Source organism: Amblyraja radiata, chromosome 30 (genome assembly GCF_010909765.2).
Source record: "Amblyraja radiata isolate CabotCenter1 chromosome 30, sAmbRad1.1.pri, whole genome shotgun sequence".
Taxonomy (NCBI): Eukaryota; Metazoa; Chordata; class Chondrichthyes; order Rajiformes; family Rajidae; genus Amblyraja; species Amblyraja radiata.
The window spans coordinates 32,708,707-32,780,795 of NC_045985.1; the positions used below are offsets into that span (position 1 = coordinate 32,708,707).

The 72,089-nt window shown below is 49.7% G+C and overlaps 1 protein-coding gene and 1 long non-coding RNA gene across 2 annotated transcripts; one reads left to right on the forward strand and one right to left on the reverse strand.

The window, feature by feature from the left end:
* The first annotated feature begins 19,430 nt into the window (after window positions 1-19,430).
* On the forward strand, window positions 19,431-41,219 carry LOC116990233. The gene is made up of 3 exons (XR_004416484.1): window positions 19,431-19,539; window positions 35,564-35,568; window positions 41,209-41,219. It is a non-coding gene; the product is annotated as an uncharacterized LOC116990233 (long non-coding RNA).
* Window positions 41,220-51,278: 10,059 nt separating this feature from the next.
* On the reverse strand, window positions 51,279-52,061 carry LOC116990058 (zinc finger protein 483-like). Its single transcript, XM_033047585.1, has 3 exons — window positions 51,875-52,061; window positions 51,552-51,786; window positions 51,279-51,303 (listed from the first exon to the last, which is right to left on the reverse strand). Exons 1-3 carry the CDS (start codon window positions 52,050-52,052, stop codon window positions 51,279-51,281), a joined length of 438 nt encoding a protein of 145 aa, XP_032903476.1. The 5' UTR covers window positions 52,053-52,061.
* Window positions 52,062-72,089: the final 20,028 nt, after the last annotated feature.

Consider the following 72,089-nt stretch of genomic DNA (forward strand, 5'->3'; position numbering starts at 1 on the left):
AGCACAACAACTTCCAGCAAAGAGAAGTGGTTCAACCAAGTGAGGAGCCAATGATAGTTCTGCCTACTCCAACCGAAGGTGTAGATTCTGAAAGAACTTCAGAGAGCGACGAACCTCTAGCCCATAGTGATAACACAACATCACAACCAGAGCCTGATATCTCAGGTCACATGCAAAGTCCAACACAGACAGAGAGACGCATGTCTAATAGAACTAAAAGAACACCTAAAATATATGAGGATTTTGTGCTTTATAAGTGAAAACACATAAAGCAATGTGTCATTTATTTGGTTTGCTGCACCATGTTTATGGAAGATGGGTGGAATATTATGAAAAAATCATAAATGCCAAGTTTACTTTATGCATGTTTATTACAGTTATGATGATCTAATTGTAAAATGACTTTCATAATACGACTTGGAGAACAGTGTATTATTCAATTATAATTGTGTAAAAGATCATATACCGTGAAGGTGAAATACCTGCCTCCAAGTTAAAGTGGGAGGAGTGTTGTGTATGAGAATATGATTCGCATGTTTGAATGACTTGCGCGATTGTACACAGAGTGACTCAAGATGGCGATCACAATACAACAAGCATGTAAAGTACCTATGTGTTCCGAATCTTATTTAAGCCTGATTCCAGCGCAAATACATAACATCCCCTCTTCTCCTCCCCTCTTCTTTTCCCCTCTCTAATCCCCTCCACTCCCCCCTCCCCCCTCAAATCCAGATAATTGCAATATTGACTAGGGGAGAGATTGTCTCCTCTCCTCTCTCCTCCTCTCCCCTCTCCTCTCCACACTCCTCCTCTCCTCTACTCTCTTCTCTCAAACCTTCCTCCCCTCCCCCTCCCTTCCTCACCTCTCCTCCCTTCCCCTCCAATCCTCTCTTGTCCTTCCCTATCCTCCCCTCTCCCCGCATATACTCTACTCATCTCCTCCTCCCCTCTCCTCTCCTCTCCTCTCCCCTACCTCCCCTCTCCTTCCCTATCCTCTCCTCGCACATCCTCCCCTCTCCTATCCCCTCTCCCCTCTTCTCCTCCAGTCCTCACTCCTCTCCTCCACCCCCCATCCTCACTACCCTTCAATCCCCTCCTGTTCCCTCCTCTGTTGTCCATTTCCCTATTCCCCTTTCCCCACCAGTTGTCCTCTCCTCAACTCCCCTCCCCTCTCCACCCATCTCAGCTCCTCTACTTTCCTCTCCTCTCCTCTACTATCATCTCCTTCCCTCCCCTCCCCTCCTATCGTCTCCTCTTACCCCCTCCAAACTCTTCCTTCCTCTCCTCTCATCACCCATTTCATCCCCTCCTACCCACTTCTCTCCTCCTCTTTCCTCCCCTCCCCCTCCCTCTCTCCCCTCCCCACCAATGCAGCACCAAAGATAATTGTAATATGGTGCAGGTGAGAGATTGTCTCCCCTCCTCTCTCCTCCCATCTCCTCTGACCTCTCCTCCTCTCCCCTGTAATCCCCTCATCTCCAACCCCCTCTCTGTCTCTCCTGCAGGGGCGGAAAACCCGGAGGGGGGGGCAGGGGACACACGTACCCCCCATGTTTTGAGAGTTGGTGACATCCCCCCCAAGTTTTTGTGATCCCGATTTTAAAATCTCCCTTCCCCACCCATTTCCACTCCTTTCCTCTGCTCCCCTTCCCTTCCTCCTCTCCCCTCCTCCCCTCCTCCCCCTCTTCTCCCCTCCGCTGCTCTCCTCTCCTCTGCTCTGTCTCCTCTCCTCTCCTACCCTCCTCACTCCTCTTCCCTCCTCCCATCTTCTCTCTACACCTCTCCTCCCCTCCGCCCTCCTCCCCTCTACGTTGTCCTCTCCTCTCCTCCCCTCTCTTCTCATCCCCTCCTTTCTCCTCTTCTCCCCTCGACTCCCCTCCCCTTTCCTCTCCACACATCCTCTCCTCCTCCCCTCCCTTCCTCTCATCCCCTCCTCTCCTCTCCTCTCCACTCCTCTCCTTTCCTCTCTCCCCCTTCCCTCCTCTCGCCCTTCTCCTCTATCCTCCCTTCTCTTCCCGCACCTCCCCTCCGCTTTTCTCGCTCCTGCTCTCCTTTACTTTACTCTCTTCTCCTCTCCTCTCCTCTGCCCTCCCCTCATCCACTCCCCTCTCCACTATCCCCCCCTCCTACCCACATCCTCTCCCCCTCCCCTCCCTTCCCTCTTCTACTCTCCTCTCATCCCCTCCCATCTCCCCTCTCCACCCTCCCCTCCCATCTCCCCTCTTCTCTCTCCTCTCCTCCATTCACCCCTCCTCTCCTCTCCTCCCCTCCCTCCCCCCTCTCCTGCCCTAGTCCCCTCTCCTCTACCCTCTCCTCTCCTCCCCTGCCCCTCCCTTCCTCCCTTCTATCGTCTCTCCCCTCTTCTCTCCTCTCCACTCCTCCACCCCTTTTGCTTCCCTCTCTAACACTCCCTCTCTAGAAAAATGTCCTCAAAAACAAATTTTATTTTTCTATATCCCTCTTTCATAATGTATATAGTGAACCCAAATGTATAGAATTACAACACACACAAAATAAGATAATTGTAATATGGTGCAAGTGTGAGATTGTCTCCTCTCCTCTCCTCTCCAACCCCCCCCCCCTCTCTCTCTCTCCCCCCTGCCCTAAAATCCAGCACCAAAGATAAACGTAAAATGGTGCAGGTGAGAGATTGTATACACTCCTCATCTTGTCTCCTCCCCTTCCACACCTCACCTCCCCTCTCCTCCCCACCTCTCCTCTCCGCTCTGATCTCCTCCCCTCTCCTCTCCTTCCCTCCTGTCTCCTCCATTCCCTCTCCCACTCTCTCCCCTACCCTTGAAACAGGGTGGACCATGTGAAGTTTGCAATCACCCACCCCGATATTAAACTTAAATTAATGGTTCCTTCATATGATTTTTGTAATTAAAATAACTTAGCTGAACATAATGCCAAGACCAACTCTTATCTGTCTGCACATAATCCATATCCCTCTATTCCCTGTATATTCATTTGCCTATCTAAACATGTCTCTTAAATGCCACTATTATATTTGCATCCTCCACTAATTCTGGCAGTGTGTTCCAGTTACTCTCCGAACTCTGTTTTTAAAACCTGCACTGCACATCTCCTTTAAGCTTTGCCCCTCTGGCCCTTATATCTATGTTCTCTACTATTTGATATTTCCATCCTGGGAAGTGTTGATGGTCTCCCCAACACCCATCAGGCTATTGAACACAACGACTCCAACTAAACTCCAAACTATGAACACCTTGGGTTGTTCTCAGGACTTGTTTTTTTATTGTTTATTTTATTTGAAAAACAAATTATATTTTTCGATATCCCTCTTTCATAAGAAGTATATAATGAACCCAAATGTATAGAATTACTCGCCGGTCTCCTATGCTGTGAATGCACCAGGTTAATTCCCAGGATGGCAGGACTGTCATATGCTGAGAGAATGGAGCAGCTGGGCTTGTACACTGTGCAGTTTAGAAGGATTAGAGTGTAGATGGATTATGCATGCAACCTATAATGTAGTTACCTCATCACCACTAACCACGCCCCATCATATTAGTATAACTGTAGTATCCTCCCTTTGTTCCTCCCACTAGGTCCCAGTACGCCTGAAGGCTGGATGCAGTCAGTGCTGGGACGTGTGTGCCATGTGCTATAATAAACTACCAGTAAAGGTTACAGTGTGTCAGTTATCACTCCTTTACATGGCGTCAGAAGTTTAAAACTCGCGTTTCCCGTTTACCGGTTTTCATTTATTTTGTCCCCGTTAGTGCCCAGTGTTGGGTTTCCCTTGACATGGCATCCTCATGCCGAAAGCCATCTCCCCTTGTCTTCGACACTGATATTGCGGAGCGATGGTCGACTTTTGTGATGGACTACACTCACTACGTCAATATTGCGCACCGGAACGACCCAGCCGCGGTCAAAGCATCACTCTTGCTCAACCTGGCCGGTCCCGACGCAATGAAGAGAGCTCAAGCCTTTGTCTACGAACCAGCAGTCCTGGATGACAACGAGCAGCCGGTCGAGCCAGCTGAATCGGCCGACGACCCGGTATGTCTTTTGCGCAAATTCGCGGAGATATGTGACCTGCCCTCCAACCGTATACTGGAGCGGGCCAGGTTCTTCTCACGCAAGCAACAGCCGGATGAACCTGTTGAGTGCTTCATCGCCGACCTGCGGCACCTTGCCCAGCGGTACCGATTTGAAACCATGCGCGACCAGCTCACCAGAGACATTCTCGTCACTGGCATGATTGATCAGAAGCTACGTGCCGACCTGCTACAACGGCCTGACCTAACCCTGACTCAGGCAATGCATGCGTGCCGCATTGCCGAAGTGGTCACCCCTCCTCATGGACAGAGGGGGTCCGACACCCGAGCCATAAACCTAACTGGTGTTGCTGGACAACGTCGTATGAGGGACAACCTTCGCGCTCCACCGCGGCCCGTTCGTACATCCCGGGACCCGAGATCTAAAAAGTGTCCAAACTGCAATTACGTGCACTCCACAGAATCACAGTGCGCAGCCCTTGGGAAGACCTGCAATTTCTGCGGGAGAAGAAACCATTTTGCAGCTGCCTGCCGGTCCCGTGGGAAAGTGCCCTCAGCTCCCAGACAACTCCTAAACAACCTTCTGCAAGTTGATAGCGAGATGGATTCTCAGTCCTCTGTTGACGCTGCCCCCGACTCTGAGCTCAGCTTTTCCACGGGAGATGTAAGTATTTACAGTCTCCTCCACAGCCGATCTCGCCTCCCTGATCCTTCTGTGAATATAACTGTAAACAACAAGTTCTTCTCTGCTAAGCTGGACACGGGAGCGAAAGTGAACGTAATGTCAACAAAGCTGTTCCACCAGATAAGGAAGACTGAGCTGCTGATTGCAGATCGCTCTGTTTTGCGTGCCTATGGGGGAGAGGAAGTAACACCTGTGGGGAGGGCGACCTTCCACTGCGTGCTGCAGAAATCTTCCCAGGACCTGTCTTTCTTTATTCTGGACAGTGACTGCGTGACGTTGCTGAGCAACCAGGCATGCCAGGATCTTGGTCTGGTGTCGTTTGACCGTACGGTCCACGAGGTGCAAGCTGTGATGGATCCACTATCCGAGTACCCAGACTTGTTTGACGACAAGTTGGGGAAGCTGCCGTTGGTGTACAAGATCGTGACTGACCCAAGACCCACGACAAGATCGTGACGTGATCTGTGGTGCCTGTGATCCGTCCACCCCATAGAGTGTCGTTCGCCATGAAGGGCAAGGTGGAGAATATGCTGAAAGACATGGTCAACATGGGAGTGCTGGAGGCTGTCAACGATCCAACCGAATGGGTCTCCACCATGGTCGCCACGTTGAAGAAAGGAAAAAATGAGATACGGGTATGCATCAACCCCAAGGACTTGAATATGGCGATTAAACGGCCCCACTACCCCATGAGGACTGTCGAAGATGTTGCCGCCCAGGTGGGACAAGCCACAGTGTTCTCCGTCCTCGATGCCAGAAGTTCGTTCTGGCAGATACCCCTGGACAAACGCTCCACGGACCTGACCACGTTCAGCACGCCCTTCGGCAGGTTTAAGTTTTTGCGGATGCCGTTCGGCATCAACTCCGCCAGCGAGGTATTTCAGCGTTCTATGGAACAATTGTTTGCAGGTCTGCCCTGCGCGATCATTGTGGACGACACACTGGTCTATGGGAGGGATGTGGCCGAACATGACCGCAACCTCCGACGGATTTTGGACCGTGCTCGGCAGATAAATTTGAAGCTTAATCGGTCAAAGTGCAAGTTCCGGGTGCATGAGGTCACATACGTTGGCCACATTTTCACGGCCCAAGGTTTAAAGCCAGACCCGCAAAAGACCAGCGCCATCTCAGAGCTGCCCGCCCCGACAGACGTTGTCAGTCTGCAGCGTTTCCTGGGTATGGTAAACTACCTGGGGAAGTTTATCCCCGATCTCAGTGAATTGAGCGCACCCCTGAAACAGCTCACTAAAAAGGACATTGCCTGGGCATGGTTTCCACACCACCAGCAGGCGTTCGACCTGCTAAAGACGAGGCTGGTCAGCACACCTACCCTGAAGTTCTTTGATCTGCTGCGCCCGATCGTGGTCACTTGCGACGCCTCTCGATTTGGACTGGGTGCTGCCTGCCTGCAACCCCACGCTGATGACTCGCTGCTGCCCATCTCCTATGCCTCTAGGACCATGACGGACACAGAGCAGCGTTATGCACAGATAGAGAAGGAGCTGCTGGCGGTGGTTTTCGCGTGTTCGAAGTTTAAGGACTTCCTATTTGGCACCAGGTTCACCGTTGAGACGGATCACCAGCCACTGGTAACGATACTGAACAAACCTATACACTGCGCCCCTGCCAGGCTACAGCGGATGATGCTGCAGCTACAGCGCTTTGACTTTAAAATCGTATATAAGAGGGGCACCGAGATGCATGTGGCTGATGCACTGTCCCGGGCCCCCCGGACCTCCTGCGACCGGCACCCCTTCGAGCAGTCGGACTTACAGGTACTAAACGTTAACTTCGTCCCTTCCCAGCAACTGCAGTGCTTGGTTGCACATACCGCAAACGACCACGACCTGCAGCAGCTTGCTGCTGTCATCAAGCGCGGGTGGCCCACCAAACGGAATTCGTTGCCTGCCAGCGTCCACCCCTATTTTTTAGTCCGCGATGAGTTGGTCCTCCGGGACGGCATTATTATCAAAGGACACAAAGTTGTAGTCCCTGCGTCGCTGCATGGCTTGTATTTCGACGCAGCCCACATGGGGCATCCCGGGGCAGATGCCACTATCTCGCATGCCCAGGAACAGTACTACTGGCCGGCCATGGCTAAGTACATCCAGGCCAGGGTGGATTCCTGTCCGGACTGTAACTCTCTTGCCCCGCATCAGCAAAGACAGCCGCTTTTGCAGCAGCCTGCCCCTGACATGCCCTGGTCCTCTCTGGCTGCCGATATTTTCGACTGGCGCGGGAGGCAATACCTTGTGCTAGTAGACTCTTACTCGAATTGGTTCGAGGTGGATCTCCTCCCTGCCATCACCTCCGAGATGGTGATCAGCAAGCTTCGCCGTCACTTTGCCACGTTTGGTTCCCCTGTCCGGCTGCAGACAGACAACGGACGACAGTTCACCAGCGCCGAGTTTCGAGCGTTTGCTGCAAAGTGGAACTTTAATCATTTCACCAGCAGCCCAGAGTACCATCAGAGCAACGGTCTAGCTGAACGGGCGGTCCGCAGCGCAAAGCACCTGCTTGAACAGACCCGCCTCTCGAACGGGGATTTCTATCAGGGTCTCCTGAATCTTCGGAACATTTCCAGAGACAGTACCATGGGGTCCCCTGCCCAACGACTCATGTGCCGTGTTGTCCGCCCTCCGATGCCTATTGCCCAGCAGTCCCTGATGCCCAAAGTCCGGCAGCCTGCTGATGTCAAACAACGTATTGCCCAGAAGCACGAGATCCAGCGCCGCTCGCACGACAAATCCTGCCGCCCTCTTTCGCCACTGATGCCTGGACAGGTCGTCCGTTTGCAGACGCCCACCGGCTATTCCCGACTTGCCACCGTTGTCGGGTTTGACAGCGCGCCACGGTCCTACCTCGTGGATTTCGAAGGGACTGTATACCAACGCAGCCGCCAGCACCTGTTGGCGGTTAACGAGCCCAAACCACCTCCTGCGATTCCGTATACCCCTCCATCGCGTGTCGAGCCTTCCTCCACTATCGTACCCTCTGCTCCCTGCATGCCACGGTCGATCCTTTTGCCTCGGGTACCCCCTCCTGCTCCTCCCGGGTTTGCTCCCCAGGCTCTGTTGTCCCCTGCAAGGTCTTCTCTCTCTCCCACTTCCTCTCGTTCTACCCCTACTGTTTCACCTGGCTCACCTGTGCCTCTCCGTTCCCCCTCCAAGCTGGGTTCTCCACCCACCTTCTCTCCACCTCCTGTTTCTGTTCCTGTCCCTCCTCCTATTCTTTCAGGTGGGGAGGGTGAAGGTGCTGTGCGCACTCGCTCGGGTCGGATTGTAAAACCTCCGGCTCGCTACGGAGAGTATGCTTAGCTATGCAGGTTCTGTATAATAAACCTGCCACTGTAGTAACTTGTTTAAATCGTAAGGGGAAGGATGTAGATGGGTTATGCATGCAACCTATAATGTAGTTACCTCATCACCACTAACCACGCCCCATCATATTAGTATAACTGTAGTATCCTCCCTTTGTTCCTCCCACTAGGTCCCAGTACGCCTGAAGGCTGGATGCAGTCAGTGCTGGGACGTGTGTGCCATGTGCTATAATAAACTACCAGTAAAGGTTACAGTGTGTCAGTTATCACTCCTTTACATAGAGGATATCTTATTGAAACATATCAGATTATTAAGGACACACTAGAGGCAGGAAACATATTCCCGATGTTGGGGGAGTCCAGAACCAGGGGCCACAGTTTAAGAATAAGGAGTGAGCCATTTAGAACAGACACGAGGAAACACTTTTTCTCACAGAGAGTTGTGAGTGTGGAATTCTCCACCTCAGAGGGCGGTGGAGACGGGTTATCTGGATACTTTCTAGAGAGAGCAAGATAGGGCTCTTAAAGATAGTGGAGTCGGGATATGGGGAAAAGGCAGGAACGGAGTACTGATTGGGGATGATCACCCATGATCACATTGAATGGCGGTGCTGGCTCAAAGGGCCAAATGGCCTACTCCTGCACCTATTGTCTATGGTCTCCCTCCTCCCCTCTCCTCTCCCCTCCACTCCACCCCTCCCCTCCTCCCCCACCTCTTCTATCATCTCCTCCCTTCTCCTCTTCACTGTCCTCACCTCCCTTCTCCTCTCTTACCCTCGCCTCCCCTCCTCTCCACTCTCCTCACCTCCCTTCTCCTCTCCCCTCTCCTCACCTCCTCTCCTCCCCTTCCTCTCCCCTCCTCCCCACTCCACACCTCTCCTCTCCCATCTGCCTCCCTCACCTTCCCTTCCCCTCTCTCCTCTCGCCCCAACCCCCACTTCCCTCGCTCATCGTCTCCTATACTTTCCTCTCCTGTCTCCCCTTCCTTCTACTCTCCTCTCATTCTACTCTCCTCTCCACCTCTCTCCTCTCCTTCCCTCCCCTCTCCACCCCTCACCTCTCCTCCTCTCCCCTCCTTCCCTCCCCTCTCCACCCGTCTCCTCTCCTCCCCTTCCTCTCCCCTCCTCCCCACTCCACACCTCTCCTCTCCCATCTGCCTCCCTCACCTTCCCTTCCCCTCTCTCCTCTCGCCCCAACCCCCACTTCCCACGCTCATCGTCTCCTATACTTTCCTCTCCTGTCTCCCCTTCCTTCTACTCTCCTCTCATTCTACTCTCCTCTCCACCTCTCTCCTCTCCTTCCCTCCCCTCTCCACCCCTCACCTCTCCTCCTCTCCCCTCCTTCCCTCCCCTCTCCACCCCTCTCCTCTCCTCCCCTCCCCTCTCCACTCCTTCCCTCCCCTCTCCACCCCTCTCCTCTCATCCCCTCCCCTCTCCACTCCTTCCCACCCCTCTCCACCCCTCTCCTCTCCTACCCTCCCCTCTCCACTCCTTCCCTCCCCTCTCCACCTCTCTCCTCTCCTCCCCTCCCCTCTCCACTCCTTCCCTCCCCTCCCCATCCTTACTTCTCCTCTCCTTTAATTTATTCGCCTCTCCCGTCCCTTCTCTTCTCACCTCCCTTCTTCTCTACTCTCCCCCCTCTCAACTACACACCACCTTTCCCCTCTCCTCCTCCTCCACTCCCTTCTCCTCCCCTCTCCTCACACCTCCTCTCCACCACTCTCCTCTTCTCCTCCCCTCAGCTGCTCTCCTCGCCGGTCCTCTACCCTCCTTTACTCTACTTCCTTCCATCTCCTACCCTCCCCTCCTCTCTCCACCCCACCTTTCTCCTCTCCTCTACTTCCCTTTCCTTCCATGCTCCGCTCATCTCCCCCTCATCTCTCAACACCCTTCTCTCCCCTCTGCTCCCCTCCCCTCATCTACTCCCCTCACCTCCTCTCCTACCCTCTCACCTCCTGTCCTCCCATCTCCTGTCCTCTCCTCTCTCCTCTCCCCTCCTCCCCTCTCCTATTCACCCCTCCTCTCCTTTATTCTCCTCGCCAATACACTCCTCCCATCTCCACTGCTCTCATCTCCCCCTCCCTCTCCCTCTCTCTCCCCACCACTCAAAGCCTGCACCAAAGATAACTGAAATATGTTGTAGGTGAGAGATTGTCTCCTCTCCCTTTTCCTCTCCTCTTCTCCCCTCTATGCTTCCACTCCATCTCCTCTCCCCCTCACCTCTCCCCCGACGTCCCTCTCTTCTCTCCTCTCTTCAACTCCCCTCTCATCACGCCCTCCCCTCCCCTCCCCTCCTCTCCAGGGCCGTCTTAACAGCATTCTAGTTCCACGGGCAAAGCAGTGCACTGGGGCCCCAACACTTCCAGTATCTTTATGCCAAATCAAATATGCCGTCATGCACTTGCCATGTTCTTCTCTGTTTTCATGTTCTACAATAACATTCTACAATACATAGATTAGCTTGTGGCCCCAATGCTAGTGGACCCGGGCAACTGCCCAGCGTACCCATGCGTTAAGATGGCCCTGTTCCTCTCCTCTCCTCTCTCTCATCTATTCCCCTCTTCACAATTCCCCTCTCCTCCCCTCCCTCTCCCTCTCTTCTCCCCTCTCCTCTCCTCTATTCTCCTCTCCACATCTCACATCCACTCTCCTCCCTCTCCCTCTCTTCTCCCCTCCCCTCAAATCCAGCACCAAAGATAATTGCAATATAGTGGAGGTGAGAGATTGTTCTCCACTACCCGCTCCTATACTCTCCACTCATCTCCTCTCACGCCCTCCCCTCCCCTCGCCTCCCCTCATTCACTCATCTACTCCCCACATATCCTCTCTTTTCTTCCCCTCTCCTCTCCTCCAGTCCTCTTTGCGCCCTCTCCCTCTCCCATCCTCTCTCCTCCACCTCTCCCCTCCCCTCTCCACTCCTCTCCTCTCATCACCTCTCCAGCTCTTTCCTCTTCACGCTTCTCCGCCCCTCCTCTCTCCTCCCCTCTCTCCTCCACCTTCAAAATCAGCACCATAGATAATTGCAAAACGGATAGGTGAGAGATTGTCTCCTCTTCACTCCCCTCTCCTCTCCTCTTCACCCTTCCCCTCTTCTCTCCTCTCCTGCCTCCTCTCTGCTCCTCTCAATCTCCCGCTCCCCTTCATTTACACAGAGAGTGGTGAATCACTGGAATTCTCTGCCACTGAAGGCAGTTGAGGCCAGTTCATTGGCTATATTTAAGAGGGAGTTAGATGTTGCCCTTGTGGCTAAAGGGATCAGGGGGTATGGAGAGAAGGCAGGTACAGGATACTGAGATGGAAGATTAGCCATGATCATATTGAATAGAAGTGCAGGCTCGAAGGGCCGAAGGGCCTACTCCTGCACCTATTTTCTATGTTTCTATGTTTCATCTCCCCTCCTCTCCACTCTCCCTCTCTCCACTACTCCCCTCCTCTCTCCTTCCCTCTCTCTCCCCTCACAACTAGCACCAAAGATAATTGCAAAATGGACTAGGTGAGAGATTGTTACCTCTCCTCTATCCCCCTCTCTTGGTTCTTGGTTCTTGATTACTTGGTCGTCCAAAATATTCCAACTGGAATTTAAACTGGAGGTGGTGAAGGGAGGGATTAAGCCAGAAAGGGTTATTGGGAAGAAAGTGCTACTTTAAATGTAGTTGCATCTGGTTGGGTAACTATAGTTTGGTGGTGATTATTCCATGCTTTAATTGTGCGTGGGAAGAACGAATTGCTGTACACATTTGTCTTTGTAGCTGGGATCACAAATTGGATCGAATGCCTTGAATCTATTCTCATCTCCTCCCCTCACATTTCCTCAACATACCCTCCTCTCTCCCCTCATTTCCTCTCTCCTCATTTCCTCTCCTCTCCTCTCCTCTCCTCCCTGCTTCTCTTGTAAATCCTGGCCAAAATAGAGCCAAAATAGAGCAGCGGATTCATGCATTCAAAAGGCCTTTTAGCCATTTGTGTATAAGAAGCCACAGGCTGCTAGCTGGTGCCAGGAAGTCTAGGTCCCAGATCAGTAGCTCACATGAGGAAGGTCCAAGAATCTTTGTAATTGTTAGTATGTAGGAGAATCTTGCAGAGGAACTCCAATGTATTGTAAATGCATGAATTTGATTGGACTGCTGCAAAGGGATTGTAAATAATGTAAATAATGTTGCAAGACAGTTACTCTGCTGTTTGTTGCTTGACCAGAATGTTAAAACCTGGCAGAATTGTTTTGTGTTCCAGGGTAAATGTCCTCACTGCCCCACTTCTCTTTCCCCCCTTCCCCTCAAATCCAGCACCAAAGATAACTAATATAGTGGAGGCGAGAGACTGTTCTCTCCTCTCCTCTCCCCCCTCCCTTCCCCTCCCCTCGTCTCTCTCCTCATCCCCTCATCTATTCACCACATCTCCTCTCTTTTCTTCCCCTCTCCCCTTCTCCTTCCCTCGTCTGCTTCCTCTCCTCTCCTCATCACCTCTCCTCTCCTCCTCATCTCTCATCTTGCTCCTCCCCTCCACTCTTCTCTCCCCTCCACTCTTCCCTCCCCAACTCTCTCCTTTCAACTCTCTACCCCTCTCCACTCTCCTCCTTCCTGCTGCTCTCCTCCACCCAGTCGCTCTTCTGCTCTCCTCTCTTCTAAGGAAATGGGTCTAGAAATCGTGGATGCATTGGTGATAATTTTCCAATGTTCTATAGATTCAGGATCAGTTCTAGTGGATTAATATAGAAACTAGGTGCAGGAGGAGACCATTCGGCCCTTCGAGCCAGCACCGCCATTCATTGTGATCATGGCTCAATAACCTGTGCCTGCCTTCTCCCCATATCCCTTGACTACACCACACCTAGAGTTCTATCTAACTCTCTCTTAACTTGGAGGGTAGCTAATATTATCCCACTTTTTAAGAAAGGTGGGACAGAGAAAACAGGGAATGATAGACCAGTTAGCCTGAAATCAGTATTGGGGAAGATGCTGGAGCCAATTATAAAAGATTAAATATCGGCACGTTTGGATAGCAGTAACAGGATCGGTCCGAGTCAGCATGGATTTACGAAGGGGAAATCATGCTTGACTAATCTTCTGGAATTTTTTGAAGATGTAACGAGGAAAATCAACAAGGGAGAGCCAGTGGATGTATTGTACCTGGACTTTCAGAAAGCATTTGATAAGGTCATACATAGGAGATTAGTGGGCAAAATTAGAGCACATGGTATTGGGGGTTTAGAGTGCTGACATTGATTGAGAAGTGGTTGGCAAACAGGAAACAAAGATTAGGGATTAATGGGTCCCTTTCAGAATGGCAGGCAGTGACTAGTGGGGTACCGCAAGGCTCGGTATTCAAAGTAACATTAGCAAATTTGCAGATGACTCAAAGCTGGGTGGCAGTGTGAACTGTGAGGAAGATGGTATGAGAATGCAGGGTGACGTGGACAAGTTGTGTGAGTGGGCATATGCATGGCAGATGCAGTTTAATGCGGATAAATGTGAGGTTATCCACTTTGGTAGCAATAACAGGAAGGCAGATTACAATCTAAATGGCGTCAAATTGGGAAAAGGGGAAGTACAATGGGATCTGGGGGTCCTTGTACATCGGTGAATGAAAGTAAGCATGCAGGTATAACAGGCAGTGAAGAAAGCGAATGGCATGTTGGTCTTTATAACAAGAGGAGCTGAGTATAGGACTAAAGAGGTCCTGCAGTTGTACAGGGCCCTAGTGAGGCCACACCTGGAGTATTGTGCGCAGTTTTGGTCCCCTAATTTGACGAAGGACATTCTTGCTATTGAGGGAGCCCAGCGTAGGTTCACCGGGTTAATTCCTGGGATGGCGGGACTGTCACATGCTGAGGGAATGGAGTGGCTGGGCTTGTACACTCTGGAGATTTGAAGGATGAGAGGGTATCTTATTGAAACATACAAGATTATTAAGGGTTTGGACACGCTAGAGGCAGGAAACATGTTCCCGATGTTGGGGGAGTCCAGAATAAGGGGCCACAGTTTATGAATGAGGGGTCGGCCATTTAGAACGGAGACGAGGAAACACTTTCTCACAGAGAGTTGTGAGAGGGCGGTGGAGGCCTGCTCTCTGGATACTTTCAAGACAGAGCTAGATAGGGTTATTAAAGATAGTGGAATCGGGATATGGGGAGAAGTCCGGAACGGGGTACTGATTGGGGATGATCCGCCTTGATCATATTGAATGGCGGTGATGGCTCGAAGGGCCGAATGGCCTCCTCCTGCAGCTATTGTTTCTTGTCTATTGTCTCTCCACTCTTCCCCTTCCTTTCTCTCCCCTCCTCTCAAAACCAGCACTAAAGATAATTGTAATATGGACTAGGTGAGAGATTGTCCTCTCCTCTCCCTTCAACTCCCCTTTCTGTTCTCCACCCCTCTCCTCTCCTCTGCCTCCCTCAACTCCCCCTCCCCTCTCTCCTCTCGCCCTACCCCCGCTTTTCTCGCCCCTCCTCTCCTCTCTTCCCTCCCCTCCACCTCTCTTCCCTCCCCTCCACCTCTCTTCCCTCCTGTCCTCCCCTCTTCACCTATCTCCTCCCCTCCCCTCTCCACCTCTCTGCTCTCCTCCGCTCCCCTCTCCTTCCCTCTCCTCCTCCTCTGCTCTCGTTCCTCCTCACATCTCCTCTCCTCTTCTCTCCTCCCCTCCTCTCCCCTCTATCTCCCACTCTTCCCCTCCCCACTCCCCTCCCTTCTCCTCTCCTCTCCTTCCCTCCACTACTCTCATCCCCCTCTCTTCTACCCTCTCTCTCCCTCCCCTCCTCTACTCTCCTCCCCGCTCCTATTCTCCCCTCTCCTCCTCCCTTTTCCTATCCCCTGCTCCCCCTCCTCTTCCCTCCCCTCAAACCCAGCACCAAATTGATGGAGGAGAGATTGTCTCCTCTCCTCACCTCTCCCTTCCTCTCCTCTCTTCTTGCCACTCCCCTCCCCTCTTCTCCCTCACCTCCCCACTCCTCTCCCTTCCTGTTCTCCCCTCTCCTTTCCTCCCCTCTTAACTCCTCCCTTTTCCTCCCCACTGCTAACCTCCTCCCACATCTACTCGCCACATCTCCTCTCTTCTCCCCTCATCCCCTCCCCTTTCAACCCCCTCCTCTCTCCTTCCACCCTCTGCCTCTCTTCAAATAAAATTACAATATGGTGGACGTGAGAGATTGTCTCCTCTCCCGTACCGCTCTCTCCGCTCCTTTCCTCCCCCACGTCCCCTCTCCTATCCCCTCCTCCCTTCTCCACTACCCTCCTGTATTCCTCTCCTCTGCTCTCCTCAACCCTCCTCCCATCTCCCCCCTCCGCCTCTCCTCTCATTCCCCCTCTCTTCTACCCTCCCTCTCCCTCCACTCCTCTACGCCCCTCTCTCATCTCAGGCTGCAGGAGGATCGGGTCTGGGACCTTAATATTCAGGGTTATACATCCTATAGAAAGGACAGGCAGGTGGGCAGAGGAGGGGGGGGGGGTAGCTCTGCTGGTGAGGAATGGAATTAAGTCCCTTACGAGGGAAGGCATAGGGACTGACGAGGTAGAGTCACTGTGGATTGAGTTGAGGAATTGTAAAGGCAAGAAGACACTACTAATTGGTGTTATCTACAGACCCCCAAATAGGGTGTAAGTTGCAGCAGGAGTTAAAACTGGCACTGGGCTGTGGGCCGATGAGCTTTATTCTGCAGTTTCGTGACCCAATTCACCAAACTACATGAAATGTTCACATATTGTGTAAAAAAAAGTATATAAATCACCCCTGAAACTCGTCATGAACAAGACTTGCACATTTTAATTAAATTAGAGAAAGACCGGAAAAATTTCGGGAATTTTTTAGTCCAATCAAAGCACGTTTAACATTGATTTGTCTGCCAGTTGGCCAATCACGCGCTTTGTTTCAGGCTAGCACACAAAATGGCTGAGGGGGCTTCACAGATGCCTGTTTTACCGGCAATCTGTGGAAAACTGCCGGCGCTAAAGCAGGCGTTTCTCCAAGTTTACAAACTCGATGCAAACTCTGGGAAGTGCAGTGTTTAATGCAAACAGAGGGAGTAAATGCAACTCTCCCCGAGGTTTAGCGTCGATGCAGAGGCCGGCAATCTGTGGAAAACTGCCCGCGCATAAAACTGTGTGCAAACGCCGGCAGAGGACTAATTGGCCGCCGCGCCCCCCCCCCCCGCCCCCCCCCCCATAATAGCGTCATCTGTTGCCATGGGAGGAAGGGGGCTACTGATTGGTCGGCAATTTCTCCTCATTTTTCTCCTATTTCCCCCCATTTCTCCTCAACTCCCATCATTCACTCCTCATATCCCCACATTTTCCCAATTTCTCCTCAATTCCTCCCTAATTTCATAATTCCCCCATTAATTTCTCCTAATTCCCCCTTTTTTATTATCGCTTCCCATTTCTCCTCATCATTCCCATATTTGCTAATTTCTCCCTCTTTTCCCTCCATTTTCTCCACGTTATTCTCTCATTTTCCCCTAATTCTCAAAACTCACCACTTTTTTCAGTTTACCACAAATTTAAGTTTTTCCCCATTATCCCGTGATGTCTCCCTCATTTTTGTTCTTCGATTGTCCTTTTAGCTTCCCCCCATAGCTTCCCCTCAGTTTCACTTTTTCCCCATAATATCTCCTCAATTCACCAAAGTTCCCTTCATTTTCCTCTCCTTGTCCCATTCCCCCCTCATTCCCCACCTCCATTCTCCACAATTCCAGCACTTTCCCCCCATTTCTCATAATATTCCCCTCATTTTCCCACCCAGAGAGTTGTGTAAATCTGTGGCCATTTGGGACTAAGATGAGGAGAAACTTTTCCACCCAGCAAGTTGTGAATCTGTGGCCATTTGGGACTGAGATGAGGAGAAACTTTTCCACCCAGAGAGTTGTGTAAATCTGTGGCCATTTGGGACTGAGATGAGGAGAAACCTTTCCACCCAGAGAGTTGTGAATCTGTGCGATTCTCTGCCTCAGAGGGCGGTGGAGGCCGGTTCCCTAGATACTTTCAAGAGAGAGCTAGATAGGGCTCTTAAAGATAGCGGAGTCAGGGCATATGGGGAGAAGGCAAGAACGGGGTGCTGATTGGGGATGATCAGCTATGATCACATTGAATGGCGGTGCTGGCTCGAAGGGGGGAATGGCCTCCTCCTGCACCTGTTGTCTATGTTACGAAGGCAGGAACGGGGAAAAATTATCTCCCTCTCTCCCTCTCCCTCTATGTCTCTCTTTCTCTCTCTGTTACTTTATGTCTCTCCTATCTCTCTCTTCCCCCTCTATGTCTCCCTCTCTCTGTTACTCTATGTCTCTCTTCCTCTGATTGAGGGGGAAAAGAAGAAATCCAGGGGGGGGGGGGGGAGATGATGGGGAAATGAGGAGGAAATTGAGGGGAAATTGAACAGATAAAATGAAACAAAACACAGATAAAATTAAATATCTCTTTCTCTCCGTCTCCCCCTCTCTCCCTCTCTCTCCTTTGCTGGATCGAGAACACAGAGAGAGAGAGAGAGAGACAGAGAGAGAGAACATCGATGGTGGCCACAAGTGCTGGGGAAACAGCGGATGCAGCAGCAACAGCAACAACAACAACAACATTTATGGAGCAAAGGAAATCGGTGACGTTTCTGGTCGAGACCCGTCTTCAGACAAAGATGCTCAACCATCTTGGCCGTGAGGTCATTTCCGGGTTGACGCCCCTCTCTCTGTCTGTGGGGCAACGGGCAGCGGGGCCGTGAGGTCATTTCCGGGTTGACGCCCCTCTGTCTGTCTGCGGGGCAACGGGCAGCGGGGCCGTGAGGTCATTTCCGGGCCGTGGGCGGGATGAGCCGTGAGTGAGTGAGTGAGTGAGTGACGGGGTTCCGGTGGATCAGGGGGCGGGGCTGGGGGCGGGGCTGGGGGCCGGTGGGGGCGGGGCTGGGGGGGTCCAGGCCGCGGCCTCGCACCCGGGACACAGTCACTGGGCCTGAGCTGGGGTTGGCGGGGCCTGAGCCCGGGCCTGAGCCGGGACCCGCCGCCGCAACACGACCACCAATCCCGGGTGGGGATGATGGGCGGCGCCGGGCGGCCGGGGCGGTGGAGGAGACATTGTCGCCGCTGTGGGGGAGCGGGGAGTCGGGACACAGTCTCTCTCCATCCCTGTCTGTGTCTGTCTGTCTGTCTGTCTCTCTATCTGTCCCTGTCTCTATTTCTCTATCTATCTCTCTATCCCTGTCTGTCTGTCTGTCTCTCTATCTGTCCCTGTCTCTATTTCTCTATCTATCTCTCTATCTATCTCTCTCTCTCTCTATCTCGCTCTCTCTGAACGTAGTATGATGTTGAGCAGCCTAAGCACTATGTCCTGTATCTCCGGAGTGCTGTACTTGAACATTTCATTTTTAATGCTGTCTGGACCACAGGTTTTCTTTGAGTGAAGATATTTTATTTTTATGGTCAATTCTTCCAAAGTAATTGGGAAATCAGGTTTTTGATAATCATTAATTACTGCTTCGAATGTTTGGAGTTTTTCTTTGATATGAGAATAATTTAAGTTTATTTTATTTATTGGGATGTCTTGTATATAGATTTTTGAGATGTGCTCTCTCTCTGTCTGTCTCTCTCTCTCCCTCTCTGTCTGTCTCTCTCTCTCCCTCTCTGTCTGTCTGTCTGTCTGTCTGTCTGTCTCTCTGTCTCTCTCTCTCTGTCTGTCTGTCTGTCTCTCTCTCTCTCTCTCTCTCTCTCTCTCTCTCTGTCTGTCTCTCTGTCTGTCTCTCTGTCTGCCTCTCTCACTATTTGCGGAATGTACACAGCCACATTGGACGTTGAGACGGGGCCCGTCTGTGGGACAGGGGCTCCCGCTGGCTGTTTTGCTGTTCCAGCCAGTCCCTGAGGTCAGGTTTGAAACTCCTTCTCTAAGATCCTCCATTCTGATTTTTAATTTATCACCCAAATGTTTCTTCTTCCAGATTAAGGCTTTGGCGACGGCCCCCTGCACTCGATCAGTTGGTTCACCCTCCAGGTACAACTCATCCAGATTTTCCAGGCTATTTTGGTAATGTCCAATCAAAATTTGTCGTGTTTGCTTTGCCCAGGTTTCAGCACTAGAGGCCAATTTTTGTAATGTTTCCTGGGTGGGATTTGCCGGTTTTACAAAGTGTGTTAATATCTTTGCCTGCTTCATGATACCAGAAGGGGGTAGGCTCCGCTCTTGCAGAACCCTCAGATGGTGCAGAGTCTGGGCCATTTTATAAATCACTAACAGCGACTGCAAAGGAATCTCTTGGCCTCGGTTGATTCCTGTGCTGAACGCCATTCACATTATTATTGTTGCTAAACAATCCCTCTACCCCCACTCCCCTCTACATGTTATTATTCATTTCTGGCTTAGTTAGTAGTAAACTATAATGCAATATAGGGTAAACACCAAGGTGCTCACCAAGTCTTTGTTTTTTTCCAGCTTGCTGAGACCCCTTGCCGAACTCTTCCCGACTGGGCAACGATTTTCCAGCTTCGCTATCGCTGTAGCTTCAGCAGGGAAAGAGATCTACTTCTAGCCGGTAAGGGGTTTTAAGGTATGTCCCTCCCTTTCTGTGTTTGCCCCTCCCATGTGCTGAGTCCTAGTGTTAAGTTTCAATTTGCTTCAAATAGATGACAACATAAATGTTAGTAATACAGTAACGTCTTTATTTTGCCAGGTGGGTGTGGGGGTCAACTCTCACAGTATGTAAAACACAGACTACAGAGTCTCTCTTTCTCCACATGTTCAAACAGATATATTTATACCCTAATAATCAGAGCCATAATGTAACACAGTACCCCAGAGTCCACCAAACCAACTGAATGGCCAGCAGCTTCCGTTTCCTTCATTGTACCCATGCATGTCACTGCCAACTGTGCGGATCTTTTAAATTTCTTGGGAGATATTGGTAGCAAGGTCAGTGATATTAGTGGATTCATCAGGGATTATAGGCGCAACACTCTCGTCTTATTATAGCACAGGTGCCTCCTTGTTAATCTTTGTAGATAAAAGCAAACCGGAACTGGCTGTCTTTATGCAGGGGTGTGGAGAAAAAGGCTCAACATAGGTCAGTTACTGTAAAGTTGTTGGTTTCCGCCGGAATAAATGACAGAATAATATTGGTGTCAGGTACTAAAGGAGCAATAGGGATCACTATTTTTTAATAGCTCTCAAGTCTTAGTTAAAGACCAAGACTAAAGAATAACACCATTCATTACGTCTTCCCACTTTCGGGATTGGCAGAATAGGAGTATTACAGGACTTTGCTTTTCACTAATACTCCGTGTTGTAATAAAGATACTATGACCATAGCTATTCCTTCTTCAGCCTCCGGGGCCAGTCAATATTGTTTTAAACATGGCAAGGCTGCACCCTTTTTTAAAGTCACTTTATGTTCAAGGGCTGAATGCACTCATCCCACATGGTTCTTATGCTTTGCCCATAGTTCAGAGGGTACTTGGACCAGAGCCATTGGTAACCTTGGTGGATCCTCCGTAGGCGGCTGTTGCTTTTCAAAAATAATGTCCCATTCCTTTCTCACCCTTGTGATCTGTGTCATTGGCAACTTGAAAACATGAACTTGAAAAAAACACTAACCCACTGACTCACATGGCTATCTGGACTACACGTCTTCCCACCCTGCCCCCTGTAAAGACTCCATCCCCTACTCCCAATTCCTCCGCCTACGCCGCATCTGTTCCCAGGATGAGACATTTCATACCAGGGCATCGGAAATGTCCTCGTTCTTCAGGGAACGGGGATTCCCCTCCGCCACCATAGATGAGGCTCACACCAGGGTCTCATCCATACCCCGTAACACTGCTCTCTCTCCCCATCCCCGCACACGCAACAAGGGCAGAGTCCCTCTGGTCCTCACCTTTCACCCCACCAGCCGGCAAATGCAACACATAATCCAGCACAACAGGCTTGAGTGACTGTGCTGCCAGCCCAATAATCCATTTGGCCCACAATGTCCATACTAGCCCTCTGGAAACTAGTCCCAATAGCCCACAACACCCATACCAGCGCTCCAGAAAGCCCCCCCCACTGGCCACCAATATTGGAATTGGTGGAGAGGTGGAATATTGCGTTGGGTGACCAGCCCTCCCATGTGATGCTGGGACCCAACGGGTCCCACTTAGTCTAGTAATCAATAAACTCCTCCTCTCCCCTCTTTCCATCTCCATCTCTCCCCCAATCTTCCCCCTTGCTGTACATAATCAATAAACCCCCGTCTAAGGGGGGTAATCAATAAACTCTCTGTCCACCCTCCCTCTCGCCACCTCTCTCTCTCCCCCTTGACTTCTCCTTTCTTAAGTACCAAGGGATGTTGACCATCAGACCCTGGGGATTTATCAGCCTTCAGTCCCATCAGTCTACCCAACACCATTTCTTGCCTAATGTGAATTTCCTTCTGTTCCTCCGTCACCCTAGATCCTCTGGCTATTAGTACATCTGGGAGATTGTGAAGACAAATCCAAAGTACTTGTTCAACTCGCCTGCCATTTCCTTGGTCCCCATAATAAATTCACTTTTTTCAGCCTTCAAGGGTCCAAATTTGGGCAACTAATTTTTTCCTCTTCACATAACAAAAGAAGCTTTTACTATCTTCCTTTATATTCTTGGCCAGCTTGCCTTTGTACCTCATATTTTCTCCCCGTATTGCCGTTTTAGTTATCTTCTGTTGCTCTTTAAAAGTTACCCAATCGTCTGGCTTTCCGCTCATCTTTGCTATGTTGTACTTTTATTTTTAAGCTGTCCCTGACTGCCCTTGTCAGCCACGGTCGCCCCTTACTCCCCTTGGAATCTTTCTTCCTCTTTTTGATGAACCAATCCTGCACCTCCTGTATTATTCCCAGAAATACCTGCCATTGTTGTTCCTTTGCCTGTTAAGGTGCAAGTCATCCTTTTTGCCCAATTCGCCCTTCCCCCAAAGCAGATCCCAGTGGTCTAATAATCTAAATCCCTGCTCCCTGCACCAGCTCCTCAGCCACACATTGAGATCCTCTATCTTCCCTCACCAGCACAAGGAACTGGAAGTAAATCGGAGATAACTACCCTGGAGGTCCTGATTTTCAGCCGCCTTCTGAGTTCTCTGAAGTCACGCTGTAGAATGTCTTTCCTCTTCTTCCCATATAACCATATAACCATATAACCCACTGACCCGTCTCATTTCCTAACAGGAGGTCCAGCACCGCCCCTTCTCTAGTAGGTACTTCTATGTATTGCTGCAAAAGCTATCCTGCACACATTTTACAAACTCCAACCCATCCAGCCCATTTACAGAATGTGTTTCCCAGTCTATGTGTGGAAAATTGAAATCTCCCACAATCACTACCTTGTGCTTACTACTAATATCTGCAATCTCCTTACATATTTGCTCTTCCAATTCTCTCTCCCCATTTGGCGGTCTATAATACACCCCTATAAGTGTTGCTACCCCTTTCCCATTTCTCAGTTCCACCCAAATAGCCTCCCTAGACGAGCCCTCTAATCTATCCTGCCAAAGCACTGCTGTAATATCTTCCCTGATTAGCAATGCAACACCTCCACCTCTTGCCCCTCCAATTCTATCACACCTGAAGCAACGAAATCCTGGAATATTTAGTTTCCAATCATAGCCCTCCTGCAACCATGTTTCACTGATCGCCACAACATCATACTTCCAGGTGCCAATCCAGGCTCTAAGTTCATCCACCTTTCTTACAATGCTCCTAGCATTAAAATATACACATTTAAGAAACCCACCCTCTCTTATTCTCTGTTTATTGACTTTTTCTTCTCTCTCCCCAACATTTTGGGTCAGAGTGCTACCATTCTCTGCCTCCTGCCTCACACACTGACTGCTAGCTTTCCCAATTTGAGTCCCTCCCCCCAACCATACTAGTTTAAAGTCTCCCCAGTAGCCTTTGCAAATCTCCCCGCCAGGATATTGGTCCCCCTCGAGTTCAAGTGCAACCCGTCCTTTCTGTACAGGTCGCACCTTCCCCAAAAGAGGTCCCAATGATCCAGAAACTTGAATCCATACCCACTGCACCAGTCCCTCATCCACCTCGCTCCACCTCGCTCCATTCCTACTCTCACTGTCGCGTGGCACAGGCAGTAATCCTGAGATTGTCACCTTTGCAGTCCTTCTCCTTAACTCTCTACCTAACTCCCTAAATTCTTCTTTCAGGACCTCTTCTCTTTTTTTACCTATGTCATTGGTACCTATATGTACCACAACCTCAGGCTCCTCTCCCTCCCATTTCAGGATTTCTTGGACCCGTTCAGACACATCCTTGACCCTGGCACCAGGGAGGCAAACTACCATCCGGGTCTCCTGTCTGCGTCCACCGAATCGCCTATCCGACCCCCTGACTATAGAGTCCCCTATTACAATTGCCCTCCTCTTCTTTTCCTTACCCTTCTGAGCAACAGGACCGGTCTTTGTGCCAGAGGCCCGGCCGCTGTCGCTGCCCCCAGGTAGGCTGTCTCCCCCACCCTTACTCAAACATGAGTACTTATTTTCAAGGTGTACAGCCACCGGGGTACTCACCAGTCCCTGCCTCTGCCCGTTGCCCTTCCTAACTGTGACCCAGTTTTCTGTCTCCCGTGGTCTTGGAGTGACCACCTCCCTGTAACTCCTTTCTATGACCTCCTCGCTCTCCCTGAGCAGACAGAGGTCATCGAGTTGCTGTTCCAGGTTCCTAACACGGTCCCTTAGGAGCCCCATCTCGACGCACCTGGCGCAGATGTGGACGTCTGGAGGGCACTCAGACTCCATGACCTCCCACATCTGACATCCAGAACAGTAAACTGCCCTGGCCCTCATTCTCCCCCTTATCCCAATACAATAAAGCCTTACCCGGGATACAATCAGCTGCTTCCTCTAGTCCGTTCGACCAATCAGAGGCTTCCACCAGCCCCCTTAATTTGAAGTGTGATCTGCGAATGGAACGTTACAGATTTTGGTCGCTCCTCCCTCTGTAACGGCTCCCGGGCCTCTGTTGAAACAAGCCCCGCGATGGGTTTTTAACTCACCACACGAAGGTCACTCCTCCCTCTGTAACGGCTCCTGGGCCCCCGACGTCATATGTGCCGACATGCATTACCACTTCCGGCTGCTCACCTTCACCCTTGAGGATGCCCTGCAATCGGTCCATGACGTCCTGGATCCTGGCACCAGGGAGGCAACACACCATCCTTGACTCCCACATGTTGCCGCAGAAACCCCTGTCTGTCCCCGACTACCACGGCTCTGCCTGACATCTGTCTCTTCGGTTAAGCCTCAGCATCGCCTTTTGACTCAGAGATCTGTCCCTTGTCTCTTCAGGTATCTTCGGTGTAACGATCTTACTGTAGGTCCTGTCCAGGATTTTCCCGGATGATCCTGAGGTCATCCAGCGGCTTCTCCAATGCCCCAACACGGTCCTTCAGGAGTTGAACCTTGACACACTTTGCTAGAGGCAGGAAACATGTTTCCGATGTTGGGGGAGTTCAGAACCAGGGGCCATATTTTAAGAATAAGGGGCAAGCCATTTAGAACGGAGACGCGGAAACACTTTTTCACACAATGCAGTTGCTAGTCTGTGGAATTATCTGCCTCAGGAGGAGGCCGGTTCTCTGGATACGTTCAAGAGAGTGCTGGAGTAACTCAGCGGGTCAGCCAGGATGCCCATAATAAAGAGTACATGTTTGGTGGGCAACTCTGTGAGGGAGTTCACTGTTTGTGTGCAGGGTTTGATGCCCATGGTAAGAGTTACAGCATTTGGCAACTCAGTCCGGGAGTTCGCTGTTTGTGTGAAGTGTTGTCTTTGATATAGCTGGCATGTTGCTGTGCCAGTTTGATTATGAAAATATTTAATTAATCATGTACCCTGTAGGATTCACTACTGCGGATATTTGAATTTCACTGTGCCTTAATTGGTACATGTGACCATAAAATGACCTTGAACACATTGGGCCTAGAGTTATTTTTCCAGGCCCTAACCATCCAGTGTTTGATATTTTGAGGTGAATGTAGAATCTTCTCATCTGCTGCTGTTTCTCTATCTACAGTTACTCTGCTTGTTTCTGGTTGATGTGCCAAGCTCTTTGGAGATAATTTAATGTCCCCAGTTTTCTATGGTTTGTGATGGGCTTTGTCAACTTGCTGTTCCAAGTACTGCTTGTGATAGAGGGTATCCTGACTGCACTTGTGAGTAACTGCTTAATTTCTTTACTTCCGTAGCTCAACAATTTTCTTTTAGCCATGATTGCAATTTGGACAGGTTCATTTACAATACAATACAATACAATACAATACAATTCAATTTATTGTCATTTGGACCCCTTGAGGTCCAAACGAAATGTCGTTTCTGCAGCCATACATTACAAACAAATAGACCCAAGACACAACATAATTTACATAAACATCCATCACATTGCTGTGATGGAAGGCCAACAAAACTTCTCTCTCCACTGCACTCTCCCCCCCATGTCAGAGTCAAAGTCAAAGCCCCCGGCGGGCGATGGCGAATTGTCCCGCGGCCATTTAAGCCACGCCGGGTGATGCAAGGTCGCACACCGGGTTCTTGGTGTTAGAGCCCCCGGCGTGCGCTCGCAGAGTCCCGCAGCCATTCCAAGCCGCGCGGGGCGATGATGTAAGGCCCCGCTCCAGGAGCTCTTCAACCCCGCACTCGGGCGGGAGAAGTCGCCGCTGCGGGAGCCCTGAAAAGCGGTCTCCCTCCAGGGACCCGCGGGCTCCCGGTGCTGCCGTCCGCCAAACCCGCAGTTGCAGCCTCCGAAACTCCGGAGGTCGGGCCGCAGCAGCGTCCACCACCGCTCCACCCGCTCTGGACTCGGCCAGCTCCGCGACGGTGAGGTGAGTAGTCGGCACCACAGCCCCCGGTCTTCCTGTTGGTGGCCGCTCCTCGTTGCAGCCCCAACGACAACGGAGACCCGACAAAGAAAAGGTCGGGTCTCCCGTGCAGGGAGAGATTTAAAAGTTACCCCCTCCCCCCCCCCCCACACCACCCCCACCCCCCCACACACCTACCCCAACAAAAAATAACAAAAACTACATAAAAACATAGACATAAAATAATAAAAAACGCAGACGGACTATAGAGGCCGCTGTTGACGAAAGTCGCGCTGCACACGTAGATGTAAAAGTTCATCATTTTTCCTGCAATAACCGTTTAGATCTATGTAATTTTCTTGCAGAGTTGCAGGCAAACAAGTTGTTAATGATATTCTGCAGCACCTCTTCCATTTTCTACCTGACACCTTTCACAGGTTATGTGTTTGAAGTTCGAACCTTGTCTCCAAAAGCTGCTACATTAAATATGCGGGAATGCAGGCAATTAGCATTGTATTTGTTTTAAAATTCCCAATTTGTTTCTCTTTTGTGTTTCTTCCTTTCTCATCCTCGCAGGCTGACAATTAACACATTCTACAATGGGTATTAAGTGCATGTTTGTTTACTTTCTGTAGCATTGAATCCATTCTCTTGGAAGACAGGCAGGCAGCTTCCAGAGGTCGTTTTAATACTCCAGAGGATGATAATTGTTCAACTGTCAATAATGGGCATCAAATCTGGGGCTGCTGGGACCAATTTGTTGAGCCCATTTTTAGGAACCTAACAAAGGTACACACCACATACAAAATTTTGTTCACGTATGCGCGTACATATTCACAGGGCCTATGAGAGAGTAGTGCAGGGGTACATCGTACCCGGCCCGAGGCCCAAAAGGGGACCCGGGAGCCGAAGGAGGGGGGCCGGGAATTTCCTGAAACCTCAGAAAATGTTTGCAGATATACTGTGAAGACTAGCATTCACATTTTGTGTGAGCCGACATAGTTTTATATATCGTAATGCGTAGAAATTGTTATCCATAATAAAGCGGGGAATTTTAACTGGCGGGTGTGTGGTCGGGGTGAGCTGATTTAAAGAGGGAAAAGGGGAAGAATCATGACCACTGATGGATCTTCCCTGAAGGAGGGGTGGGGGGGTCTGGGACCCAGCAGAGACAGACCTCGTGCTGTCTGCATGGTGGAGGTTGTGGGTCTGGTGCTGAGCGGGGAACTGTGGTGAGGTGACGGCTCTGGCCACTGGTGGCCGCTGGATAGGCGAGGGAGGGTCGGCGGGCGGAATCGCTGGTGGAGGCCCGTGGGGGGGGGGGGGGTGTGGGGGGGGGGGAACTGGAGTAGAGATACGGCAGCAGCGTCGGTTGCCTCGGAGACACAGTGAAGGTCGGCGACAGTGGCTGCGGAGGCCCGGCCCGGGGAGTGGGCAGCCGCTGCTGTTTCAGTGGTCCTGGCCTGGCTGTGGGTGGGTCAGTGGGTGTGGGTGAGTCAGTGGGTGTGGGTGAATCAGTGGGTGGGTGAGTGGGTGTGGGTGGGTCAGTGGGTGTGGGTGGGTCAGTGGTGTGGGTGGGTCAGTGGTCCGGGCCTGGCTGTGGGTGGGTCAGTGGGTGTGGGTGGGTCAGTGGGTGTGGGTGGGGCAGTGGGTGTGGGTTGGTCAATGGGTGTGGGTGGGTCAGTCGGTGTGGGTGCGTCAGTGGGTGTGTGCATGGGAGGGTGTGTGGGTGGGCCTGTGGTTGTGGGTGGGGCAATGGGTAGGTGTGTGAGGAGGTGGGTGTGGGTGTGCGTGAGGGTGGGTGTGTGTGAGTGGGTGAGTGTATGTGGGTGGGTGTCAGTGGGCGAGTGGGTAGGTGTGTCTGAAGGGGTGCGTGTGTGTTAGTGGGTGTGGGTGTGTATGAGGGTTGGTGTGTGTGTGAGGGGGTGCGTGTGTGAGGGGGTGCGTTTGTGAGGGGTGCGTGTGGGTGGGTGCGTGCAGGTGGGTGGGTGCGTGCGTGTGTGAGTGTGTGTGTGTGCACATGTGAGTGAGTGGATGGCTGTGGGGGTGCGTGTGGATGCGTGAAGGTTGGTGCGTGCGTGTGTGAGTGGGTGCGTGCGTGCGTGTGCACACGTGAGTGAGTGTGTGTGTGTGTGGGTGTTGGGTGGGTGTATGTGAGTGGGTGAGTGAGCGTGTGTCTGAGTGTGTGTGTTAGTGGGAGTGTGAATTTTGTAAATGCAGTGAAAACCATTAGATCTGTTGAACTTGTTAACAGAGTACATACTTGGTGACCTGTTTCCAAATGTTAGTGTTAGCTTAAGAATACTGTTAACAATTCCAGCAACAGTAGCTTCTGCAGAGAGGTCACTATACGTGCGCTTCTTGGAAGACATGGTTCACAACACACACAGTTCGTGTGTGTAGACGCAGGGTGGGTGTGGGCGGGGGTGGGTGTGTGGAGACGCAGGGCATTTGGCAAACTCAAGCTGATTAAGAATTATTTAAGGTCTACAATGTCTCAGGAACGTCTTGTGGATTTGGCGAGGCTAAGTATTGAATCAAACATTGATAGAACAATACATTTTCATGCTGTGATTTGAAAAAGTTCACACAACGATGCCAGGAATGCTCTTTATTTAAAGTAAATACTAAGCCTATCTACCTTCTTTTACTTTTTACTAATAATTATATCTTCTGATCTGCATTGAAATATAAAAAGGATGTTTCGATGTGAAATCTTTCTCCTTATCTGTATTGTGGCACAAACAAAGATGTTTAAAACAAATGTGCTTTCTTCTCTCTGATCCTTTAATCTATATTAATAAATCTCTGTTCTTGACCGCTTTTGGCTTTCTGTGCTGCGATTTCCGAGAGAACGCCGCCGCCTACGGCCGTCGTTTTTGGCCACCTTGCTCAGAGCCCCCCTGCGCCGCATGTGTGCCGAGGATTTTTCCCGTCGATGAAAAATGACAGAGATATCAATGTTTTTACACAATTCCCCATTCTCTCTGCTGCCCCTGCTGGAGGGAGGGGGAGGGAGTATAAAACCAGGAGGTGGTGTGCCTCAATCAGTCTCTGCAAGTGGTGTGCCTCAATCAGTCTCTGCAACATGGAGGGCACTCTGAGCTCTGAATGACAATGAACAAATTTCTTCACACCTGTGAGTAAGTACCCTTAATCTGGGTTGAAAATGAAAATATGGTTAGTTTGAAATAAAAAAGCACTGCCTGCAAATGGTTGTTTGGGGGGGTTTAGGTTCCTCTCTCTACCCACCTCCCTCTCTCCCTATCCCTCTCTCTTTCTCTCTCTCTCCCCCCTGTCTCTCTCCCTTTCTCTCTCTCTCTCTCTCCCCTCCCCTCCCCTCTCCTCTCCCCCCTCTCCTCTCCCCCCCTCTCCTTTCCCCCCACCTCCTCTCCTCTCCCCCCCTCTCCTCTCCTACCCCCCCTCTCCTTCTCTCCTCTCCCCCCCTCTCCTCCTCTCCTCTCCTCTCCTCTCCTCTCCTCTCCTCTCCTCTCCTCTCCTCTCCTCTCCTCTCCTCTCCTCTCCTCTCCTCTCCTCTCCTCTCCTCTCCTCTCCTCTCCTCTCCTCTCCTCTCCTCTCCTCTCCTCTCCTCTCCTCTCCTCTCCTCTCCTCTCCTCCTCTCTCCTCCCCTCTCCTCCCCTCTCCTCTCCTCTGCCCCCCTCTCCTCCCCTCCCCTCTCCTCTCCACTCCTCTCCCCCCTCACCTCTCCTCTCCCTCCTCTCTCCTCCCCTCTTCCCCTCTCTTCTCACCCTCTCTCCTCTCCTCTCCCCCCCTCTCCTCACCTCCCCCCCCCTCCTCTCCCCCCTCCACACCCCCTCTCCTCCCCCCTCCTCTCCCCCTCCTCTCCCCCTCTCCTCTCCCCACTCTCCTCCCCCCCTTTCTCTCCCCTCTTTCTCTCCCCCCTTTCTCTCTCCCCCTCCCCTCTCTCCTCCTCCTATCTCCCCCCCTCCCCCCTCTCACCCCCTCTCTCTCCCTCCCCTATTTCTCCCCTCCTCCCCTCCATCCCCTCCCCCACCGTCCCTCCCCTAAAACCCCCTCCCCACCACACACCCCTACCCCCTTCCCTCCACCCTCCCTCCCCCTGCCTGCTCCCCACCTCTCCCCCTCCACTCACCTCACCCCCCTCTCAGCACACCCTCTCTCCCCCCCTCGCTCTCCCCCTCTCCACCCCTCTCTCCCCCTCTTCCCCCAACTCTCGCCCCCTCCCCCTCTCTCCTCCTCCCCTATCTCTCCTCCCCCCTCTCTCCTCCCCCCCTCCCCCTCTCTCCCCCTCTCTATCTCACCCCTCCTCCCCTCCCCTCCACACCCCCTACCCTTTTCCCTCCACCCTCCCTCCCTCCCCCTCTCTCCCCCTCCCCCACTCTCCTCCCCTTCTCTCCTCCCCCTCTCTCCTCCCCTCTCTCCTCCCCCCTCTCTCCTCCCCCCTCGCCCCTCCCCCCTCTCTCCTCCCCCCTCTCTCCTTCCCCCTCTCTCCTCCCCCTCTCTCCTCCCCCCTCTCTCCTCCTCCTCTCTCCTACCCCCTCTCTCTCTCTCCCTCTCTCTCTCTCTCTCCCTCTCTCTCTCTCCCCTCCTCCCCTCCATCTCCTCCCCCGCCCTCTCTCCCCTAAACCCCCTCCCCTCCACACCCCTAACCCTCTTCCCTCCACCCTCCCCCCCCCGTGCTCCCCACCCTCTCAGCACCCCTTCTCTCTCCCCCTCACTCTCACCCACTCTCTCTCCTCTCCTCCTCCCCCACCTTTCCCCCCTCACCCACCCTACCGCTTCTCCTCCTCTCCACCCCCTCTCCCTCTTCCCTCTCTCTCTCTGTGTTTCTGTCTCTCTCTGTCCCTGCCCCTTCTGTCTCTGTCCTCACTCTCTACCTCCCCCCGCTCTAGATGTGACTGCAAGTTGGGGGCTATGCGTCAGTAGATAGGATGGTTATGGGGGAAAATAATAATATTAATATAATATCAAGGGGGGTGATTAGCGTGAGTGCGGGGGGGGGGGGTTAGTTAGTGTGTGTGACGCTGCATGCCGCTCCCCCCCCCCCCCCCACCCAACCGCACGTTGGGGGAACAGACCCAACGGGTCTGCACTTGGTCTAGTATTATTTATATTTATTGACACGTATCATGGAGGGAGTATAGCAGCATAAGGCCTTAAATGCAGAAAATCAACAGGGCGCTCCATTCACCCCTCTCTCCTCTTCCATACCGCTTTTTGCCTTACAGCTCATGGCATAACACCGTAGTGGATTTCTACGGATGACTAATGGAGAAGGGTAGAATTCCTGAAATAAACTTTGTACCCACTGATAACATTCCTCTGAGGCCCAGCGTATACAGACACGAACTCTTTGTGTTGTGAACCATGTCTTCCAAGATGCGCACGTAGAGTGAATCATTTCCCAAGTTCTGTTTCACAAGTATTGTTCAAATCCGTGGTCAAGCCGCAATGTGTTATCTGTGCCAAGGTTTGATGCCACGAGAGCATGAAGCCCAGCAAATTGAAGATCCATTTGGAGTCTTGTTACAGCAACCTGGCGGGAAGGGCGTGGACTATTTCAAACGAAAATAAGTCGCACCCATGGGTTCCCACATCCACAGTCAAAAAGGCACAACAGAGGTACAGCGGACACGACTCGTAGTATTTATTTGAAGTTCTCATATTTTCTAAGGTTTATTAAAATTTCCTGTTAAAGACTTAGAAACATAGACACATAGAAAATAGGTGGAGGAGAAAGCCATTCGGCCCCTTCGAGCCACCACCGCCATTTATTGTGATCATGGCTGATCGTCCCCTGTCAATAACCCGTGCCTGCCTTCTCCCCATATCCATGACTCCACTAGCCCCTAGAGCTCTATCTTACTTTCTCTTAAATCCATCCAGTGACTTGGCTTCTACTGACCTCTGTGGCAGGGAATTCCATAAATTCACAACTCTCTGGGTGAAATTTTTTTTCTCTCCTCAGTCTTAAATGACCTCCCCTTTATTCTAAGACTGTCCCCTGGTTTTGGACTCGCCCAACATTAGGATTATTTTTCCTGCATCTAGCTTGTCCAGTTATTTTATACGTTTTTATGTTTCTATAAACCCCCCACCCCTCTCATCATTCAATACTCCAGTGAATACAAGCCTAGTCTTTTCAATCTTTCCTCATATGACAGTCCCGCCATCCCAGGGATCAATCCCTTGAACTTCCGCTGCACTGCCTCAATCACAAGGATGTCCTTCCTCAAATTAGGAGACCAAAACTTCCAGACAGACAGGACCCAGGGTCAGGATCAATCCTGGGTCTCTGGCGCTGTGAGGCATCAACTCTACCGCTGCACCGTGTTGCCCCATACTTGTCCAATGCATATGGATCAACTGGCAGACAAACACCAGAGACATTATAATATTAGACCTTGTTTCTGAAATAAAAATAGTTTACTTGATAATCTTCCTGTAAAGTGGGCCTATGGAGAAGAGTGCTCATAATGTGATGGGCTTTTACATTGTGTTGGAAATTGGCGTAGTTAAATTTACACCGAGGATGTCATGCTGTATCCAGCTCATCCACTCATCTAGCTTTCTTCCCTGGTTCCCCCCCCCCCCCCCCCCCCGTGCCTCATAATTCGTCTGAAGAAGGGTCCCAACCCCAAATGTTGCTTATTCATGTCCTATAGAGATACCCGCTGAGTTACTCCTGCTCGTTATGACTTATTTTGGGAGGAGTCTGAAGAAGGGTCCCACCTCAAAACGTCAACTATTTGTGTTCTCCAGAGATGCTGTCTGAACAGCTGGGTTACTCCAGGACGTTTATGCAAACCAATATCTGCAGTTCATTGTTTTTATGTAATATGAATCATGCCTTGAATATGCATTGTAATAGAATATGTGTCACACGTAACCAGTGAGAAAAACATGAACTTATGTAAATGAGAAAGGTGGCTGAAGGCAAATGTGAGTCTCATAAACAGAGAGGCATGCAAATGTACGCTGGGGAAAGACAGAAAAAGCTGGACTAGCTCAGCAGGTCAGATAGCATCTCTGGAGAAAAGGAATGTGGCATTTCGGCTCGAGTCCCTTCTTCAGACCGAGGGCCAGGGGAAGGGGGGATGAGATATATAGATGGCGATGTAATGAGATATAGAAAAACGAATGAAAGATATGCAGATAAATAATGATGAAAAGGGGATCGGGCCATTGTCAGCTGTGCTGGGTGAAAACAAGTTACAGACAATGAGACTCAACAATACGACTTTGAAGCTGGTGCGACTTGGGAGGTGGAGTGATGGAGAACGAGGTGATGCAAGGTTTACTTGAAGTTAGAGAAATTAATATTCATATAATGACAAGGCAGGGGAATTACATAACTGATTTGTGTCGTCATCACTGTAGATCTGCTCTGAACTCAGACAGCAGGTAAATCTGCTCCAGCAATATATTTCCCACGGCCTGTCCAATCCAGCTCAGTTCCTTGTGAGAATTTGTCGGAACCTGACATTTCCAGCCTAAAATACATTCCCTATTACAGATTGCCTGTAAGCTAAGCGATCTAGAAGTTACATTGCAAATCAACAACACCACCGCTGTGGCGAAGATCGACACTGGAACTCGTAGTAATCTAAGTCCCAGGCTGAGTTTTCCAGGGTCCAGAACACGGAAACTGTGATAAATACGAACACTTCATTAATTCCATTTGGGGGTGGAGAGGTTCGCCCAGTTCGCAGGGTTCATCTTCAGTGCCATCTGGCGACACATGTGCACAAGCTGAACATTTTAAATTGTTTCAGGCAAGGTAACGACTCTACTTGGTATTGATCCCAGCCAGGACACGGGATTGATCAGCATTGCAGAAGAGGTGCACCAACCTTTTCCCACCCAAGAATCCACTGAACAAATTCTCGCTTAGTATAATGAACATCTTGGCAATAAGCTTGGCAAGCTACCACTCAAATATGAACACACATATGTTATACACCTCCCGGATCCATAATCCAGTCCGGGTCTTACCTTACGGTCACCATATGTTACTAACGTTTTTAGCCACTAGTCGTTAGTCAGGATGTAGTCACGGTGGTGACTACTTGTAGTGTTACTTAACTATTTGCTAATAAACTAGTTGGACCATTAGTTGGTGTGTTCTTTATTAGCTCTACAATTACAGAAGATACAAACAAATCTGTCAGGAATATGAAAGGAGGATAGTTGAGGCGAATAGTATTAACACATTAAAACTACATTTAGACGGGTGCATGGTTAGGACAGATGTAGAGGGATATGGGTCAAATGCAGGCAGCTGGGACTAGTGAGAACAGGCATCTTGGTCGACATAGGCAAGTTGGGGCAAGGGGCCTGTTTCCGTGCTGAATGACTATCGCTTGACTATTCTGAGAATGAGGGAATGAAGGAAATAATTATTTATTATCAGCTGTTAGCACTATTACGTTTATCAAGAAAAGAGGCAGAGCACTTGGTTGGACCAAAGCAGATAAATTCCAATGTCGCAGCAGAGCGGTATGAATATTGAGTAGGAAGGAACTGCAGATGCTGGTTTAAACTGAAGATAGACACAAACAGCTGGAGTAACTCAATGGGACAGACAGCATCCATGGAGAAAATGTACGAGTGACGTTTCGGGTCTGGAGTCTAACTTCAAGTAACCCTGGCATTCCCTCCTTCTCCATTTAGGAGGATCCCATAGGTGATTGTCGACACACTCCCAGCACCGTCCCAGACCCTGCTCCATCTCAACCTCCCTCCAGCCACTCCCATCTCCTCTCCTTGCATTCAAATTATGTGAGGCAACGGGCAACACAAACAAGCCAGACAGGTAGAGGCAACACGTAACGCAGACAAGCCGAATAAGGTACAGAGTTCCCAGCGTCGGAGACGCCTCTCCTCTGCGCCTCCTCCCTCAGGCCGAAGCGCCCCCACCTCCCAGCGGCTTCCTGAACCATCACCGTACGCCCATTGCGGGTGGGCGACTCGCCGGAGGCCCGCAGGATCTCTCTGAGGGTCTGATGGACCAGCCTTTCCCGGCCTCCCGCCGGGTCGTGCTGTCACCCGCCGACCCCTGCCTCCTCCTGGCTGTCGGAGCCGCGGTCTACGGATCCAGCTGGCCCCTGACCTGGGCCGCTCTACCCGTCGCCGCGCTGCTAGCCTTGCTCTACCTGGCCTGCCGCCAGGTCTGCGGCGAGTTCGTGAGGCAAAAGTTGGAGGCGGACATTGAGTGGGGAGGACGGGGGTGGGGTTCTGGGTTGTAGAGGAGGTAGGGGGCGGGGGCCTGCGGGAGATGATGGCAGCGCTGGATGAAGAGGGACAGCCGGGTCAGGTATGGGGAAGGTGTGTCGTGTTGGGAGGGGAGGGGAAGTTTCGCAATGAGGTTTGATCAACATTTAAAGCTGCATCAGAAGAAGCAGCCAACATAATCAAAACCTTGTCAAACCACCGAGCCATTCCTTCTTCTCCTTGCACCCGTCCGGCAGAAGGGTGCAAGGAGATCTTAAGAAAGAAATTAGAAAAGCTAAAAGAAGATATGAGGTTGCTTTGGCAAGTAAGGTGAAAGTACACCCAAAGGGTTTCTACAGCTATATTAATAGCAAAAGGCTAACGAGGGATAAAATTGGTCCATTAGAGAGTCAGAGTGGACAGCTATCTGCAGAGCCAAAAGAGATGGGGGAGATATTGAACAATTTATTTTCTTCGGTATTCACCAAGGAGACGGATATTTAATTATGTGAGGTAAGGGAAACAAGTAGAGTAGCTATGGAAACTATGAGATTCAAAGAAGAGGAAGTACTGACAGTTTTGAGAAACATAAAAGTGGATAAGTCTCCAGGTCCGGACAGGATATTCCCTAGGACATTGAGGGAAGTTAGTGTAGAAATAGCAGGGGCTATGACAGAAATATTTCAAATGTCATTAGAAACGGGAATAGTGCCGGAGGATTGGCGTACTGCGCATGTTGTTCTATTGTTTAAAAAGGGGTCTAAGAGTAAACCTAGCAATTATAGACCTGTTAGTTTGACGTCAGTGGTGGGCAAATTAATGGAAAGGATACTTAGAGATAATATATATAAGCATCTGGATAAACAGGGACTGATTAGGAACAGTCAACATGGATTTGTGCCTGGAAGGTCATGTTTGACTAATCTTCTTGAATTTTTTGAAGAGGTTACTCGGGAAATTGATGAGGGTAAAGCAGTGGATGTTGTATATATGGACTTCAGTAAGGCCTTTGACAAGGTTCCTCATGGAAGGTTGGTTAAGAAGGTTCAATGGTTGGGTATTAATGGTGGAGTAGCAAGATGGATTCAACAGTGGCTGAATGGGAGATGCCAGAGAGTAATGGTGGATGGTTGTTTGTCAGGTTGGAGGCCAGTGACTAGTGGGGTGCCACAGGGATCTGTGTTGGGTCCACTGTTGTTTGTCATGTACATCAATGATCTGGATGATGGTGTGGTAAATTGGATTAGTAAGTATGCAGATGATACTAAGATAGGTGGGGTTGTGGATAATGAAGTAGATTTCAAAGTCTACAGAGAGATTTATGCCAGTTGGAAGAGTGGACTGAAAGATGGCAGATGGAGTTTAATGCTGATAAGTGTGAGGTGCTACATCTTGGCAGGACAAATCAAAATAGGACGTACATGGTAAATGGTAGGGAATTGAAGAATGCAGGTGAACAGAGGGATCTGTGAATAACTGTGCACAGTTCCCTGAAAGTGGAATCTCATGTAGATAGGGTGGTAAAGAAAGCTTTTGGTGTGCTGGCCTTTATAAATCAGAGCATTGAGTATAGAAGTTGGGATGTAATGTTGAAATTGTACAAGGCATTGGTGAGGCCAATTCTGGAGTATGGGGTACAATTTTGGTCGCCTAATTATAGGAAGGATGTCAACAAAATAGAGAGAGTACAGAGGAGATTTACTAGAATGTTGCCTGGGTTTCAGCAACTAAGTTACAGAGAAAGGTTGAACAAGTTAGGGCTTTATTCTTTGGAGCGCAGAAGGTCAAGGGGGGACTTGATAGAGGTCTTTAAAAATGACGAGAGGGATAGACAGAGTTGACGTGGATAAGCTTTTCCCACTGAGAGTAGGGAAGATTCAAACAAGGGGACATGACTTGAGAATTAAGGGACAGAAGTTTAGGGGTAACATGAGGGGGAACTTCTTTACTCAGAGAGTGGTGGCTGTGTGGAATGAGCTTCCAGTGAAGGTGGTGGAGGCAGGTTCGTTTTTATCATTTAATAATAAATGGGATAGTTATATGGACGGGAAAGGAATGGAGGGTTATGGTCTGAGCGCAGGTATATGGGACTAGGGGAGAATACGTGTTCGGCACGGACTAGAAGGGTCGAGATGGCCTGTTTCCGTGCTGTAATTGTTGTATGGTTATAAGGGCCAGAAGCTTGAAAGTTCGCACTGCAGAAGTTCATACGAGTCATTAGTTACCGGAAAGGGGGGAAGATGGTTTTTGTGAGCCTGAATGTGAGTTGCTGTTCCTGCAGTTTGCGTGCGGCCTCACACAGGCGGAGAAAGAGGCTCGGGACAGAGAGGATGGAGTAGGAATTGGAAGGGGAGTTAAAAGGTTTAGTGACTTGGAGATCCAGCAGGTCTTGGCAGACCGAGTTCAAGTATACGGCGAAGCGGTTTCTTAGTCTATCTTGGCAGATTATTGAAAGCCACATTGGGAAAACCAAATGCTGTAGATGACAAATAAAATACATTTGGACTGGTTCATGGATAGGAAAGGTTTGGAGCAATATGGGCAAAAATATGGGCAAGTGAGACCTACGTAAATGGGACATCTGGTGTGCATGGGAAGCTGCGCCGACGGGGCTGTTTCTCTGCTCACTGGCTCTATGAGGTTGGCCGAGATGCATGTGAATCTCTGCCTCAATTGATAGTTCTTTCTCTGCAGATCCGGACCGCTCTCCCCTGCATCTCCGTCTTCAGGCCGGAACATCTCCACGTCCCAGCGGCTCCCTGGACCATGGCGGCCGCACACAAGGCCAGAGATGGACCCAGGTTCGCCGTGCGCCCGTTCCGGGCCGGCGACTCGCCGGAGGCCCGCAGGATATTCTCGGAGGGCCAGCTGGACCAGCCTTTGCCAGCCTTCCGCCGGGCCCTGCGGTCGCTCGCCGCTCCCTGCCTCCTCCTGCCTGCCGGGGCCGCCGTCTACGTAGCCAGCTGGTCGCTGGCCTGGGCCGCTCTGCCCGTCGCCGCGCTGCTAGCCTTGCTCTACCTGGCCTGTCCGCATGTTCTATACCAACTACCTGAGGGAAACGCTGGAGGCAGACATGACGGACATTGACGGGACGTACATGAGGAGGCCGGGAGCGGGGTTCTGGGTGGTGGAGGATCAGGGGGGAGGCAGTGGGCTGCGGGGGGTTTGGCGGCGCAGGAGTTCGCGGGACAGCCGGGCTGCTGCCAGCTCCTCCGCCTCGCTGTCGACCGCGATGCCGGGGGTCTGGGCCTGGGCCGCAGACTGACCTGCCGGGTGCTGGAGTTCGCCCGGGACAGCGGCTTCAGAGAGTGCGTCCTGTACACCAACACCGGCCAGCTGCCCGCGATCCGGCTCTACCAGGCCCAGGGCTTTCGGGTGACCAAGGACATGGTGCTATTGCCCGGACTTGCCCTTCTATCCTGGATCACCCACATCTACCTGTGCGAGATGAGGTTCTACCCCCTGAATACAGGGAATTACCACTGAAGGGGTATCGTGACACGGTGGGTATTGACATATCAATAAAGGAAACTTTCCAATGAAATATAGTCTCTGAGTTCATTGGTGTGGGGAGCGAAGGAGATGATGGTGGGGGTGGGGAGTGTGGGAAGGGGAGGGAAGTGGAGGGGTGGTGTATAGAGTGGAGTGTGGGGAGTGGAGGTGAAGTCAGTTGGAGGAGAGCGAGGTGACGTCTGGTCCCATATGCAGTTCATGAAACCCCTTAAACTCGCATGTAGGAAGCAACTGCAGGTGCTAGTTTAGATCAGCATCTGCAGTTCCTTTCTACACCTTAAACCGAGGTCATGGGACTATATGGAACGCCGGTCGGCCTGCGATACAGAGAGGCAACAACTTCAAGTTCCTGGGTTGGTATATGTGTGAAGATCTGTCCTAGTCCCGGCACTACGATGTCATGACAAATAAAGCCCACCAGCATCTCTTCTCTCCGAGATGAGGGGTCGCAACCAGAAACATCACCTATACTTCTCCAGATATTATATAATTTTATAACCATATAACAATTACAGCACGGAAACAGGCCATCTGGGCCCTACACGTCCGTGCCGAACACTTATTTTCCCCTAGTTCCATCTACCTGCACTCAGCCCATCACCCTCCATTCCTTTCCCATCCATATACCTATCCAATTTATTTTTAAATGATAAAATCGAACCTGCCTCCACCACTTCCACTGTAAGCTCATTCCACACAGCTACCACTCTCTGAGTAAAGAAGTTCCCCCTCATGTTACCCCTAAACTTCTGTCCCTTAATTCTGAAGTCATGTCCTCTTGTTTGAATCTTCCCTACTCTCAATGGGAAAAGCTTATCCACGTCAACTCTCTGTATCCCTCTCATCATTTTAAAGACCTCTATCAAGTCGCCCCTTAATCTTCTGCGCTCCAGAATAAAGACCTAACTTATTCAACCGTTCTCTGTAACTTAGTTGCTGAAACCTAGGCAACATTCCAGTAAATCTCCTCTGGGCTCTCTCTATTTTGTTGACATCCTTCCTATAATTGAGCGACCAAAATTGTACACCATACTCCAGAATTGGTCTCACCAATGCCTTGTACAATTTGAACATTACTTCCCAACTTCTATACTCAATGCTCTGATTTATAAAGGCTAGCACACCAAAAGCTTTCTTTACCACCCTATCTACATTAAATTCCACCTTCAGGGAACTACGCACCGTTATTCCTAGATCCCTCTGTTCAACTGCAATGCTCAATTCGCTACCATTTACCATGTACGTCCTATTTGATTTGTCCTGCCAAGATGTAGCACCTCACACTTATCAGGATTAAACTCCATCTGCCATCTTTCAGGCCATTCTTCCAAATTACCTAAATCTCCCTGTAGACTTTGGTAATCTACTTCATTATCCACAACACCACCTATTTTAGTATCATCTGCATAATTACTAATCCAATTTACCACACCATCATCCAGATCATTTATGTACATGACAAACAACAGTGGACCCAACACAGATCCCTGAGGCACACCACTTGTCACCGGCCTCAACATGACAAACAGCCATCCACCATTACTCTCTGGCATCTCCCATCCAGCCACTGTTGAATCCATCTTGCTACTCCTGCATTAATACCCAACAATTGAACCTTCTTAACCAACCGTCAATGAAGAACCTTGTCAAGGCCTTACTAAAGTCCATAGACAACATCAACTGCTTTACTTTCATCAATTTCCCTGGTAACCTCTTCCAAAAATTCAAGAAGATTAGTCAAACATGACCTTCCAGGCACAAATCCACGATGCCTTGACCCACTGAACTACTCCAGCGCATTGTGTTCTACGCAAGATTCATGCATCTGCAGTCCCTTGTGTCTACACGACTCTACTTCCTTGCAAGTTGAGGTGATACGGCAGGTCAGCTAGAATGATCTTCAACTTCTGCAGGTGTACGGTGCTGAGCATATTGACTGGTTGCATCACGGCCTGGTTTGGTAACGATGCATTATAATTAAGATGATTATAGAGAGTGGTAGATACTGCCCGGTCCATAGAAACATAGAAAACATAGAGAATAGTGCAGTAGTAGGCCATTCGGCCCTTCGAGACTGCACGACCATTCGATATGATCATGGCTGATCATCCAACTCAGTATCCCATCCCTGCCTTCTGTCCATACCCCCTGACCCTTTACCCACAAGGGCCACATCTAACTCCCTCTTAAATATAGCCCATGAACTGGCCTCGCTACCTTCTGTGGCAGAGAATTCCACAGATTCACCACTCTCTGTGTATAAAATGATTTTGTCATCTCCGTCCTAAATGACTACCCTCTTATCCTTAAACTGTGACCCCTAGTTCCGGACTTCCCCAACATCGGGAATAATATCCTGAATCTAGCCTGTCCAACCACTTAAGAATTTTGTAAGTTTCTATAAGATCCCCCCTCAATCTTCTAAATTCTAGCGTGTACAAGCCGAGTCTATCCAGTCTTTCTCATATGAAAGTCCTGACATCCCAGAAATCAGTCTGGTGAATCTTTCCTCAGATTAAGAGAACAAAACTCGTTGCATCTCCCCTTTTCAAAATCGCCCACCATTCAAATAATAGTCTACTTTCCTGTTTTTGCCACCAAAGTGGCTAACCTCACATTTATCCACATTATTCTGCATCTGCCATGCATTTGCCCACTCACCTATCCTATCCAAGTCACCTTGCAGCCTCCTAGCATCCTCCTCACATCTAACACTGCCCCCCCCCCCGGGTTCGTGTCATCCGCAAACCTGGAGATGTTGCATTGAATTCCCTCATCTATATCATTAATATATATTGTAAATAGCTGGGGTCCCAGAACTGAGTACTCCTACTCTTTGCTTCCTGCCTGCCAGCCAGTAATCTATCCACATCAATACTAAACCCCCAATACCGTGTGCTTTAAGTTTGTATACTAATCACTTTTGTGGGATCTTGTTGAAAGCCTTCTGAAAGTCCAGATATAACACATCCACTGGTTCTCCCTTATCAACTCTACTAGTTACATCCTCGAAAAATTCTATAAGATTTGTCAGACATGATTTACCTTTCATAAATCCATGCTTACTTTGTCCAATGAATTCACCACTTTCCAAATGTGCTGCTATCCCATCTTTAATAACTGACTCCAGAATTTTCCCCACCACCGATGTTAGACTAACTGGTCTGAAATTCCCCGTTTTCTCTCTCCCTAACTTTTTAAAAAGTGGGGTTACATTAGCTACCCTCCAGTCCTCAGGAACTACTCCAGAATCTAAAGAGTTTTGAAAAATTATCACTAACGGATCCACTATTTCTGCGGCTATTTCCCTGAGTACTCTGGGATGCGGCCTATCTGGCCCTGGGGATTTAATGGCCTTTAATCCATTCAATTTACCTAACACCACTTCCCGGCAACTGGATTTCACTCAGTTGGTCAATCTCATTTAAACCCCCGGTCCCTTGCTATTTCCGGCAGATTATTTATGTCTTCCTTAGTGAAGACAGAACCAAAGTAGTGAAGACAGAACCAAAGTCCATCACGGGTACTGACCTTCCCACTATCGAAAAGATCTGTAAACGATGCTGTCTCCAAAGGGCACCACTGTCAGGTTCAGAACCATTAACCCTACGCTGCACCAACCTCAACTAGGAACTTCTATTGAATGATTTTGGTAGCATTAAGAACATTGGGTGTCTTTTTGCATGGATTGTGGTTATTAATTTATTAATTGTGTTAGATTATAGATTATTTATGTGCTTTGTGTTGTCAGATGTGCTCTGCTTTCATAAGTAAGAATTTAATTGTTCCAGTCTCAGTGTAAGTGACAATTAAAGACGCTTGATTCCTTGACTATTATTTTGAAATTCTTCATTGCTGCAACCAAACAGGCCCGTGAACCCAATACCTCACAGATAATATACAATAGTAAAAATACAAGAAGTTAATGACCATCATACCAGTGTCAGGGGTTATGGGGAGAAGGCGGGATAATGCGGTTAGGAGGGAGAGATAGATCAGCCACGATTGAATGATGAAGTAGCATTGATGGGCCGAATAGCCTAATTCTACTCCGGTCACATGAAGTTATGAAACAGGCACTTGGACCATTGATGTGGAAAGGATGTCGTCAAGCTGCTAAGGATTCAGACAAGATTCACCAGGTTGTTGCCGGATCAAGAGGGCTTATGTCAAGATGGAGCCTGCCTGCGGCGACTTTTGCGGAGCTCCGGAAAATAAAAGGCTTAACTACAACTTCCAACAACTTACCTGGATCAGAAAAACCGGCAGAAATCGGTGCCGTTTCGGACAAGCTGCTTGAGCACCTCAAGGCTCTGGCAATTTCGCGAACTCCCGCAGCTGCGGGAACCCCGGACTTTAAACTTTCCCACGCTGGCTGTGGAACTCCCGACCCGACTCAGGAACCCAGGTACTGTACCTGGAGACCCCAGGATGACCCCCAGAGCCGACGGGCTGGACCTCCCAGCAACAACGGAGCTGGAGCTGCCGACTTTGAGGCAACCCCCGTTCGTTACGGAGCTAGATATGCCGTCTGTGAGGGAATCTCCGTTGCAGCGCAGGTTCGCAGCAGGTACAGTAAACACAGTACCTGGAAACAAGGGGAAGCCTCCATTGTGTCCGGAAACGTGGCCGACAGGCAGGACTTCCGTGTCATAATGAAGCGCAGGGGACTTCGGCCTCCTCTCCCTACTATCCTACTGGCTAATGTACAGTCCCTTGAAAATAAAGTGGAGGAATTAAGGGCAAGACTGCTTTATCAAAGGGAGCTGAGGGAATGCTCCGTGTTCTGTTTCACAGAGACATGGCTCACCCCCAGCTCCCCAGACTCAGCGGTCCAGCCTGAAGGGTTCTCCATCCACCGTATGGACCGTACACTGGCATCTGGGAAAGGGAGAGGAGGGGCGTCTGCCTCATGGTCAACTCTGCGTGGTGTTTCCGACGTGGCAGTCCTGTCCACTCCTGCCTCTGCGCACCTCGAACATCTGGCGGTGGACTCCAGGACTGTTTGGAGGCTGTAGACTGGGCAATGTTTAAGGACTCGGCAACGGACTTGAATGAATACGCCACAGTCGTTACAGACTTCATAAAGAAATGTGTGGAGGACTGCATCCCTACAAAAACCTTCCGAGTGTTTCCCAATCAGAAACCTTGGATGAACTTCGAGATCCGCACTCTTCTAAAGTCCAGACACAGGGCATTCATGTCCGATGATACAGTGGCCTACATGAAGACCAGATACGACCTTGGTAAGGCCATGAAAAAGGCCAAAAGGGACTTCTGCTCCAAACTGGAGGATGAGACAGATGTTCGGCAGCTGTGGCGGGGCCTGAATGCAATCACATCCTACACGGCGAAACCAGGAGGCAGCTCGAATGTCGGTGAAACATCACTCCCTGACCGTGCTCAATGCGTTTTACGCACGCTTTGACAGGGAGAATACCAATGTGCCTTCCCGATCCCCCATTCGCTGTGATGGCATTTCAGTCTCAGTCACAGAGGCCGACGTCCAGGAAATCCTTCAGAGGGGTGAACCCCCGAAAAGCACCTGGTCCTGATGGTATACCCGGTCGTGTTCTAACACCTGTGCGGACCAACTGGCGGGAGTTTTTACGGACAATTTTCAACCTCTCACTTCTGAGGTCTGAGGTCCCCACCTGCTTTAAAAGGGCAATCAATTATACCAGTGCCAAGAAGAGTATGGTGACGTGCCTCAATGACTATCGACCAGTGGCACTAACGCCGGTGGTGATGAAGTGCTTTGAGAGGCTGATCATGGAGCAAATCAACTCCTACCTCGACAAAAACCTGGACCCACTGCAGTTCGCTTACCGCCACAACAGATCAACGGTGGATGCGATCTCGCTGGCCCTCCACTCCGCACTGGACCACTTGGACAACAAAAACTCATATGTCAAGGCGGTTATTCATTGATTACAGCTCGGCATTTAACACAATCATCCCCTCCAAGCTGGTTACCAAACTCGCAGAACTGGGTCTCTGCGCATCCCTCTGCAACTGGATCCTCGACTTCCTCATCCACAGACCACAGTCTGTTCCTATTGGTGGAAATGTGTCAGCCTCGATAACAATCAGCACGGGAGCACCTCAAGGCTGCGTGCTCCAGCCCCCTGCTGTACTCATTCTATACCCATAACTGCCGTAGTCAAACCACAATCGAAGCTCCATCATCAAGTTCGCTGACGACATCACTGTTGTGGGGCGTATCACTGATGGGGATGAGTCAGAATATAGAAGGGAAATCGAGCAACTGTCCATATGGTGCCAGCGCAATAACCTGGCCCTCAACACCAGCAAAACCAAGGACCTGATTGTGGACTTTGGAAGGAGTAGGAGGGGGACCCCACAGCCCCATTTATATCAACGGGTCGGGTCGATGGGGTTGAAAGGGTCAAGAACTTTAAATTCTGGGCGTGCACATCTCTGAAAGATCTTTCCTGGTCCGAGAACACTAACGCAATTATACAAAAAAGCTCATCAGCGCCTCTACTTCCTGAGAAGATTACGGAGAGTCGGTTTGTCAAGGACGACGCTCTCTAACTTCTACAGGTGCACAGTAGAGAGCATACTGACCGGTTGCATCGTGGCTTGGTTCGGCAATTTGAGCGTCTTGGGTGGCGGCGCGACTCGTTGCAAGCGGCTCCTACAGCCTGTCTGTCTTTTTTTATTTTTTGTCTAGTTAAATGTAGTGTTTGGTGTTTTTAATACTGGTTTTAAATGTGTATATGGGGGGGCGGGGGGGGCGGGGGGAGGGGGAAACCGTTTAAAAATCTCTTCCCTGTCCGGGAGACCCGACCTTTTCCCTGTCGGGTCTCCGTTGTCGTTGGGGCCTAGGACCGTGGAGCGGCCTCCAACCTGAACGACCCGGGGGCTCGGGAGACTGCGCTGCGGACGACTCACCATCGTGGGGCTGGCCGGCCTCGGTACGTGGGGAGCGGTGGTGACTCGCTGTTGCGACTCGACTCCTGGGGCTCGGAGGCTCCAGCAACGCAGCCGCAGGTCCGGTGGACTGTCGGGACATCGGGAGCTCACGGGTCCGGGGAGAGAGAGAGACCGCGTCCCGGAGCTCCCGCAACGCGACTTCTCCAGCCCGTGTCGCGGGGTTTGGAACGACCTGGAGCGGGGAAGTACATCACCCGGCACGGCTTCGTGGCCGTGGGACATTACAGCGCCCGCCGGGGGCTCCAACTTCGAGACTTCTAGACCGGAGCGGGGCCGTAAATCGCCCGGCACGGCCTAAAATGGCCGTGGACTTATCATCGCCCGCCTGGGGCTTGGGACATCGGGAGAGACATGGAGAGCAGGGGAGAGAAAATACTTTTGGCCTTCCATCACAGTGGGTTCACTGTGATGGATGTTTGTGTGAACTTAATTGTGTGTATGTCTGTAGGACATTGTTTTTGTTTGTATGGCTGTGGAAACAAAATTCGTTTGAGTCTCACTGGGGCTCAAATGACAAATAAATAAATTTGTATTGTAAAATACTACAAACAGTAGTAAACACTACCCAGTGCATCATCGGCTCTGACCTTCCTTCCATCGAGGGGATTTATCGCAGTCGCTGCCTCAAAAATGCTGGCAGTATCATCAAAGACCCACACCATCCTGACCACACACTCATCTCCCTGCTACCTTCAGGTAGAAGGTACAGGAGCCTGAAGACTGCAACAACCAGGTTCAGGAATAGCTACTTCCCCTCAGCCATCAGGCTATTAAACCTGGCTCGGACAAAACTCTGATTATTAACAACCACTTTCTGTTATTTGCACTTTACCAGTTTATTTATTCATGTGTGTATATATTTATATCATGGTATATGGACACATTTATCTGTTTTGTAGTAAATGCCTACTATTTTTCTGTGTGCTTAAGCAAAGCAAGAATTTCATTGTGCTATACAGGGACACATGACAATAAACTCACTTGAACTTGAACTCACTTGAACTTGAACTTGAACTTGAGGTTCATTTCTTAAAACAGACAACTCGCAATAAGTTAGATCAACCAACACAAGCTTTACTGATCAATTAACCGGCGAGAGTGCCAGGGGATACAAAGTCAAGTAGGCGACACATACTTAACCCTCCTGGGCCATCACTCTAATGAACACAGACATACAGCATCTTTTTATAGTATTTTGGAAACGTAGTGACATGTTTATACAGAGTTGGAGCAATGACGTCTAACACATCAATCAACAGAGTATACCCATTCAAGAGCATTCTTGTCACTAACACATACTTCTCATGCTATGGTTATATCGATAACAAACTTTAGTTACAAACCCCCAAACAACAGGAACTTAGTCAAAGGTCTATCATCTGCAGTACCTTCTTAAACAATGTAAGGACCTTTATCAATTACCCACAGAAGCTCCTGTTTACAGAGACCCAACTCCAAAGGAAACACATCCTCTCTCAAGGCTTCTGTTGACAGAAGCCAGCACCTTCTCAGGAAACACAATCTCTCCCACCATTGTCAATATCTTTTGTTTGGGCACAACAGGAAGCAGCTTGAATGCAGTTTAAATGCTGGCCTCCAATTTCCTGATTACCCAGCTCATCTACAGCACATAATTACAAAGCTTCAGAACCCAAACCCAAAGAAGTCAAATTAATCTTTACTTAATAAAATACCTTACGTTATAATTTGTATTATATAACTAGGATATTGTCAGAACCAGGTGCCACAATTTAAGAATAAGGGGTAGGACATTTAGGACTGAGATGAGGAGAAGCTTTTTCACCCAGAGAGTTGTGAATCTATGGAATTCCCTGCCACAGAGGGCAGTGGAGGCCAATTCACTGGATGTTTTCAACAGAGTTAGTTCCGACACATTTACGTTCACATGCACCAATTGAAGTATAGTGATATTTCAGTTCCCATACAGCCATACTAAGTAAAAAGCAACAAGATACACAGCCACATAAATAAAAATGTAACAGAAACACCCACCACAGCGGAATCCACATTCCTCACTGTGATGGAAGGTAATGAAGTTCAATCACCTTCCTCGTTTGTTCACCCGTGGTCGGGGCTGTTGAACCCTCCGCAGTCGCCGCTGCCGACGGTCCGATGTCCGAAGCCGTCGCGTTGGGATGATGGAATTCCGGCGTCGGGAAGGATTGGAACACTCCGCAGCATGGAGGTCCCGAGTCGGCCTCTTCTTACCGGAGACCGCGGGCTTCACGGTGTTAAAGTCCACAGGCCCCGAGGTTGGAGCTCCTACAATACAATACAATTTATCGTCATTTGAGCCTCAATGAGGCTCAAACGACATTCTGTTTCTACAGCCATACAAACAAAGACATTTCCTATACATACACACAATTTAATTCACACAAACATCCATCACAGTGACCCACTGTGATGAAGGCAAGTATTTTTCTCTCCCTGTTTCTCCATGTCTCTCCCGATGTCCAAGCCCAGGCGGGCGATGATAAGTCCCCACGGCCATTTAGGGGCGGGCCGGGCGATTTACGGGCCCCGCTCCCGGTCTAAAAGTCTCGAAGTTGGAGCCCCCGGCGGGCGCTGGAATGTCCCACGGCCATGAAACCGTGCCGGGCGATGTACGACCCCGCTCCAGTTCGTTCCAACCCCGCGACAAGGGCTGGAGAAGTAGCGTTGCGGAGCTCCGGGAATCGGTCTCTCTCTCCCCCGGACCCGCGAGCTCCGATGTCCCTGTCCACCGGACCTGCGGCTGCGTTGCTGGAGCCTCCGAGCCCCAGGAGTCGAATCGCAGCAGCGAGTCAACCACCGCTCCCCTCGCTCCGATGCCGGCCAGCCCCACGATGGTGGGTAGTCCGCAGCTCGCAGCTCCGCAGTCTCCCGAGCCCCCGGGGTCGTTCAGGTTGGAGGCCGCTCCACGTGCTAGGCCCCAACCGACAACGAGACCCGACAGGGGAAAAGGTCGGGTCTCCCGGACAGGGAAGGGATTTAAACGGTTTCCCCCCCCCCCCGCCCCGCCCCCCACATATACACATTAAAAACTAGTATTAAAAACACCAACACTACATTTAACTAGACAAAAGATTAAAAAAAAAGACAGACATGCTGTAGGGCCGCTGCAACGGGGTGAGTCCGCGCCGCCCTCACGGGGCGAATCCTCGGCAAGGATAAAAAATCGCATCTCCGTCGAGGTAAGTGGACTGAAAAAAAGTTTCCCCAATTCCCCCGCCCCCCCCCCCCCCCCCCGCCCCCGCCCCAATGTAAAACAAACCTAGAAACACTAAAACATACTTTTAAAACAAACTTAAAATACGGGAAGCGGTGATCCGGATTAATCCTGACCCTTTCAACCAGCGAGAAAAAGACAGAGGAATGACGGAGAGATGGCAACACGAGGGAGGGGGGAGATGCCCGTTTAATTGGGAGAATTCAATGTTCATGTCATTGGGCTGTAAGCTTTGAGGTGCTGTCCCCTCCAGTTTGCGTGTCACCTCGCTCTGGCAATGGAGGAGGCCCAGGACAGAAAGATCAGTGTGGGAGGGGGGAAGAGGGAGTTAAAATGGTTTGGCAACCGGGAGATTCCAGCAGGCCTTGGCGGACCGAGCGCAAGTGTAGGGTGCAATGCGCGCCTAGTCCAGATACAAGGAACAGCAGATGCTGGTTTACAAAAGAGACACAATCTCCTTGAGTAACTTGCACCTCTGGAGAGCATGGACAGGCAACATTCTAGGTCGGGACCCTTCTTCAGACTGCTTGGTGTGGAGGGTGGAGAAAGTTTGGAATGGAGAGGTGGGAGTGGTCGCCTTATATTCCCTTCCCTCTACAAATACCGCCTGAACCACTGAGTTCCTCCACCGCTTTAGAAACTTACAAATTCTTAAGGGTTTGACAGGCTAGATGCAGGAAGATTGTTCCCAATGTTGGGGAAGTCTAGAACAAGGGGTCACAGTTTAAGGATAAGCGGGAAATCTTTTAGGACCGTGATGAGGAAAACATTTTTCACACAGAGAGTGGTGAATCTCAGGAATTCCTCTGCCACATAAGGTAGTTGAGGCCAGTTCGTTGGCTATATTAAGAGGGGAGTTAGATGTGCACTTGTGGCTAAGGGGATCAGGGGGTATGGAGAGAAGGCAGGTCCAGGATACCGAGTTGGATGATCAGCCATGATCATATTGAATGGCGGTGCAGGCTCGAAGGGCCGAATGGCCTCTACTCCTGCACCTATTTTCTGTGTTTCTATGAATGGACAGACGACGTTTTGAGTCAGGATCCTTCTTCAGACTGATTGGAGAGGGTGGGGGGAGGAAGCTGGAAAAGAGAGATGGGGCTGGATAAAGCCTGGCAAAAGATAGGTGGATACAAAATGATAGAGTAACTCAGGCGGACAGGCAGCATCTCTAGAGAGAAGTAATGGGTGATGTTTCAGGTTGAGACCCTTCTTCAGAAGTGATAAGTGGTTATAGGTGAGGGAGACACACGAAACTGCAGACGCTGGAATCTTGCAGAGAACGCAATTTAGTTAGATGCACAGAATATCTTGCCCAGAGTGGGGGAATCGAGGACCAGAGGACATGGGTTCAAGGTTGAAGGGGAAAAGATTTAATGGGAATCTGAGGGGTGACTTTTCAACAGAGAGTGGTGGGTGTCCGGCAGAACCTGCCGGAGGAGGTAGTTGAGGCTGGGACTACCAACGTTTAAGAAACAGTTATAGTCAGGTACATAGATAGGCCAAGTTTGGAGAAATATGGACCAAATGCAGGCAGGTGGGACTAGTGTAGCCGGGACATGTTGGTTGGTGTGGGCATGTTCCGCCGAAGGTCCTGTTTCCACACTGTATCACTCTATGTCTATAACACAAAGTGCTGGAGTAACTCAGCTGGTCAGGCAGCATTTGTGGAGAACATGGATGGGTGACAGTTTCACAGAGTGCTGGAGTAAACTCAGTGGGTCAGGCAGCATCTGTGGAGAACATGGATAGGTGACATTTCGGGTCGGACCCTTCTTCAGACAGACACTGTTAACCGATGAGGGGGTGATCGGCAGATGAATGAAGTAAGTGGACAGAGGCGAGGGAAAATAAGGAGATAAAAGGATGTGAGATAAGGAGAGAGGAATGTATATGTGCAGCTTTAAGGGACATTTGTCAGGTAGCATTTGGAGTATTGCATACAGTTCTGGTCATTGCAGGACTGATGTGGAGGCTTTGGGGAAGGTGCAGAGATGGTTAACCAGAATGATTTAAAAAACAAGGAACTGCAGATGCTGGTTTACAAAAAAGTACACAAAATGCTGCACTAAATCAGCGGGACAGGCAGCATCTCTGGAGAGAAGGACTGGGTGACATTTCGGGTCGAGACCGGGGAGGGTCTCGACTAGAAACGTTATCCATTCCTTCCAGCATTTTGTCTCTACCTAAACAGCGCCTATCTATCCATGTTGCGGTGTGCCAGCAGGCTGGAGGAGCGGGCAAAGGCCTTGCCACAGAGCGGGCAGGTGAAGGGGCGCTGGCCGGTGTGGACTCACCGGTGCTCCAGCAGGTGGTCAAGGCGGGTGATGCCTTACCACAGGACGGCTAGGGGAGGTACGCTCACCGCTGTGGGTATGCCGGTGCTGCACAGGCTGGACATGCGGGTGAAAACCCTTGCCACACTCAGCGCACACAAGGGTCTGTCTCCGGTGTGTATCCACTGGTCCTCCCGCAGCCCCCATGCTCTCTTGTCACAGTGGGAGAGCTGCTCGCCGGCGTGGGCCCGCCGGTGCTGCCGCAACCCCCGCAAGCTGTCAAACGCCTCACCACCTTACGGGCACTCGTAGGGCTGGCCACTGTGTGCACATTCTGGTGAGACAGGGCGTGCGAGTCCATGACACAAGCGCTCTTCACACCTGGGCTGGGGACGGGCCGGTCGCCGGCTTGCACCCGCTGGTGGGACAGCAGCCTGGTGGAGCAGGTGAAACCTTGCCACACTGGGCGCAGGTGTAGGGGCGCTCGTCGGTGTGGGGTGCGCTGGTGCTTCAGCAGACTGGAGGGGCGGGTGAAGCCCTTGCCACACTGGGCGCTGGTATAGGGGCGCTCGCCGGTGTGGATGCGCTGGTGCTGCTGCAGTTGCTGGAAGTGTTGAAACCCTTGCCGCACTGGACGCAGGTGTAGGGCGCTCGCCGGTGTGGTGCGCTGGTGCTTCAGCAGGCAGTCGGATCGGTGAAGCACTTGCCGCACTGGGGCGCAGGTGTAGGGGCGCTCGCCGGTGTGGCGCGCTGGTGGCACCAGCAGGTTGCTGAGAATGGGTGAAGCCCTTACCACACTGGGCAACAGTTGTATGGGTGCTCGCCGTTGTGGGTGGCGTATGGCGCTCCAGCAGCCGCTGGAATGGGTGTAAGCTCTTGCCGCAACGGGCAACAGGTGTAGGGGCGCTCACCGGTGTTGGGTGCGCTGGTGCAACTTCAGGTCCTTGGACGACTTGAAGCCCTTTCCGCAGTCCGGAGCAGGTGGAAGGGCCGCTCACTGCTGTGCACCCGCTGGTGGTTCCACAGCCCCGACAACTGTGTAAAGCTCTTGCCACATGTGGAGCTGCCATAGAGCTTCTCGCCCGCCAGCGTAAGGGGCCATGGCACTGTCAAATCCTCGCCCACAGAGGGCCGCTGGAAACCATGACCAGACCAGAGTGTATGTTAGGTACAATGTCTTTGACACGGAGCGGGGTCCGCCAACGAGCGAGGTTTTCCTTAATGTGACCCATCCCCTGACCGGGACTCCCCCACCGCGGCTCTCCCCAGTCACTCCTTTCTCGCCCAAACACCCCATGCACTTGCATTCCCCAAACTCTACCCATAACCCTCGTCATACGGTCACCCATATAGACCGTCTCCATCCCTTCCAACTCCACTATCTGCCCCCATTCACCCCGCCAACCCCTCACACCCTCCCTGTCTTCCCACATCCCTCTCTCCCCCACCTCCCCATCTTTCCGGATTCCACCTTCTTTCTCCCCTTGGGAGATTAAACCTGGAATAGAGGGGATGAAAGCAGGGAGTGTAATGAATCTGGAAGAGGGTGGGCGATAGAGGGGAGTGGGGACATAGCGAAGTGGGGGTAGATGGGGGAAGTTGAAGACACTAAGTGCACTAAACGTTATTGACGTTATTCCCTTCATCTTGTATATGTACACTGTGGATGGCTCGATTGTAATCATGTATTGTCTTTCCGCTGAATGATCAGCACGAAACAAAAGCTTTTCACTGTATCTCGGTTCTTGTGACAATGACTTAAAGTGAAAAACATATCTCATGTCCAGAAGTTGTTCGAGCAGTATTAGACCATTCGTCCCGTCATGTCTCGTCCGCCATTCAATCATGGCTGATCTTTCCCTCTCAATCCCATTCTCCTGTATTCTCCCCACAACCCCTAACATCCTTACGAATCAATAATCTATTAATGTCGGTAGCAAATTCGTGGCCCTGCCTGACATTATGGACGCAGCTCGTTCGCGAGCCCACGACCTCACACTGAATGGTTTCTGCACCCAAGAAGGCTAGACTCCCCCCCCCCCCCCCCACACACACACACACACACACACCCTCTCAAGAAATTTGGGTCAGGGATCCATCCCAGACTCTGTTGCGGAATGACACATTTGCATGCGATCTGTTTAAGATCAAACCGCTCGGTACATTATCAGGAGTGGTCATCGATTCGCCTACTCTGGGTAAAAGACTGTGAATCTATCCGATCTATTCCCCTCGTGATTTTGTACACGTCCATACGGTCACCCCTCGTCCTCCTGCGCTCCAAGTAATAGAGTCCCAGCCTGTACCAACGTCTCCCTACAACTCAGGCCCCTCGAGTCCCGGCAACATCCTCGTAAATCTTCACTGCACTCGTTCGGGGTGAATAGAATTGGTTTTGGGTTGGTACTTTCTCCAGGTTGATTATGTTGGGGTGGGGCGGGGGGGGGGGGGGGGGGGGGGGAGGGGCGCATTGAGGAAAGCTGGAAACAAGGTGAGGCTAGAAATGTGTGAACGTTGCAGGCTCACAGTCCGGATCGGACATTGTTAGATTCTGAGTGAAACAGCACTTGAAACTAATTGGGGAAAATATACATTAGTTTAAAAATGAAATACGTGCGTGAGGGTGTGAAATGACACGTTGAGAACACAAACGAAACATAGGCAGTAACATATTTTAATATATTTGCAGAGGAATGTGAAGCACGCATTTACTAAATTATCACAATGACGGACCTATGTGATCGGTCGATAGACTACAAAATAATGCATTATTGTCCAACACAGCAGTAGCAACTCAGCGGATCAGGCAGCTTCTCTGGGGAAAACGAACAGGTGACGTTTCGAGTCGAGATCATTCATTTTCGCCCAGAGAGTTGTGAGTCTGTTGTATTCTCTGCCTCAGAGGCCGGTTCTCTAGGTTACTTCAAGAGAGAGCTACATGGGGCTCTTATAGATAGCGGAGTCAGGGGATACGGAGTGAAGGCCGGAACGGGATATTGATTGGCCATGATCACTGAAGGGCGGTGCTGGCTCGAAGGGCCGAATGACCTACTCCTGCTCCTATTGCATATTGTCTATTGAATTAAAGGATATTCTTTTAGGAAGGAGACAAGGATAAATTTCCTTAGTCAGAGTGTAGTGAGTATGGAATTCTTTGCCACAGAAGCCTGTGGATGCCACAAGTTAATGGATAGTTTTAAGGCAGCGATATATAGATTAATGATTGGTACGGGTGTCAGGGGTTATGGGGAGAAGGCAGGAGAATTGGGTGAGGAGGGAGAGATAGATCAGCCATGATTGAATGGAGGGATAGACTCGATGGGCCGAAAGAGGGGAACTGTTGTGAGGTGGCGTCAAGCATCCACACCCACCGTGATTGCCTCGATACTGACGGCGGGAGACGCGGGAGGCAGCGGTGGGGGACCACGGGCAATAATAGTCTAAAGGAAATGTGATGCGCATCTTGTGAAGAAACACCCCTTTCCCTGGATCGGTCGCCGTTTTGTGATGTCCCTCAACACCAGCCAACAACCCTCTTAGCGTCCCAGTGACGTCACCTGCGGACAGGAAAGACAATTGATAAATATAAGGTCGACAAAAATGCCGGACAAACTCAGCGGGAGACGCAGCATCTATGGAGCGAAGGAAATGGTGACGTTTCAGGTCGAGACACATCTTCAGACTGATGTGGGGTGGGAGGGTGGGAGGGTAGAAGAAAGGAAGAGGCGGAGACTGTGGGCTGTGGGAGAGCTGAGACCGGTAGGGAATTTGGGTCCTTGGATGGAGTCAAGAGGGGCGGTAAAGCGACAAGTGTCGTTGATTCTAAGTCGTCAACCGCAAGGGAAGATGAAGCTATTCCGACTTTGTCAGAAACGGTTTCAAACGTCCCAAGAGAGGGCGTCTGGCAGCAACCTTTAGCTGTTTTACCTGTCCACATGCTCACAAACCTGCGCCAGGACGTATCATCGACTAACTGCGTGCACACAGTTGCATGTACATAAACCAGAGGGACATATATTGCACCGGAGTGTGATCATAGAGCTATACAGTACGGGCACAGGTCGTCTGACTAATGAGAGGTTCATTGCCAAGAGTGTTTTACTTTCAAATCTCCCGGGGCGGAACAATTAAATTCAGTACTTGTAGCAGCACAATAGAGATGTAAACGCCATGCTGATCAGAATGCTCAATCCATCCTGTTCCCATCTGTCTGCGTTTGGCCCAAATCATCACTCTAAACCTCTTCACTCCTCCTACTTTACTTCTAATTGTGTTAAATGTTTCTAAATACCGTGGATGTGTCACTCATAATTGTGCTACGCCCACGCGATAAGAGAGCTCGTCTTCTCTCTCTCTCGTCTCCTCCGTCCGCTCCGCAGTCCTCCTCGCTCTACTCCGTCTTCTCTCCTCTCATCGTGCTCAGATCTCTCGTCAATCTCTCTCTCTCATCTCGTCTATCTCCAGGGGAGCTATCTCAGCTCAGCGATCCCTCTCTCTCCGCGATGCTGCCATCTCATCTCCTCATACTCGCTCTCTCTTCGCTCCTCTCTCCATTCCCGCTCTCTCGATCTTCTCAAGTATATCTCGGTCTCTCTCTCCTCTTCTTCTCTCTCATCCTCTGCAGCTCTCATCTCTCTCTCACTCTCTCTCTCTCTCGTCTCTCCCTCTCTCGCTCTCTCTCTCCCTCTCTCTTCTCTCCTCGTTAGACTGGATATGAATGTTGAGATGAAGTCACCTTTATGTGAGGCCCTAATCATAATTCACCAAGTACCAATTCTGTTATAGAACCAATTGTTGCTATAAGTGACCCGCTTTTTATATCGTTTCAAGGATTCCTCCTTTAATCACTATGATTGAAGACAGGGGTTCAGAGATAATCGAACACACTCACGAGCTGTCCACGATAAAATATAAAGGTATTTGTTATATTTATAACATAATGAGATAAGCTAAATGGCTGCGACAGTACCAATGTTGTAATTACACGGACATCCTGAGGAAGTTGTTAAGGTGGGTAGAATAGCAACAGTTAAAGACATTCGGACAAGTACATGGGAACAATGGTTCAGTGTGGTAGGGGCAAAACGTTGGCAAATGGGGGTTGCTTAGAATAGGTATTTGTTCGGCATGGGGAGGTTGGGCCGAATGGCCTGTATCCGTGTTATTGGACTCCACAGTCTGCCTATGTTAGGCAATAGACAGTAGACAATAGGTGGAGGAGTAGGACATGCGGCCCTTCGAGCCCGCACCGCCATTCAATGTGATCATGGCTGATCATCCACAATCAGTACCCCGTTCCTGCCTTCTCCCCAGACCCCCTGACTCCGCTATATTTAAGAGCTCAATCAGCTCTCTCATGAAAGTATCCAGAGAACCGCCTCCACCGCCCTCTGAAAACGTGTTTCCCTCATCTCCGTTCTGAATGCCTTACCCCTTATTCTTAAACGGTGTGTGGCCCCTGGTTCTGGATTCCCCCAATATCGGGAACATATTTACTGCCTCTAGCGTTATTGGGCTATCACCTACTCTTCATGGGGTAATTTGTGAGCAAGCCAGAAATTATGTCCGATGCATTTCCCTGGAATGAAGAAAAATTGACACAAACCCTGAATGTAGTTAATCTGTGGAACTCATTGCCACAGACGGCTGCGGAGGCCCGTCAGTGGATATTTTTTAATGCAGAGATAGACAATTCTTGATTGGAACGGGGTGTCAAGTTATGGGAGAAGGCAGGAAAATGGGACTTGGTATGCAGAATCACCATGATTGAATGGGCGGAGTAGAGTCGATGGGCCGAATGGCCTAATTCCACTCCTAAATCTCGTGAAATTGTGAACATGTGATACTTGTTTAAACAACGTGCCTTTCAATGGGTCGGCCCGCCTACCTCTGTAGCACACAGTAAATCGATCGATCATCCAGGTTCAGTCCCTGTTGAGAGTGGACAAATCGTTACAAACAAATATGGAGAGGGCTAGACTATGGTGCAAGCCAACTGATTTACGCTAGAGGGCGTCTTCGGTTTAGTCAACCTTCGGACACAAGGAATGGAAGGACTCGCGGATCTCGGGGGAAGATGGACGTGGGGCACACGGTCACACGTGGCGTCAGATGGCCGAGTACCTATGTATCTCGTTATCTCGTCGTGCCATGGACCCAGATCACCTCCTCCATCAGGCTATCAACATAGAGCAGAGGCCACACCGACTGAAGTCCCGTCACCCCTTTGCTCCACAAGGAAAACAACCCTAGGAACTATCCAGCCAACTGAGACAAAACCACACTGGATAACCACCAAGTGGTCACATGAGTGGAAGGCAACATCATCTCCATTACACAGCTACATCTCTTCACCAGATAAAAGCTGAGCTCCCCAGTGGAGCATGGGTGAAGCTCAACAGACTTGGTACTGGAGTTGGGTTTCAATGCCAGCATGTGGAGATGGGGACTCCGCCATAGCCCAGCCTGTCAATGCGGAGCAGAACAACAGACAGCCAACCATGTCATCTCTGGGTGCCCGCTCTACCACCCACCAAATGGAGATCAGGGCCTTGCAGGACAATACACAGAGACAACAACATGGCTGCTCAACACCAGCTTGAGATTTAACTATTCATTTGGATTATGTTTAAGTCGCAAGAAGAAGAAGATGGCCGAGTGGGCGGCCAGCCTGCCTGGGTGAATTAGGGGGGGGAATTGGAATCATTGATGTCAAAAGGAATCTACCAAATAATTATCCTCACCATATAGGTGGGGGTCCCCATCGGGCGCAGTGGAACGTCTCCCCTGGAAACAGAAATAGCTTTGAATTGACATTGATAGTCACAAATTATCCCAGCCTGTCCAACCTCGCCAACGACTTGCACACCTGCGTCAATGCCATCCCAAATTTGCAGAAAGCAACTGCAGATGCCATTTTACAGCGGAGATGGACACAGAATGCTGTAGTAACTCGCGGGACAGGCAGCATCTCTGGAGAGAAGTAATGGGTGACGTTACGGGTCGAGACCCTTCTTCAGACTGAGAGTCAGGGGAGAGGGAGACAAGGGAAGTGTAAGGTTGAAAACAAAAATTCTAAGGGGATAACGCACCACGGTCAAAAATGTCCTTCTGCAGTTGTACAGGGCCCCAGGTGGAACCACACCTGGAGTATTGTGTGCAGTTTTGGTCCCCTAATTTGAGGAAGGACATTCTTGCTATTGAAGGAGCCCAGCGTGTGTTCACCGGGTTAATTCCCGGGATGGCGGGACTGTCATATGCTGAGAGAATGGAGTGGGCCTTGGGCTTGTGTATTCTGGAGTTTAGAAGGATGACAGGATATCTTATCGAAACATGTAAGATTATAAGGGTTTGGACACGCTAGAGGCATTGTTTCCGATGTTGGGGGGAGTCCTGAACCAGGGGCCCACACAGTTTAAGAATAAGCGGTAAGCCATTTATAACGGAGACGATGAAACACTTTGTCATGCACAGAGAGTTGTGAGTCTGCGGAACTCTCTGCATCAGAGGGTGGTGCAGGCCGGTTCTCTGAATACTTCCAAGAGAGATTAGATTGTGCTTTTAAAGATAGCGGAGTCAGGAGATATGGGGACAGGCAGGAAACGGGAGTACTGATTGGGGATGATCAGCCGTGATCACATTGAATGACGGGGCTGGCTCGAAGGGCCGAATGGCCTACTGCTGCACCTATGCTTATTGTCTATTGAAAAGTGTAGAATAGACCATTGTCAGCCAAGCGAGTTAACAACGAGGCAAACAATGTAAATTTAATCAGGGGGTCAGTCAGACTGGTCGGAGAACTAGTATGGAAGGGTTCCTAAAAGATAGCCAAGTCAAATGCTACACACTCCTTGATACAATTTAAAATACTATATAGATTACATTATCGAAGGTAAAATTAAATAGGATGTTCCAAACATTTCCCCTCTCTGCGATAAATGTCAATTTCGACGAAGCCAACTTAACGCATACATTGTAACTGTATAAAAAATCAAAAATTCTGGGTGGACATTCCAAAAATTACTTCCGAAGTTATCATTATCCAACTGAACCCAGAGCCAACATTAATAATATTAGGATTATCAGAACATAGCATAGACTTTACGATAACTCAGAGACAATTTATTGACTACAGTCTAATTAACTGCGAAAAAGTTAATACTGACATTTTGAGGGGAAAAAAACTAGCAGCCCCCGCAATTAAAATGTGGATTACGGAAATGACTGAGACTTGCATTTGGAAAAAATAATACTTGTCTTCATTGACAAACGAGAATTATTTGTTAGAATATGGTCTACATTATTGAATTTTTGAAAAGGTAAATTGGTTTAGCACCGGATCAGCGTCGAAACCTTGAGTTTGGGATTGAATGATTCAACATTTCCTCGATCTATATCCACAATCTTGTAATTGCTAGTTTCCTTTAGCGTTTCCTTATTTTGTCTCTTCTTAGTTTATCTCATCTTTTTCACCCTTTATCTTATTCTTTAAAAAACTGAAGCAAAGTAAGAATCTGTTACTATATTTGTATAAATGCTTCTAATAAAAATATTTAAAAAAAGATAGCCGCCAATCTTCATACCTTGAGTTGTAAGCTGACCAAGCTAAATATGACGTGCTATGCCTCCAAGTAGCGTTGGTGCCAACCTTTGAATTCATTGCCCTTTATAGACAGTAGACAACATACAATAGACAATGAAAAATAGACATTAGGTGCAGGAGTCGGCCATTCTGCCCTTCGAGCCATGCAATGTGATCATGGCTGATCATCCCCAATCAATAGCCCATTCATACCTTCTTCCCATATCCCCTGACTCCGCTATCTTGAAGAGCCCTATCTAGCTCTCTCTTGAAAGCATCCAGAGACCTGCCTCCAACGCCATCTGAGGCAGAGAATTCCACAGACTCACCACTCTCTGTGAGAAAAAGTGTTTCGTCGTCTCCGTTCTAATGGCTTACTCCTTATTCTTAAACTGGTGGCCCCTGGTTCTGGACTCCCCCAACATCAGGAACATGTTTCCTGCCTCTAGCGTCTCCAAACTCTTAACAATCTTATATGTTTCATTGAGATACCCTCTCATCTTTCTAATTTCTAAACTCCAGAGCCACCCTCTAACGAAGACGAAGGAGCCACACGCCTGCTTCTCGTGACCAAGTTGGCCATTGCCTATTTACGTGACTGGGGAGAGACCAATGCTGATGACGTCAAAGTTCCAGGCCAGCCAGCGGTCGACAGGAAACGTGGGCATTGTGGATCCCGTCCTCGTTGAGATGATGACGCTGCAGATATCTGACAATGGATTTAAGTCAAGTCAAGAGTGTTTTAATGTCATATATACCGGGTAGGACAATACAATTCTTACTTGCTGCAGCACAACAGACTATGTGAATATGTAAACATAGTACATAACGGGTCGAGAGAATAAAAACGTTCAATAAATTACAAATATGGTGCAATAATAATATAGTCTTTTGCAGTTCAGTGCCCAGACCTTATTTAGAGTCATAAAGTGGTACAGTGTGGAAACAGGCCCTTCGCCCCAACTTGCCTACAGCGGCCGACATGTCGCAGCTACACTAGTCCCACCTGCTTGCGCTTGGTCTATATCCCTCCAAACCTGTCATATCCATGTACCTGTCTAACTGTTTCCTAAACGCTGGGATAGTCCCAGCATCAACTACCTCCTCGGGCAGCTTGTTCCATACACCCACCCTGTGTGGAAAAGTTAACCTTCAGATTCCTATTAAATCTTTACCCTTCACCTTGTACCTATGTCCTCTGATCCTCGATTCCCCTACTCTGGGCAAGAGATCATGTGCCCAGAACTGAACACAATATTCTAAACGCAGCATCTCCAACGTCTTATGCAACTCGAACATGACCTCCCAACATCTATCCTTCGGTACTATGATGTCCCTAGTTCATTATTCCGGCTCGGACAATCCATCTCACGGCTGCATAACACTACTGTCTTCTTGTCAACGAAATCAACTCATATCATGAATAGAACACCCGGCAGGCACAAGTTATTGATTGGGGATGATCAGCCAAGATCACAATGAATGGCGGTGCTGGCTCGAAGGACCGCATGGCCTCATCCTGCACCTATTTGCTATGTTTCTATGTTTCTACGTCTCTATGTACCAACCTGTTCAATATCCTGGAGATTTTCATACGGGACCGATCCGTCCCCGGCATTTGCAGCCACTTTATCTGCGGAAATAGAAGGCCTTCAGTCACGAAGTCAAGTTTGTCCACCACAATCATTTGTCCAGCGCAAATGGAGAATATTCGGCCAGTTTCCACTGTACTAGCTATCAAATGTATCCAATTCCTTCCCCGGGAATGAGCCGTTATCCTGTTAATAGGTCCCACTGCAGTGAGACCGCACCTGGAGTATTGTGTGTAGTTTTATCTCCTAATTTGAGAAAGGGCATTCTTGCTATTGAGTGAGTGCAGCGTTGGTTGAATTGAATTGAATTGAATTGAATTGAATTGAAATGAATATATTTTATTGACGCGGTCTTCGGTGAGAAGTGGCCGTTTCGGAAACGCCAAGCCGCTGAGAATGTTGTTCCGTTCCGACGTTGGAGTTGCGAACATCCCGGCGAGAGGGCCTGAACATCGGGCCACCGTAGCGGCGACTGTGGAGGCTGAAAGGCCCGACCACGGGTGAAAGAAGAGGAAGATGTCTGAACTTTATTGACTTTCCTCGCAGTGGTAAACGTTGATTCCGCTGTGTGCGGATGTTCATGTTAAATTCTATCGTGTGTTGTGCGCTTTTTATTCATATGGCTGTATAGTAACTCAAATCTCCCTGTACCAATTGGTGCATGTGATAATAAATGTAACTTGAACTTGAACCAAGTATGTACACACATACAATGAATTGACGTTGGCGCTCTGCTCGCCAGTAACAACACGATATACTGTGTTCTGCCATTAACTTACTATCTCCTCCGAAAGTCCTGTCCGTGTCGTTATTCGTCCGGGGTGCGGGTTTGGGTCTAAACAAACATAAACCAGATACAATGTGTGAGAAAGAACTGCAGAAGCTGGTTTAAATCGAAGATAGACACAAAATACTGGCGTAACTCAGCGGGACCTACTCCTGCGCCTATTGTCTATTGTCTGGTTCTGGACTCCCCCAACATCGGGACATGTTACTTGCCTCACGTGTCCAATCCCATAATAATCTTATATGTTTCAATAAGATCCCCTCTCATGTTTCTAAATTGCAGGGTATACAAGCCCAGCCACTACATTCTATCAACATATGACTGTCCCGCCAACCCGGGAATTAACCTGGTGAACCTACGCTGCACTCCCTCAAAAGCACCCTCAATAACTGTGATCTTCCTAAACACCGCTCAGATCTGCCCGTACAATCGCAGTGTGCACTGGTATCTACCTCATTGGTGACCCTCGGACTATTCTTGATCAGACTTTGCTGGCTTTACCTTGCCTAAAACGGTATTCACCTATGACGTAGCTGTCTGTACACTGTACATTGCTCGATTGCAATCATACTTTCTGCTGACTGGTTAGCTCGGGACAAAAAGCGTTTCACTCTCAGGCTTTTCGCTGCCAGGCAGGATTTCTGGAGAACGTGGACAGGTGCCAAAGTGCTGTAGCAACCTCAGCGGGTCAGGCAGCAGTCTCTGGAGAACCGGACAGGTACGAAGTGCTGGAGTGACCTCAGCGTGTCCTGGCTGAATCTTTGGAGAAGTAAATTTCTCCATCTAAATTGAATAAAGGTGGAAGAAAATTTGTAGGGAGACGCATTTACCCGCTTGTCTTCTTGGCGATGAACCAAGCGCAGAGTCCGCTGATCAAAATGGGAACAAGTACAACGGCAATGATGACGGATATGGTGACGATAGGAATGAAACCCAAATGACAGTCCAACACTAAAGCAAAAAAAAAAAAAATCATTGGAATTCACATGACGGATGCAAATGTCTTTCATTAAGGACCTGCATTCTTCGGACAACCGGCTTTTTAACAAGAGACATGTCGATGTTTAGATTAGAGATACAATATTGAAACGGTCCCTTCGGCCCGACGAGTCCAAGTCGCCCATCGATCACCCACTCACACCAGTTCTCTGCCCAGTCCAAAACTGGGCCAGTTTACAGAGGAACGATAACATGGAGAGTCGGCACCCGCTGAGGAAACCCAAGCAGTCACCGGGAGAACGTGCAAACTCCACACAGACAGACAGCACTCGAGCAAGATCGACCCGGTCACTGGCGATGTGAGGAAGCAGCTCTACCAGCATCGCCACCGTGTGGCCGCGAGGCGAGTGCCGTGTATCGAGGGTTCATACGCAAACATAAAGAGAGATATAATGGTTACCTGCATACGAAACAACTGCAGATGCCGGTTTAAATCGAAGGTAGTCATAGAATGCTGGAGTAACTCGCGGCGGGCATGCATCATCTCAGGGGAGAGGAATGGGGTGAATTTTCGGGTCGAGACTTTCTTCAGACTGATCCTAGGAATGAGTGGTGTGAAGATATGATCTGCGTTTGGCGGCACTGGACATGTACCTCGCTGGAGTTTAGAAGAATGAGGGGGGACTCATTGAAACTTACCGAATAGTGAAAGGCTTAGATAGAGGGGATGTGGAGAGGATGTTCCACTAGTGCGAGAGTCTAGCACCAGAATTAAAGAACACAATACGAAGGAGATGGAGGAGGGATTTCTTTAGCCAAGGACGATGAATCTGTGGAATTATTTGCCACAGAAGGCTATGGAGGCCAAGGTCAGTGGATATTTTTAAGGCAGCGGTAGATAGAATCTTGATTAATACGGGCTTCCGTGGATATGGGTTTTGGAGGGTGATGCAGATCTGCCATGACTAAATGGCGGAGTAGATTTGATGTGCCGAATAGCCTAACTTTACTCCTATTCCTAATGATGTAGATGTACTGTTTCTGCCATTACTAATATTCAGTACAATCTAATGTCTTTGAGTGCCTCTGTACTTACCACCAACACTCACAGATGTCTCATCGCTTTCGCTGTTCAGTCCATTGCTTACGATGCATTTGTACAACCCTGTGTCGTCCTCTCTACTGGGCCGATGAGCATAGTATGTCTGGCTATAGTTATCCTGTTATTCTGCTGGACAGGTTGATTGGTAAATAACCATTTCCGCTTCAATTGAGTTCCCCGGGCACCACACGTCAGCACGACGGATTCTCGGTGTTCCGCCGTCTCAAAATTGTTGGCTCGCAGAGTGACATTCGCCACCGTTCTGAGGAGAATAGCGATTTAAATATGGCGGAGCGGAGTTTTACCACCTACACCACCACGTATTACTATCCCTGGAGCTCCTGTCTCATGCTCTGTCGATGGTCAATATCTGCATCCACAAAGGTCACATCGTATTTGGGCGCAAGACCTGTTTGTGACCACTGGAGGCAGCGTTTCACTTACGTATCCTATTGCCCCTAAAACAAAGAATATGGCGACTCAACTACGATGTTGGGCCCGCAGTCATAGAATCGTACAGTAGGAAAATGGGCTCGTCAGCCCAATGCAGGTTGACTTGCGCAGGTTGGGTGGGTGGGCAGATGAACAGCAGATGCAGTCTAATATGGATAAGCAGGCAGTCAAAAAAGCGAATAGCATGCTGGGATTCATAACACGATGAGTTGAGTATAAGAGCAAAGAGCTCCTTCTGTAATTGTACAGGTCCATAGTGAGACCACACCGGTAGTGTTGTGTGCTGTTTCTGACCCCTAATTTGAGGAAGATCATTCTTGTCCCCTGGTTCTGGACTCCCCCAACATCGGAACATGTTCCTGCCTCTGTGTCCAAATCTTTAACAATCTTATATGTTTCAATGAGATTCCCTCTCATCCTTCTAAACTCCAGAGTGTACAAGACCAGCTGCTCCATTCTCTCAGTATGTGTGAGTCCCGCCATCCCGCGAATTAACCTTGTAAACCTGCGCTGCACCCCCTCAATAGCAAGAATGTCCATACTCAAATTAGGGGACCAAAACTGCACACAATACCCCAGGTGTGGTCCCACTAATGTTCTGTACAGCTGCAGAAGTAACTATTTGCTCCTATATTCCACTGCTCTTGTTATAAAGGCCATTGGCTGTCTTCACTGCCTGCTGTACCTGCATGCTTACTTTCATAGACTGATGTACAAAGACCCCAGATCCCGTTGTACTTCCCCTTTTCCCAGCATGACGCCAATTAGATAGTAATCTGCCTTCCTGTTTTTGCTGCCGAAGTGGATAACCTCACATTTATCCGCATTAAACATCACCTGCCATGCATCTGCCCACTCCCCCAACCAGTTCAAGTCACCGTAAGAATAAATGACAATAATAATTCGATGTTTGAACAAGATCACATCAAACTCACCGAGCGCGTCCAGTGTGATGGTCGTTGAGGCATGTGCGGCGCCGCCTACTGCCGTGACTGTCAGTCTGTAATCCCCGTTGTCCGCCGCGTTCACCGACCTCAGCACCAGCTGGTGAAGTTTAATTCACCCGTGACCTGTATTCAGCAAGGATCGACGGGGATTTCCGATCCAGGAGACGATCGTTCTCCTTTTGAAACCCAAGTTCGATTTGAAAACCCAGCCTCCACCTTCGATAGCATTTGACGGCCGCACTGTGAACTCCGCGTAGTCCCAGATGCGGACATATAAGTCTCTCTGTGCCGGCTCGACGGTAAATCCCTGAGACCCGCCTGAGGATGAGAGACCCGCATGAGAGCGGGCGAAAGTTCACAAGTGATAGGAGCAGAATTAGGCCATTCGGCCCATCAGGGCTACCCCACCATTCAAGCATGGCTGATCTATCTCACCCTCCTAAACCTGCCTTCTCCCATAGCCCCTGTCACCCGTACTAATCAACAATCTATCTATCTCTGCCTTAAATATATCCACTGACTTGTGGATATATTTAAAAACGTCCTTTTACTTTCGTTGCTGTGCCCTCTGCTCCTAGACTTGCCCACATCCACTCAATTCAGGCCTTTCACTGTGCTGTAAGTTTCACTAAGGTCCCCCCTCGTTTTTCGAAACGCCTGCGGGTATAGGCCCAGTGCCGACAAACGCTCATCGTGTTATTTCTGTTAACTCATCATAAATTGATCCTTCATAAGTTAATTCCAAGGCTGTGCCCTCTGGTCCTAGACTCCCCCCACGAAGTGGAAACATCCTCTTCACATCAACTCTTCCCCCAGCATGTGTGTACACTTGTTTGAATTTAATTCTGCCGTTCACCACACCCCGCTCGACGACAAAAACCACCGCTGTCGGTCTGAGAGAGCGACGCTCACCCGTGGATATGATGAGGCAAATGGCGAGCGCGCCCAACGGCAGCAGCGCCATCCCATGCGAGTAGCGTCCGTCTTGGTGACACTCACACACTGAGCCGCGCTTCCTGCTTTCAGCTTCAGCTGACCGGAGTCCAGTCAAAGGAGGCGCCGCAGATGAATAGAGCCGTTACTGACCCCCAATTTCTCGATTATAATCATGTATGGTATTTCTGCTGACTGGTTAGCACGCAACAAATGCTTTTTTTTAACTGTATCTCGGTCAGCGTGACAACCAAGTAAACTTATTCAAATAACTCACCCATGGCAACCAATATGCTCCATCTACGCTAGTCCCATTTGCTCGTGATTGGCCCATATCCCTCTATCTTTACTATCCATGTACCCGCCCAAGTATATTTTAAATGTTGTGGTTGGACCTGCCCAAACCGCGTCATGGGGCATATGCAAGGAACTGCAGATGATGGTTTACAAACGAAAAAAGAGACAAAATGCTGCTGTAACCCATCGATTCAGGCAGCATGTCTGGAGAACAGGGATAGGCAGTGTTTAAAGTCGCAACCATTCTACAGCCAGCCGGCAGTGGAGGCCATGTTATTTGATATGTCTAAGGCAGAGATAGATAGATACTTGATTTGTAAGGGTGTCAGCGGTTATGCGGAGAAGGCAGGAAAAAGGAGTTAGGAGGGACTGATAGACCTAGAACCATAGAAACATATAAAGTAGGCGCAGTGATAGGCCATTCGGCCCTTCGAGCTAGCACTGCCATTGAATATGTTCATGGCTGATCATCTAAAATCAATACCCTTTTCCTGATTCCCCCCATATCCCTTGATTCCGTTGGCCCTAAGAACCACATCTAACTCTCTCTTGAAAACATCCAGTGAATTGGTCTGCACTGCCCCCTGTAGCAGTGAATTCCAAAGATTCACAACTCTCTGGGTGAAAAAGTGTTTCGCGGTCTCAGTCCTAAATGATCTACCCCTCATTCTTAAGATGAGCGCTGTTAGATCTGCAATGAATAAATTACGGCGTAGACTGGTTGGGCCGATGGGCCTCTTTTGGCAGCAATTTCTTGCGGTCTGAGCTGGGCCTCAGGGCTTGTTTACCTGTTGTATGAATTGGTCGCTCATTGTTTGGAAACTTCCTGTTTGCCGTAATGATTTTTATCTGTGTTGTTCCTCTTTCCATGGAAGCACACACACAGACACACACACACACACACACACACACACAACACACACACCCACACACACACACACACACACACACAAACACACACACACACACACACACACACACACACACACACACCATACACACACACACACACCACACACACACGCACACCACACACACAAACACACACCACACAACACACATCACACACACACACACACACACGCCGCACACACACACACACAACACACACACACACACACACAACACACACACACACACACACACGCACACACACACGCACGCACACACACACACACACACACACACACACACACACACAACACACACTCACACTCTACACACACACACCACACACACACACACACACACACACACACACACCACACACACACACACACACACACACACAGAGGCATACTTAATGCATGCCCTTTTTGTTTATACGTCACAAAATATCTCCCCTACTAATAGGAAGAGCAGTCCTGAACTACTATCTTCCTCATTGTGGCCCTCGGCTACCTTGCTCCTACATTGCTGGCTTTACCTTGCACTAAACGTTATTCCTTATCATGTTTCTATACATTGTAAATGGCTCGATTGTATGCGGTTGAGGCAGCATTTCTGGAGAACATGGATAGGCACAAAGTGCTGGAGAAACTCAGCGGGTCAGGCGGCATCTCTGGAGAACGTGGAGACGTCACTTTTCCATGTTCTCCAGACATGCCGCCTGACCCGCTGAGTTACTCCAGCACTTTGTACCTGTCCACGTTATCCACACAGATGCTGCCTGCCCGGCTGAGTTACTCCAGCACTTTGTCCCTGTCCACGTTCTCCAGAGATGCTGCCTGACCCGATGAGCTACTCCAGCGCCTTGTACCTATCCATGTTCTCCAGAGATGCCGCATGGTCTGATGAGCCACTACAGAACTCTATACCTATCCGTGCTCTCTCTCGCCCACAGCTGCTCACAATATTCCAAATGTGGGCCATGATAAAACCTCGCCGTTACTCCTTGCTGTTATATGCCATTTCACTGCATGTAATGTTCATGTGACGAATACAATTTACTTTGACTTTGAGGTACAACCGTTTCACTCAGAGAGGAGTGGGTGTGTGATACGAGCTGGCAGAGGATGTTGTTGAGGTAGGTACAACAACAACATTTATAATACACACAGATAGGTAATAGATGGGTAATGTTGAGAGGGATATGCACCAAATGCGGGCCAATTGTACTGGCTTAGAAGTGTCATGTTGGTCGCCATGGGCAAGTTGGACCAAAGGGCCTTTTGCCTGCTGATTGGCATCATCTCAGCTAATTGTGGGCGTAGCCCAGACCATCACACAATCGAACCTCCTTTCCACCGCCTCCATCTGCACTTCACGCTGCCTCGGCAAGGCAGCATCATAATCAAGGACCAGTCTCACCCCGGTCACTCCCTCTTCTCCCTCTCCCATCGGGGCAAGAGGTACAGAAAACGCACACCTCCAGATTCAGGGACGGTCGATCCCAGCCGTTGTCAGGCAACTGAATCATCCTACCACAACCAGAGAGCAGTCCTGAACCACCGTATTGTAGACCCTCAGACCACCCTGGATCGGACTTTACTGGCTTTACCTTGCTCTAAACTTATTCCCTTATGAATGAATGAATGAAATGAATGAATGAATGAATGAAGAATGAATGAATGAATGAATGACTGAATGAATGAATGAATGATGAATGAATGATGAATGAATGAATGAATGAATGAATGATGAATGAATTAATGAATGTACTGCATGAATATGTTTTATTGTCATGTATCTATACACTGTAAACGGGTCGATTGTAACCATTGTGTAGGAAGGAACTGCAGATGCTGGTTTCCATCGAAGATGACACAAAGTGCTGGAATAACTCAGCGGACAGGCAGCATCACTGGAGAGAAAGAATGGGTGATGGTCTTTCTATCCCTCGTTATTTCTATCTAGAGATGCTGCCTGTCCCTGAGTTACTCCAGCATTGTGTGTCCATCTTCGATTGCAAACATGTTTTGTCTATCGGCTGACTGGTCATCACGCAACAAAAGCTTTTCACTGTACCTCGATGTACATGACAATAAACTGAACCTTACTTTGGCCGCATAAACTCGAATCCAAGGCCAAGATTCCTTGAACCCTGACCTGAGGAGATGAAGGAATTGATATTAGTTTGGATAAGTTAATTCCAACGTTACGGCCGTCATAGCGCGTAACATTAACCTATCGAAATCTCTGACGTTTATCATGAAATAGACGTGCGAGGGAGTGAAAGGACATTTGGAGAACACGCTCGATTCAAAGTAATTCAAACATCATTTAATTAATTACAGGAGCATATTTGATTCATTGCCAAAATGAAGATCCATACGCGATCGGCCCATAGGCTTCAAAATACGAACGTCGTTTTATTGTGGGATGAACTGGAAAATGGACTGGATCAGAATGTGAGGAAAGACAGCCATTCACTGAGCTACTGTACCGCTGCGCCACCGAGGCCGCCCTACCCATTGGTCTATCTATCTGTAGATAGCAATGTTCATTTCCCGCCCATCGTTAGACAGACCTGGTGTTATTCTAAACCAGGATTAGATCAAACCGCTCGGTACAGTTTCCGGAGTGGGCGCGGGAAGGATCAGATCGCAATGTGAATCAAAATATTTGGGGCGGGGTGGTGTAGAGAAAGGGATGAACATAAGATCATTAGTTCCTCATAATTGTAATTGTCCCCAGTGTGTTTAGGATGGTGTCTATCCAGAGAGATGTAAGTCTGTGGAATTCTACGCATCAGAGGGCGCTGGAGGCCGGTTCTCTGGATACTTTCAAGAGAGAGTTATACAGGGTTCTTGAAAGTTTTGTGAAGACTAGGAACAGGTACAGATTGTGGATGATCAGCCATGATCACATTTAATGGCGGTGCTGCTTCGAATGGCCGAATGGCCTACTACTGTACCTATTGTCTATTGTCTATTGTATATGTATATCATAAGGACTTCATAATTGCAATTTTCCCTCGTGTGTGTAGGGTGGTTTAAAAGTGCGGGGATCGCTGGTTGGCGCGGACTCGGTCGGCAGACGGTCCTGATTCTGCCCGTCACATGTTTAAGACCGGTCACCTATTCCTTCTCTCCAGAGTTGCTGCCTGACACGCTGAGTTACTCCGGCATTTTTGAGCTGTGCGATCAGAGAGACATGAGAGGCGCATTCGGACATTCGGCCCATCGCGTCTGCTCCGGCATTCAATCGAGGCTGATCTCTTTGCCCCCCTCTCAACCATACCTCCTGCTTTCACGCCCATAACACTTGATGTCCTTCCCAATACAAAGATCTTACTGTCAACTTCCGCCCTGACATTGCCCAGCGCTTGGCACCGCTGAGTGGCGCATTGAAAGATTGAAATGACTGTTTAGAGGCGTGAGATGTGTGGGACTGTGGCAGAAATGAGGGGATAGTGGGAGGTGACACGAATCTTGCCCAATCCCAAGAGATGACTCAACCCCGAGAATATGCCCGCGGGATTGAGTTATTCCCATACATCCCACGCCCATAAACAGTGATTCATTTTCCAACGCGCCGCTCAGCGGACCAAGCGTTGGGCAAGCAGCGCAGGGAGAGAGAGAGAGTTACAAAAATTGCAAAGGGTAAACAAAACTCAGTGCGGTCTTACAAGATACACCTCTCTCTCTGCCCGTCGCTATTTTGTTGTCACCATTCACCACGCGCCACCAATCCTCTTTCGCCCATCCCTGTCATCATCTGTTGGTAGAGATGTGATGGAGTTCGGCGACAAGGAGGTGAAACACGCGCGACGTTTGCCTAAAACTGTTTTAAAACCCCCCCCCCCCCCCCCGCCGGAAGTGCGTTTTTGTAAAAGTCCGCTGGCTCAGGTGAGTTTTGCCTGTAAAACAATCGTCTCCAGCGTATTCCTGAAATCTGCTTTCATATTGACTTATGATGAAAGAATGGGTCGACTGGTCGTGTACTCACTGGAATTTAGAAGGATGAGAGGCTTCTTATAGAAACGTATAACATTCTCAATGGATTGGACAGGCTAGATGTCGGAAGAAATGTTGCCCATGTTTGGGAAGCCAGAACCAGGGGCACAGTTTAAGAATAAGGGCTGAAATGTAGAAACATGTCAACAGAGGACATTCTTGCTATTCAGGGAGTGCAGCGTAGGTTCATCAGGCTAAATCCCGGGATGGCGGGACTGATGTATGATGAAAGGAAGGTCGACTGGGCTTGTATTCACTGGAATTTAGAAGGATGAGAGAGAATCTTATAGAAACATGTAACATTCTAAAGGACTGGACAGGCTAGCTGCAGGAAACATGTTCCTGATGTTGGGGGCCCCGAACCAGGGGGCGACAGTTTAAGAATAGGGTAGGCCATTTAGGACAGATGAGGAACACCTTTTTTACCCAGAGTTGTGAATCTCTGGAATGCTCTGCCACAGAAGCATCGGAGGCCAATTCACTGGATGTTTCCACGATCGATTCAGATTTAGCTCTTAGGGCTAACGGAACCATGCATAATCGGGGGAAAAGCAGACTGCGGTACTGATTTCGGAGTC

Excerpts from the sequence above, each read along its gene's own strand:
- LOC116990058 (XM_033047585.1), bottom strand. The coding sequence starts at position 52,052 with ATGGCAGCTCCACATGTGGCAAGAGCTTTACACAGTTGTCGGGGCTGT. Across the intron at positions 51,787-51,874 it reads GGTGAGCGCCCCTACACCTG|TGCCCAGTGTGGTAAGGGCT; the intron begins TTGCCCGTTGCG and ends CCATACAACTGT. Across the intron at positions 51,304-51,551 it reads CAGCGCATCCACACCGGCGA|TGGCCAGCCCTACGAGTGCC; the intron begins GCGCCCCTATAC and ends ATGTGCACACAG.